Raw genomic sequence first — 72,089 nt, 5'->3', positions numbered from 1 at the left:
CAGCTACCCTCTCCATCTACTCCTCTCAGCTCACTTTTAGTTTGTTAACGCCTCTAATATCATTTAGGTATAATTATGATATAACTTGATCACAGTTAGCACCTTAGCCAATATTGCTCACTAGATTTTGATACTCCTGAGAATTACGATATGTAAACCAGGTATCCCAAATCGCCGTGTATCTGGGGATCCTATCTTGGGTGGTATATATCAGCTCCTCTAGGAGATGCCGGATGAGAACACCAGAGGAAGAACCAGAAGAACCAGAAAAAGAAGAAGATGGAGGAAGAAACCAAAGGAAGATAGAAGAAAGAAGAAACATTTAAATAGAGGAATTGTCAAAAACTGTCTCCTGTCATTTTTAACATTTTTGACAGATTTGTAGTGAAATGGTAGGGGTACTTTTGTACCCCCTTACCATTTCTCACTTGGGGGGCTGGGATCTGGGGGTCCCCTTGTTAAAGGGGGCTTCCAGATTCTGATAAGCCCCGCCCGCAGACCCCCACAACCACCGGCCAGGGTTGTGGGGATGAGGCCCTTGTCCTCATCAACATGGGGACAAGGTGTTTTGGGGGGATACCCCAAAGCACCCTCCCAATGTTGAGGGCATGTGGCCTGGTACGGTTCAGGAGGGGGGGCGCTCTCTCGTCCCCCCTCTTTTCCTGCGGCCTGCCAGGTTGCGTGCTCGGATAAGGGTCTGCAATGGATTTTTGGGGGGACCCCACGCCGTTTTTTTTTTAAATTTTGGTGCGGGGTTCCCCTTAAAAGCCATACCACACCTGAAGGGTCTGGTATAGATTTTGAGGGGAATCCCGTGCCATTTTTTTTTTTTTTTTATTTTGGCCGGGGTTCCCCTTAATAACCATACCAGACCTGAAGGGCCTGGTATGGAATTTAGGGGGACCCCCACGTCAATTTTTTTTTTTAATTTTGGTTCGGGGTTCCCCTGTGGGGAATTCCCATGCCGTTTTTATCAATGAATTTCTATGTGTATCTTCAGACCAGCAATGCATTAATAGCCACGAGCAGTTTTAAATGACTTTTTTTCCTTTGCAATGTCATTTTGCTGTCAGACTGTTCTAAACACGGTAAACATGCGCCCCTTTACAGGCATACTATAGACACCCCCCAGGTACAAAATTTAAAGGGATATTACACTTTTATTGTTTCACTTTAAGCATTATTAAAATCACTGCTCCCGAAAAAAAACGGCCGTTTTTAAAACTTCTTTGCATTGATCCGTGTCCCCTGAGGCAGGACCCAGGTCCCCAAACACTTTTTATGACAATAACTTGCATATAAGCCTTTAAAATTAGCACTTTTGATTATTCATGTTCGTGTCCCATAGACTTTAACGGTGTTGGCGTGTTCAAACGAATTTTTTGCCTGTTCGCATGTTCTGGTGCGAACCGAACAGGGGGGTGTTCGGCTCATCCCTGCCAAGGAACTGAACCAAGCTCGGCTCCAGCAATCAACTTCTCCAGTAGTACCCATCCCTTACACTGAGTGTGGACCTTCAAATCCACTATCCGACTTAAATGGGTAGCCCAATAATATCTCTGTAAGTCAGAAAGACCTATACCACCTCCCAATTTTGGTAACACCAGTTTCGCCCACTTAATTTGCGCCCTCTTGGATCCCCAAAGGAAGGTCCTACACATCTTTTTGTAGGCCGTAAAGAAGGAGGGTGGCAAAAAGATTGGGATAGTCTGCATTTTATATAAAATGCGTGCCAAAGCAATCACCAATAGACTGATGGAAGTCACCCCTACCCTCGTAGGATTGGATCAGGTGGGATGAGTCAGAGGAAGACAGGCCCCTAATAGTACCAGAAGAATGATAAATCTAATAAGATATGCAGAAATAACGTAAACACCTAGTATATTTGTAGCATTAGACGCAGAAAAATCGTTTTATAAGGTGCACTGGAAATACCTATCAGAAACACTCACTAAATTTGGACTAAAAGGATTTGTTCACACGGCTATAATGTCCCTATATTCTAACCCCACAGCTAAAGTACATACCTCAGGCATGTTATCTGATCCCTTCACCCTAACTAACGGTACACGTCAAGGATGCCCACTATATCCAATTGTATTTTCTTTAGCCATGGAACCACTAGCAGAACTCATAAGGACCAATACTGACATCCACGGTCTTACAGTAGGACAGAAGGACCAAAAAATCAGACTTTTTGCCGACGATGTTATACTAACGCTATCGAATCCTAAATCTTCCCTACACATAATTTAAAAAATACTACATGACTTCGGGAAAAAACCTACCACAAAATTAACACCACTAAATGCTGCGCTCTCCCTTTAAACCTCTCCACACAAAATATATCTATGCTTCAGGAGCTATTCCCCTGCACCTGGGATTCACCCTCCATCACATACCTGGGTATACAACTGACCCATCCTACCTCTAATTTGTACACCACCAAATATCTACCCCTGCTATTACAAATACAGAAAGAATTTTGTCCAACTATCCAAAATTCACTTAACATGAGTGGGACGCATAGCAGCTTACCAAATGCAAATACTCCCCAAGTTACTCTACCTCTTCAGAACTCTCCCAATCCCCATCCCCAACATATTCTTCAAGAATTTACCCTTAAACCTGAACAAGTTTTTCTGGCAAAACAAAAAACCCAGAGTAGCTCTATCAACTCTTTATAAACATAAGAAAATAGGAGGTGGAGGTCTACCCAACGCCCAAGCTTATTATCAAGCGTCTTTACTGGACCAAGCAAAATACTGGTTCTCTTGCCAGGAGGACCATCTATGGTCTCACATTGAACGTGAGATCACACCGGGACACTACCTGACGGCACTGTTAATGGCCTCTACTATCCATCACAAACCCTTTACTCCACCATATCCTACCATACAAGCAACACTAACAGCCTGGTGGTTACTGATTAGAAATCAATTCCCTAATGAAATACTCTTTAAGCTTAATATACCCCTAACAACCTATGAATATCTTATACACAATTTTTCCACACATCACTGGAAACAAAAAGGCATCCACTTCTCTATGGACGATATAGTGAACCCAACTGCCCTAGATATCCTTAGGATTCAACAAATTGACGACTACACACAAAAAACCCACTCCCAAATATGAAAATCCCACTTTCCATTTGGAATTTTCTACAGAACAAACACAAACCCAGTACTAAAGGCAAATAATTGTGCTATAAATATTGTAACTTCCATACCTCCCTCGTTAAACTTCCAATGATGGATAAATGGGAAACGGAACTGCAAATGTCTTTCACTTTACTACAGTGGCTACTAGCAATTAAGAACAATATCACCTCTTCAGCATGTGTTGATCACTGGGACAACTCACTTAAAATGCTCCACAGGTGGTATTTGACTTCCATGCGTCTCCATACTATAGACCCCAAACTATCACCACTATGTTGGAGAGAATGCCATCACAAGGGCAACCTCCTACATGTCATGTGGCATTGTAAAGCCCTACACACTTTCTGTAAGGATGTATTCTCCCTATTATCAAAAACCTCAGACACTATATGTATACCCTCTCCAGCACTAGCTTTACTAAGCCTAGGGATAGTATCCTTTCCCACCCTACACAGAAAAGTGATGGTACACATTCTGTTTGCAGCACACATAACTATAGCGAAAAAAATGGAAGTCATGTACTCCTCCCACCATTAGCGACGTTATTGCCAGAGTGAAATCACAAAGCCTTATGGAAAAAATGTTAGCGCATAAGGAAGGCAGACTGCATACCTATCATAAGTATTGGGACAGTTGGTTAAATATCCAAGATAACCTCTAGTATTGAGCTTGATGATACTTACAACACTCAATTATTGAAAAGTACAACACATCTAGGGTGCTATAGCTGTAGTAATGTAAAGGGATTAATGACTTTGGCTATAAATATGAAGACTTACTATGTTTAATATTAAGATTTAGTATAAGCAATTTGATTTTCAGCTAGTACATACTTAGAATTGTTAGAGTTATGCCGCGTACACACGGTCGGACTTTTCGTCTACAAAAGTCCGACAGCCTGTCCGACAGACTTCCGGCGGACTTTCGGCGGACTTGCAGCAGACTTTCTAACGAACGGACTTGCCTACACACGACCACACAAAAGTCCGACGGATTCGTACGTGATGACGTACACCGGACTAAAATAAGGAAGTTCATAGCCAGTAGCCAATAGCTGCCCTAGCATGGGTTTTTGTCCGTCGGACTAGCACACAGACGAGCGGATTTCGGGGTCCGTCGTAGTTACGACGTAAAGATTTGAAGCATGTTTCAAATCTAAAGTCCGTCGGATTTGAGGCTGAAAAAGTCTGCTGAAAGTCCGGAGAAGCCCACACACGATCGGATTACCAGCCAGCTTTAGTCCGTCGGCGTCCGTTGGACTTTTGTAGACGAAAAGTCCGACCGTGTGTACGCGGCATTAGTGTTACTTGGTTTCGGAACTACGGTATTGATTATACTACATGATCTATTTAGAGTGACTACCTTCCGGGTCATAAACGCAGTTCTTGAGAGGGTAACTGGCAAGCCTGCTCACAGTATGCTCCCAAAAGGGGTGACAGGCTTCTTCCTCAATTTACGAAGACTCAACCTGTCTTATTGGGAACCCTGACATATCTTATGATCTCAACTGTTAATGTAACAAACCAAGGATCCGTAGCCTACTTTTACTCTTTGCTCCATGTAATTTGTATTCTTTCCTTTTCTATACTACTTTGTATACAACTACTCTGTATGTCTTATATACCATGAAAACTTAATAAACAATTTTAAAGTTAAAAAAATATATAAAATGCGAGGGAGTACCATCATTTTTATGATGGATGCTCGACCGAATCAGGAGATAGTGGGCATATTCCACCTATTGAGGTCTAGTTGTAGGTTTCTCAGTTCTGACATAAAGTTTTTATCGTATAGATCTACTAGCCTACTGGGTAGCTGAATGCCCAGGTAGGTGATGGCATCTGTTTTCCAAGCAAAAGGGAAGTTCATCTGGCATTGTTGCACTATTTGGGGAGCTAGGGTGATGTTTAGTGTGAATGATTTTGAAAAGTTGATTTTCAAATTGGAGATAAGGCGGAATTGCTCTAGGACTTGCATCAAGTTTGGTAAGGACATCAAGGGAGATGAAAGAAAAAGCAGGACGTCGTCCTCGAAAGCTGCAATTTTATATTCCCGCCCACAGACCTCGATGCCCTTTATGCTTGAGTTCACACAGGTACAGCGTAAGAGTGGTTCCAGAGTAAGAATATATAGTAAGGGAGAAAGGGGACAGCCCTGCCTGGACCCATTATGGATGGAGAAGGCCTCCGACAAGTGGCCATTGACCCAGACCCTAGTGCTTGGGTTAACATATAGTGCTTTAATAAACGCTCGGAGACAGCTCCCCAAGCCCAGTGCCTCAAGAACTGCATCCATTTAGTCCCAGGCCACTCGGTCAAAAGCCTTCTCGGCGTCCATGAATAGAAAAAACCCTTTACGGTTTGTGGAAGTCAGCCAATGGTGTAGGTTTAGAGCTTTGATGGTATTGTCCCTGGCTTCTCTGCCAGGCACAAAACCAACCTGGTCGAGACCCACCCAAGCCAGCACATGATAGGAGAGCCGAGTCGCTAAAATCTTGGAAAAAAGTTTCACATCCACATTTAGAAGTGATATCGGTCGACAGTTTGCTAAACTAGTTGGATCCTTATTCTCTTTTGGTATCATCGTGATGTATGCCTCTAGCAGGCTACTGGGGAAGCCAGGAGTGCCTGCCAGAGAATTGAAGGCTTTTAGAAAGCCCGGGCCTAAAAGGTCTGCGAAGATCTTATAGTACTGTGTTGTGAAGCCGTCCAGCCCTGGACTCTTACCTGGTTTTGTGGCCTTTAAAACTTCTTCCCATTCCTCTAATGACAGGGGGGCGTCAAGAGCTTGTTAGTCTTCAACCATTAGAGCGCTAGGGCTGTACTTGCGGAGAAAGTTACTTATCATATTTGACCTTTCCTCTGCGGAGGTTGGGTTATGCTTAGTCGACTGGATATTGTACAAACTCTTATAATAACTGTGGAATTGATGTGCTATCTCTTCGTTCTTAGAGTACCTCACCCCTGAGTTGTCTTCTATGTGATGGACAGTATGTGTGAGGGTACGATCTTGTGTAAATCTGGCCAGGAGTCTCCCAGGCTTATTACCGTTTTCATAGAATAATTTCTGTGATAGTAACAGCCATTTCTGAGCCATTTTGAACAATTCCTCCAGTAGTAGTGCCCGTGTGTCTGCCAGTTCGGTCGCCACTCTGACGGCTAATGAGCATTTATGTAGCGTTTCCAATTTAGAAATTTTAGCTGTCAGTTCCCGAATCAGGTTCTGGTGTTGTTTCTTTTTCTTCGCAGCTATAGCCATCAGGTGTCCCCATACCACACACTTGTGGGCTTCCCACTGTACCATGGGGGGGACGTTGGGTGTGTCATTGTGGCGGAAGTAGTCGCCAATAGTCTGTTTAATGGTGGCCAAGTCACCAAGATCCATGAGGAGGCATGCATCCAATCTCCAGATCTTTGTGAATGTCTCCCTCTGGGGGAATTGCAGAGTCATGGTGATCAGATAGTGGTCCGAAAGCACCATGTTTTCTAGTGTTGCGTTATGAAGGTAGGCCAGGTCTTTCTAGGGTATAAGCAGATAATCTAGCCGTGAATATCGGCTATGCAGGGACGAGTAGAACGTGAAGTCCTTCCTTTGTGGATTCAAAGTACGCCAGGTATGGTGGAGGGTGAGTGAGGCCAGTTGGAGCTTTGTTTGTCGCAAGGAAGAGAATGGTAGTGAAGAAGTACCCGTGGATGTGTCCAAAAGTGGGTTAAGGGTCATATTGAGATCACCTCCCAAAATAACTAAGCCCACTTTAAAAGAGGTTAGCTTCAATAGGGTTTTTTTCAAAAAAGATACTTGTTTTGAGTTCGGGCAGTATATATTCGCCAGGGTCACCGGTTTGTCTTTCCAAAGGCCCTTCAGGAAGAGGAACCTGCCCTCTGGTTCAACCAACAGGTCTGTTAAGCAGAATGCAAACGACTTTGCCATCAATATTACTACCCCTTTCATCTTGGATTCAGCACAAGTTGCATGATACACCACTGGGAATTGATAGTTGGATAGCCGGGGTATGAAACTAGTTTTAAAATGAGTTTCTTGTACAAATATAATTTGGGCTTTCTTGTGTTCTTCTGCTAGCAGGCTACTACGCTTTTCTGGGATATTGAGTCCCTTTGTATTTAGAGAGTAAACTTTGAGGGATAGTGGAGCTGCACCCTGTATTCTAGGAGGCATATTCGGTGGCTGGGGCTGCGTGTATCGATGCCCCTCTGCATGGTAGATGGAGAGGGCCTGTGAGGAAGAAAGGGGAGGCAGGGAGAGAAGGGGAACTATAGAGAGAAGGGGGGAAGAAGGGGAGAAAAAGGAGCGAGAATAAGATAGACGGGAGGGGGCAAATGAGAAAGAAGGAGGGATTGGGATAGGGACAATGAAGATATCCCAGTCCAGAGGGGTATTTCACTCGCCTATGGATTCAAATGTACGCCAATCATCCTACCCTGTGAGTACCCCCACTGCTGGGTTTGTGAAAAGAATACCGGAGATAGTCTTAGACCTGCTATACTACCTAATAGGAATGCCCTATTGAAATGGGGTGTTAGAAGTTCTAGACCGGATTTTCCAGGTTAATTCCCTACATAAAATATGAAATTAAGAAAACGTACACAAAAAAGTAACTACTAAACTTTGATGTTCATAAACATATAACATTTTATAACCTGAGTTTGGATATAGCATGAAGGAGCCTCATATGTCGCTTTGCTGCCCCAGCTGCTCACCTCTTGATCAACCTGAGAGCAACTGCCTAGAATAAGTTGTTAAGTCAGCTGGAACATTTAAGTAACATAAATTCTGTCTCTAGTACAGATGACGTTCGCATATATACCTCTCAGACTCCCCTAGCCCTTCAGAAATGGCTATGGGGCCATCTCACAGGGATCCAAGAGGCGTAATGCCCACATTATTAAGAATTCCACAGCAGGAATGTTTGTCAGCAAGCTAAGCCCCTTTACCCTACACTAACTGTTGCTATACAAATGAACCCTCATTTATGAAAGGTATTGTCCACACGTCCTTGAGGATAAGTCTCAACCCTGTAGAGTGTCTACCACTGAGATAAGTATTAATCCTTAAGATGCTCCTGATCTTCCATGCTTAGTCCGCTGTATAAGTACCATACAGGGAGAGTAAGGAGGGGAGCAATGACCCCGTGCAAACTCTATCACTGTCCAGTGATATGGGGCTACCCTGAGATAATAAGGTAGGGAGGAAAGCTCTCCCTTGATTTGTGTGTTTATGTCCCTGTGTGAGAAATTTGAGAGGACTTGAATATCAAACCTACAGCCTGTATAGCGTGAAGTACAAGCTTACTTCCTATCCTTATGGAAACAGGGTCATACGATATAAGCCCCTTCTGTCCAGATACACAACCAGAGTCTTGAGCTTGCCCGTGTGATCCCCCACCTTATAGTGTTATACCTTGGACTTGGCAAAATGGTCCCTGGGATCTTGTGGTAAGATAGGGCAAAGACAGTCAGGGATACAGATTCTCAATAGTAGGGACTGAGAACGGGACTCTTTGTTACCCGCGATCAGGGACTTCAAGTGAACAAAAAAGTATCTACAAAAAATGGCAGTTCAACAGTCAAGGGAACCGCTTACCGCACCCAGTACCATGCTAAGGTTGATCGGTTCTATGGCGTACTGAAGATGGCGAGACTCAAGGGCTTTCGTCCGTCTCCATGTCTCTGTGCCTTCTCGGCGGAGTGGCAGCTGAGGTTCTGCGGCGTCTTTGTCTGCTTCTTTGAGCCCTGGGGGTGTCGTCAGGTTGTGTAGGGATCCAGGGATCTGGCTGTAGAAACGCACCATACCAGTCAGGTACCTCAATTACTGGAATGTTGAGGGTGTCATACAATTGTTGAAGATCTGCTGGCATTCACAGCAAAGCCGTGTGATTTCCAGATGTCGCTTGGAGGCAGAAGGAAAATTTCCAGCGGTACGGGATGCGACGCTCTCTAAGGACCTGGAGGAGCGGGTGCAGATCCCTCCTGTGTTGGAGGGTGATGGTGGAAAGATCTTGGAAGATCTGGATGCACACTCTTCATGTTCCATATTAGCATGGTTGCGTGCAAGTCACAATAATTCCTCCTTCTGGATGAAATTGACCAAGCAACAAACTGCATCTCTTGGTGGGTCTGTGTCCCTGCCTCTGGGTCTGAGCGCTCTGTGGCATCTCTCCATTTCAACTGGGGCATCTGGTGGTCTGCCTAGCAGTGTGTTGAAGATTGCCCAGACTGCTGCTTGTAGCTGGGGGCCCTCTACAGTCTCTGGTATCCCCCTGACATGTAGATTGCGCCTGTGGCCCCTATTGCCCAGATCTTCCATATGCCTGTGCATATCTATAAGGTGCTGGGCTTGTACTGTGGAGGCCCGTTGCACTTGCTGAATGGCCGTCCCATGTGTCATGGTGGCTGTTTCCACCTGTTCTAGCCTGTGTGCTACTGCCCGTATCTCGGATTTTAAGTCAGAGACTGCCGCAATTAGGGAGTTTTTAATGTCAGCGGCAACTTGCTGTAGATCGGCCAGGCACAGGAGAGGAGAGGTGTATGGTCGACCCATACCTTGAGAAGAAATGTCCGCGCTGTCCGAGCGCTCTGTGCCTGCAGCAGGACTCCCACTCTGGTCTGCAGCTCAAGATGCGGCCTGTGATTCAGTATGCTGTGTGCGAAACATCTCCGGGATATTCCTACTGAGCTGGGTGGATGGCTCCTGCTGGGACCGGGTAGTGGACTGGCTTCTCCCAGCCATCTTCCTAGCTTTTTGCAGAGGTTTACTCGCTTATAAAGGGGTTTTCTCGATTTCTGGATGGCGGCGCTCTCTCTCTGTGCTGCCATCAAGCTCCGGTGCCAGGCCATGCCCTCGCAAGTTTCTAAATGTCTTGCAGGACAATTTTAAGGGTCAGATGGTAGACGAAACCAACTACAAATAAAGCGTTACTGGATCTACTGATTACCAACAATACAGACCTAATCACAGATGTGGAAATACGGGGCAATTTAGGTAACAGCGATCACAGGTCAATTGGCTTCAGTATAAATCACACAAATAGGAAAGATAAGGGGAATACAAAGACACTGAATTTCAAAAGAGCCAACTTCCCTAAACTACAAACCTTGCTAGAAGGCATAAATTGGGATAAAATATTAGGAACAAAGAACATGGAGGAGAGATGGGTTTGCTTTAAAAGCTAATTAAATAAGGGCATTAGCCAATGCATCCCATTGGGTAATCAATTTAAAAGAGCAAACAAAAGCCCTGGATGGCTTAACTTCAATTTAAAAATGTATATAAAAGCAAAGGAGAAGGCCTTCAAAAAATACAGGGTTGAGGAATCATCATCAGCATTCAGACTTTATAAAGAATGCAACAAGAAACGTAAGGGTGCAATAAGGACGGCTAAGATAGAACATAAAAGACACATAGCGGAGGAGAACAAAAAAAATCCCAAGAAATTCTTTAAGTATGTAAACAGTAAAAAAGAGAGGACAGACCATATTGGCCCCATAAAGAATGAGGAAGGAAATCTGGTTACAAAGGATGTGGAGATGGCTAGGGTATTGAATTTATTCTTCTCCTCAGTCTTCACGAGGGAATCGGGGGGCTTCAGTAACCAAAACTGCAGCGTTTATCCTCATGACACATCACAGAAAGCACCTCCATGTTTAACAGAGGACAGAATTAAAATTAGACTTGGGAAACTTAACATTAATAAATCACTGGTACCAGATGGCTTGCAACCGAGGGTACTTGGGGAACTCAGTCAAGTAATTGCCAGACCATTGTTCCTAATTTTTACTGACAGTCTACTGACTGGAATGGTACCAGCTGATTGGAGAAAAGCCAATGTAGCACCAATATTTAAAAAGGGCCCAAAATACATCCCTGGGTATTACAGACCAGTTAGCCTGACATCAATAGTATGTAAACTCTTGGAGGGGATGATAAGGAACTATATACAAGATTTTAGTAATGAGAACTGTATCATTAGCAGTAATCAGCATGGATTCATGAAGAATCGTTCTTGCCAAACCAATCTATTAACCTTCTATGAGGAGGTGAGTTGCCATCTAGATAAAGGAAGGCCCATAGACGTGGTGTATCTGGATTTTGCAAAAGCATTTGACACAGTACCCCATAAACATTTACTGTACAAAATAAGGTCCATTGGCATGGACCATAGGGTGAGTACATGGATTGAAAACTGGCTACAAGGGTGAGATCAGAGGGTGTTGATAAATGGGGAGTATTCGGAATGGTCAGGGGTGGGTAGTGGGGTCCCCCAGGGTTCTCTGCTGGGACCAATCCTATTTAATTTGTTCATAAACGACCTGGAGGATGTATTTGCGGATGATACTAAGCTAAGCAGGGCCATAACTTCTCTGCAGGATGTAGAAACCATGCAAGACGAACTTAACTGAACAAATTAATGGGGTGGGCAACTACATGGCAAATGAGGTTCAATGTGGAAAAATGTAAAATAATGCATTTGGGTGGCAAAAATATGAATGCAATCTATACACTGGGGGGAGAACCTCTGGGGGAATCTAGGATGGAAAAGGACCTGGGGGTCCTAATAGATGATAGGCTCAGCAATGGCATGGAATGCCAAACAGAATATTGGCATGCATTAAAAAGGGATCAACTCCAGAGATAAAATGATAATTCTCCCACTCTACAAGACTCTACAAGACTCTGGCACCTAGAGTATGCTGTCCAGTTCTTGGCACCAGTCCTCAGGAAGGATGTACTGGAAATGGAGCGAGTACAAAGAAGGGCAACAAAGCTAATAAAGGGTCTGGAGGATATTAGTTATGAGTAAAGATTGCGAGCACTGAACTTATTTTATCTAGAGAAGAGACGCTTGAGAGGGGATATGATTTCAATATACAAATACCATTCTGGTGATCCCACAATAGGGAAAAAACGTTTTCGCAGAAGGGAGTTTAACAAGACTCAAGGCCACTCATTAAAATTAAAAGAAAAGAGGTTTAACCTCAAACTACGTAGAGGGTTCTTTACTGTAAGAGTGGCAAGGATGTGGAATTCCCTTCCACAGGCAGTGGTCTCAGCGGGGGGCATTGATAGTTTCAAGAAACTATTAGATAAGCATCTGAATGACCGCAACATACAGGGATATGTAATGTAATACTGACATATAATCACACACATTGGTTGGACTTGATGGACTTGTGTCTTTTTTCAACCTCACCAACTATGTAACTATATTGGGCACTAATATGCTGTACTGATGAGATGTCACTGATAGGCTGCACTAATGGGCATTAATAGGCAGCACTGATGGGCACTGATGAGGTGGCACTTGTTGCCTTATGAGTTTATGTGAAATCTCTATTAATAGCTGTAAAATATTGTAATTATGAATATATTTCAGTTAGCTTTGTATCTATGTAACATAGCGTCCCAGAAGTCTATGTTAGACAGACAAGTCAGTGCTTAGGCTTGTGTATCCAAACAATGGGACCCAACCCTCTTTGTTCTACACATATTCACTTCAAAGGATCCCATGTTTAGATATGCAATGAGGGTGGTCAGCCCATCATCATTACTTAACCTTCCTGAAGGTCATGTACCTACAAGTTAAGTCTCCCACTTAAAATAGTCGGTGCCAAAGATTTGCATTAAAGGGGGCTGACTTATGCAAAGTATAGGGATTGGAGATGTACCCAATCCTGAACCAGGAATAGGGAAGCCCACCAATCAGGGCCACGCCATGCCAACCAATGAGGCATCAGCCTGTAATAATATACACAGACTAGATGGGAGGGAAACACATACTCTCTAGTAGAGCGGTCACCCAAATGGAACCTTTGTGGGTCATAGCCTGGTAATTATGGGAAATGTCTGCCTTGTACTTGTAATTAAATATGTTTGTCTTATGTCTTTTATGTCCTATTGTTTGTAGATTAATGTTTTAAGGAATATAGTTACCTAGTTACATAGTAGGTGAGGTCGAAAAAAAGACACAAGTCCATCAAGTCCAACCTATGTGTATGATTATATGTCAGTATTACCTTGTATATCCCTGTATGTTGTGGTCGTTCAGGTGTTTATCTAATAGTTTCTATCAATGCCCCCCTCGCTGAGACCACCGCCTGTGGAAGGGAATTCCACATCCTTGCCACTCTTACAGTAAAGAACCCTCTATGTAGTTTAAGGTTAAACCTCTTTTCTTCTAATTTTAATGAGTGGCCATGAGTCTTGTTAAACTCCCTTCTGCGAAAAAGTTTTATCCCTATTGTGGGGTCACCAGTACGGTATTTGTAAATTGAAATCATATCCCCTCTCAAGCGTCTCTTCTCCAGAGAGAATAAGTTCAGTGCTCACAACCTTTGCTCATAACTAATATCCTCCAGACCCTTTATCTATTTAGCTTTGTTGTCCTTCCTTGTACTCGCTCCATTTACAGTACATCCTTCCTGAAAACTGGTGCCCAGAACTGGACAGCATACTCTAGGTGCGGCCAAACCAGAGTCTGGTAGAGTGGGAGAATTATCGTTTTATCTCTGGAACAAAATCCCCTTTCTAGTGCATGCCGATTTTCTGTTTGCTTTGTTAGCAGCAGCTTGGCATTGCATGCCATTGCTGAGCCTATCATCTACTAGGACCCCCAGGTCCTTTTCCATCCTAGATTACCCCAGAGGTTCTCCCCCCAGTGTGTAGTTTGCATTCATATTTTTCTACATTGAACCTCATTTGCCATATAGTTGCCCAACCCTATAATTTGTTCAGATCTTTTTGCAAGGTTTCCACATCATTTGGAGAAGTTATTGCCCTGCTTAGCTTAGTTTTGTCCGCAAATACAGAGATTGAACTGTTTACCCCATCCTCCAGGTCGTTTATGAACAAATTAAACAGGATTGGTCCCAGCACAGAACCCTGGGGGACCCCACTACCCACCCCTGGCCATTCCAAGTACTCTCCATTTATCACCACCCTCTGAACTCACCCTTGTAGCCAGTTTTCAATCCATGTACTCACCCTGTGGTTCATGCCAACGGACCTTATTTTGTACAGTAAACATTTATAGGGAACTGTGTCAAATGTTTTTGCAAAATCCAGATACACCATACACCAGATATACTCTGTATTCCTTCATGTAATCCATGATTTTACCCTTTCCCTGTACAAATAGATAGATTGTATGTATTAGTCTAGGCCTCTTTATTATATGACAATACATTTTTGTTATTGTGTTAAAGCTTTCACTCATGATCAATGAACTCTCATTTAACCCACATCATATCTGAGAGATATTAAATCTCAAATATAGTAAACAGGTAACACACTGATAAGGTGGCACTGACGAGACAACACTGATAGGCAGCACTGATGGGCACTGATAGGCTGCACAGATAGGCACTGATGAGGCACTGGTGGGCACAGATGAGGAGGCACTGATGAGGCTGCACTGATATTCGGCACTGATGGCCACTGATAGGCGGCAGTGATGGTCCCTGATAGGCGGCACTTATGGGCACTAATAAGCAGCACTGAAGGGCACTGATAGGCGGCACTGATGGGCACTGATTGGCATCACTGATGGGCACTGACTGACAGCACTGATTGGCAGCACTGATGGGCACTGTTGGGGCTGCACTGATTATCAGGATACTGATGATCAGTGCCCTGATTATCAGTGATGGTGTCCCCTTTCACACTAGCCGGTTACCGGCTCTCTCCTCTGCTCACACTGTGACAGCATGAGAAAAGGAATGCAGATAACTGGCAAGTGTGTTTACATCGTAATCAACTGTGATTGGGCACAGCTGATCACATGGTAAAGAGCAACTGGGATTGGTTCTTTACCCCAAATTGTGATCACAAGTGTTTGCAACCATATATGGCTGCACTCAGATTCAGCAACACCCATTATCCCCACATTCACAGCCCATCCCGGGGTTCAAGTGGAAACAGCAAATTTAACAATATCCCTTGATTTTTTTTTAGCTGCTTTTCACCAAAGACCTTTGATTGTGGACCAAAATAATCTTAATGCCCATCCGCCAGTACATGACCGCCAACCCAAATTCAGTTCTTGCCAGGCCAGTTGGAGTGGAAACCTATCATAGTTTCCGAATGTAAAACTTTTTTGGGCTTAACCTAACATGGGCATTACAGAAAACTATTTTTTATGCTGTCATATTGATCCACATACTCGCTTTATCATATGCCCATGTTCTCTGCTGCAATGGCCAGGAAAAGATATGAGACAATAATGTGTGTTATGCATTTCAGGTATAGTACCCTCTGTTGTCCCCGGGGTGACCCTGACTATGATTGGCTCCACAAAATTCGGCACCTCATAAATTACCTCTCTCAAAAGTTCGCAGATAGGTATACACCCCAACAAAACATCTACATAGATGAGTCCCTTGTACATTTTACTGGCAGACCTGCAATAAAGCAATATCTCCCCAGCAAGCATGCCAGATTTGGGGTCAAACTGTGTAAGCTCGGTGAAAGGGCCACAGGCTATACATACCACTTTAGAATTTATGAGGGAAAAGACAGTGAAGTGAATCCCCGTGGATGCCCAGACTACATGGCAAGATAGTATGGGACTTAGTGTCACCCTTGTTCCACGAAAGTACCATTTGTATGTGAACAACTGTACAAGCATGCCACTTTTTAAACATTTATTTATTAAATAAATTGGCTGCTGTGGTACTGTGTGGCCTAATCGCTGTGGCTTCTCCAAACGGCAAATTTATACCCCATATAGAAGGGGGGAGAAAGGCTGCTTGCGCAATGAAGGACTTCTCACAGTGAAGTGGAAGGACAAACAGGATGTATTTATCCTGTCATCCATTAACGCAGACACAGTGGTCCAAATTAACTCAGCATCTGGTGTTGTTGAAAAGCCTCTTTGTGTTCATGACTATAATTATTATATGGGAGGTGTAGACTTCAACGATCAAATGTTGAAGCTGTTTCCTGAAGAGTTAGACACTGGTACAAAAAAGTGTTAATATAATTATTCAATTGGTTATATAAAATGCTTTTCTTTATAAAGCTACTGGAAGAATTGTATCCTTCCTAAAATTTCAGGAAGGAATCAATACAGCCCCCACGTATACCAGAAAGAGCTGTGGCCCAAAGCCCAAATCCAGATGCAGTTATCCAGATGTCTTCCCAGGTACCCCAACACAAAGGAAACCCCATACATGATGTAGTGTCTGTAATAAATGCAGAATGAGGCATGACACCTGTTTTTTTTCTTTTGCCCCACCCGCCCTGGCCTACCTGACCTCTGCATCAAGAACTAACACACACACTGGTGGACTATTAGTCTAGGGTACAGCATGGCACAGACTAGGGTACCTCACGCAGACACACTTCTTCATAAAGAAGGGTCTCCAAAGACATTAGATAGTCAAATGTTATGGTTCTAAAAAGTTTATTTACAAAAAAATAAAAAAGTAAAAAAAAATAAAACAGGAAAAAAAAAAAAACTGGAAAAAAAAGTTGCTGTTTTATTAGGGTAATGTTATATTGTTACTTTGTGTTATTGTTAACTGTTGTTTGCTTTGCAGGAATGCTAATCAGCTGCAGCACTGATCTATGTATTCTGACAGCAGGGTTATGCTCTCAGAAAACATACAGTACATTAGTGCCTGCAGCTCTGCAGGGGGAGATTTCTCCATCCAAAAAAGAATGTGTATGCTCAGCATTAGAAGCGTGGGTTGGTTAGCGGGGCGGTAGCTTCTATGCTAGGCATATACTTTTTTCACTTTTTTCTGGAAGAGATTTTACCCACATCGATTGATATGAATAGGACCAGGGCTGAATGAAAAAACAACATTACATGTATGCCCAACATTATGAGTGTGGCAGAAACTCCTTATGCTGGCCTTAAATGTTTTAAAGGGCCTAAAATGCCAGTACAGTTCAAACACGCCCCAAATAACCCCTTTTTGGAAAGTAGACACCCCAATGTATTTGCTGAGAGGCATGCAGAGTCTTCGGAAGTTTTTGGAAAAAAGTCACACAAGCTTGAAGAAAATATACAGATTCAGTACAAATTCCTGGTGGATATTAAATTAAGGCATCTAGTATTTCAAAGCATGACTGCTAGGTTGTTACAGAGAGGTATCGCATAACACAGTTCATTTTAGAAAGATAATGCGATGCCCTATATAGATTATATAGATTTAGTAAAATGATTGCTAAGAGATTGGTGTCCAAAGTCAGATGTGTCATCCAATATGGCACCCATAGTATCAATTGTATACATATAGTAAGCATAAACAAAAAAAGAGCATTTTAGTGCAGGTATTGTGAACACAATCACTGTTCTTGTGTGAACCACAAAGAAGCTAATTTCCACATTCTGATGTACTGGAAACAAGCCAGGTTTCTCTTTAGAAAAAAAAAATGTATTTAACAGCATTATAACATGCATTGAGCACAGCTGTGATCTATACAGATGTAGTTAAAAAGTAGTTGTAGTTTTTCAAAATGTTCAAGAATGGAATAGCCTAAATGGCAGTGGGCTATATAGAAATAATACATATAAAACACATAGGTCTGAAGAATTATATTATTGTGTTGTTATATTTTATTGTGTTATATTATTGTCAACCCCACATCCAATCACTTTCCAAAGCTTGCCGCCTCAACCTCCGCAACATCTCTAAACTACGTCCCTTTCTAACCAATGAAACCAGAAAGCTCCTGATTCACTCCCTGGTTATCTCTCACCTTGACTACTGCAACTCACTCCTCAATGGCTTACCTTTAAACAGACTATCCCCCCTTCAGTCCATCATGAATGCTGCTGCCAGACTCATCCACCTTACAAACCGCTCAGTGTCTGCTACCCCTCTCTGCCAATCCCTCCATTGGCTACCACTCGCCCAACGAATTAAATTCAAAATACTAACAATAAGTTACAAAGCCATTCACAACTCTGCCCGCAGCTACATCACTAACCTAGTCTCAAAATACCAACCTAATCGCCATCTCCGTTCCTCCCAAGACCTCCTGCTCTCTAGCTCCCTCATCATCTCCTCCCATATCCACCTCCAGGACTTCTCCCGATCCTCGCCCATCCTCTGGAATTCCCTACCCCAATCTGTCAGACTGTCTCCAACTTTATCCACTTTTAGGCGATCCCTGAAAACTTTCCTCTTCAGAGAAGCCTATCCTGCCTCCATCTAACAACTGCACTATTTTCTCCATTAGCTCATCCCCCACAGCTATTACCCTTTTGTATCACTTGACCCTCCCTCCTAGATTGTAAGCTCTAACGAGCAGGGCCCTCTGATTCCTCCTGTATTGAATTGTATTGTACTTGTACTGTCTGCCCTAATGTTGTAAAGCGCTGCGTAAACTGTCGGCGCTATATAAATCCTGTATAATAATAATAATAATAATAATTGTGTTGATGTGTGTGGAAGGAGGAACCAGGGAAAGCAACTTATCAACAGATTAAAATTCTATTTAATAATGAATTAATGATAATTAGGGATGAGCTGAACCCTGGCACAGACTGCATTTCAAGTGTTTGAAGGTTCAGTAAAAATAAATGTGTGTTTGGGAGTGTCAAACTTCTGGCTTTAGCTATATATAGAGTAGCATTATTACTACCGTTGCTAAAAGTGGCATCTTTCTGTACAGGACTCCTTATTGTAAGGGATCCCTTAGGTACTGTCCCCTGTACCTGATTGACTAATCAGGACTCCTGATGCCTTGTTAAAGAGAACCAGTCACAAAGAAATGATATCACATAGGAGAGTTTCTGTCTCCTATATGATATAAATATAGTTTATTTATTATACTTAAAATCAACCCCAAAAAATAAAAACATAATTGAGACTGTCCTCCCCTGTGTACAAACATATACATACAGTACATAAACACGCCTGGGGGGGAGCCTATCACCATGCATGCTAAGCTAAAATCAATAATTCAAGGGTAATTATTTATGGTTAACTTTAAAGTGATGACCTGTAGTGTCACCTATGGAAAATATGGGGGACAGAAGTTCATCCTCATTTTATAGTCATGTCCATTTTTAAAGCTTGGCATGTTGGGTAACTACTATACCATACGTTTTAAATCTATGACGTGTCTGTTGTATATGAACCACACATGGAGAAATAAAATAGTGGCGCTCCCTAAAACATCAATTTCACCCTTTAAAGTGACTAAATTCCTCTACTAGTGAACACCTATTTAAAGTGTACAACAAAAAAAATCAAATATATATAATTAGTGAACACCAAGTGAATGTACAGAATATGACACAGTGTCAGTGCTGCTTAAAATAACATTACACACAGTCTTTGTATGGTGAAAACACAAAAAGTGTGAAATTATTATATATCATTAACACATATAAATAGTGAACAAAATATGTAAGTATGAGAACGTGATCCAGTGACAAAAAATAACGTTCATTTAAAATTGTGCCAAAAAGTCCTCTTAGCCCCAAAAGTGTAATCTTCTTTCAAGAAACCTTCCACCACATCTGAGTGTTCGGTGAGCCCACTCCCAGTGAAAATTCACTCACCAGCTCCAAATGCCCCCACTTGCGTGTAAGGCTATATAGCAAAAGGGTTCAAATCACCAGGAAACAGCTAACAGTTTCTCCATCCGGAAACACGTTCCATATGTGAATTGAAAAAAAAATGCTCCAAATAGTGTGATAATGTCAACCAGTTTATCAACACACACTTCAAATAACACTTCAATGGTTCAACTCACATTGTAAAATAAATAAATTAGCACCGCAAACTCCACAGCACACTGTATAAGCAGTATCCAACACAGCAACTTGAAAAACCTCCTGGGGGTATGCAGTCACGGCGGAACCCGAGATAAGCAGGCGTGTAAAGTATTTCTCTCACCCTCTCCTCGCTAACCCGACTATTAGACCCGATCACTTCCCAGGTGGGTAAACTGCAGCACTCGCTCCTCTGTATGTCACTCGTACGCGATGTTTACCACTGCTTGGCCCCCCCCGACATGTTTCGTTGTGCTGTGGAGTTTGCGGCGCTAATTTATTTATTTTACAATGTGAGTTGAACCATTGAAGTGTTATTTGAAGTGTGTGTTAATAAACTGGTTGACGTTATCACACTATTTGGAGCATTTTTTTTCAATTCACATATGGAACGTGTTTCCGGATGGAGAAACTGTTAGCCGTTTCCTGGTGATTTGAACCCTTTTGCTATATAGCCTTACACACAAGTGGGGGCATTTGGAGCTGGTGAGTGAATTTTCACTGGGAGTGGGCTCACTGAACACTCAGATGTGGTGGAAGGTTTCTTGAAAGAAGATTACACTTTTGGGGCTAAGAGGACTTTTTGGCACAATTTTAAATGAACGTTATTTTTTGTCACTGGATCACGTTCTCATACTTACATATTTTGTTCACTATTTATATGTGTTAATGATATATAATAATTTCACACTTTTTGTGTTTTCACCATACAAAGACTGTGTGTAATGTTATTTTGAGCAGCACTGACACTGTGTCATATTCTGTACATTCACTTGGTGTTCACTAATTATATATATTTGATTTTTTTTGTTGTACACTTTAAATAGGTGTTCACTAGTAGAGGAATTTAGTCACTTTAAAGGGTGAAATTGATGTTTTAGGGAGCACCACTATTTTATTTCTCCACGTGTGGTTCATATACAACAGACACGTCATAGATTTAAAACGTATGGTATAGTAGATATTTACAACGTGGCAGCTATAGTTAGATCTATATATCAACTTTTAATATTAAGTATTAAGGTCGATTATTATACTCCGAGGCGCAGTTGTGGGTAACTGAGTGTGGAGTGGTAATTACACTTTGGAAACCGTCTAGTAGCATGTTGGGTATCTATTTACATGATGCCAACTAATCTTTAATGTTTATCAACAAATTGGGTAATTCATTGCATTTTTGGGCCCTAAAATGAACATTAGTGTATTTTTACTGAATATATATGTTTACTGTGTGGCATGGAAAAAATGGAAATACCAATATTTTATTCTCTAGCATTTTTCTTTTCAAAAAATATATAATGAAATGATTCAAAGTGAGTAACTAATATCACAGCAGCTCTGGCAAGAGAATTGATAGGAAGGGATCATCATGGGAAATTTACTTGGGACTTTGGGACTTGGCAGGACATTTTTATTGGACATTATGTGACATAGTTTTTTGGACAAAGTGGGATACTATTTATTTTTTATAATGAATTAGAGGAACAATATGTGTTTATTTGCTATGTACAGTATATTGCAGGGCTATGCTATACACCTGTCATGGTTATGCAATAGAGTTTTGTCTATCAGCTTACCTGTCTTCATGTGTTCATCTCTAAAGACCAGCTGACTCTCACCTGACTGCTTTTATTAACTCTCCTCTAGCATGGCTCCACCCCAGCTCCTATCAAAGAACTCTATATTAACCTCTGCACTGCAGGCCAGCCCTGCTGATCAACCTTTGTGTGTTTGGCCTCCTGTTCCTGCCTGCCGTGTGCTCTACGTTTGTTTCTGTTACCGACCTTGGCGTGTTCTCTACTATTCCTGTCTGCTCATGACCCTGACCTTTGGCGTGTCCCCGACTATCCCTGTTTGCCTGTGACCCTGAACCTTGACATGAACTCTGTTGTCCTTGTCTGCTTGTGGCCCTGACCTTGGCTTATTCCTTTACTATCTCTATCCTCCTGTTGCCTACTGTGGGTGTGAGCTGGGGGACCCTGGGGGTCGCAACCTGGAGCCAGTTGCAGCCCAGTCCATCCTCACCACTAGAGGCTCTGGTGAACACCTGCTGGCTCTTAGACTCCGCGCCCCAGGGAATCCTACGCTCTAACCCCGGTGGGATCCGTGTTGGTGTTCCAGCGGCCCTGCCTTCCTTACCACCCGGACTCCCATCCGCAGCAGTCAGCCATAGGGTCCACTGCCTTGCAGTGCACTCCTGATCCCAACGGTGTGCATCTGTCACCTAGCCTCAAGGTGACCTGACAATACCCCTTATTTTTTCAAATCGGGGTGGACATCTGGGGGTTTCCCTATCTTAAAGGTGACTTCCAGATTCTGATAAATCCCACTAACTGACCCCCAAACTCACCAGCCAGGGATGTGGGGAAAATGCTCTTAAAGCTTCCCGTGCTGAGGGCGTGTATCTTGATATGGTTCAGGAGGTGGGCACACACTAATTTTCCCTCTCTTTCATCACCAGCCATGCTGCATGATTGAATACAGTCTTGCATGGATTTTAAGGGGGCCCACATTGTTCTCATGGTGATGGGGGCAAGGGCTTTTTCAAAGCCCATCTCTGTTGATTGTTGCCAATCTAGGGACTGGCAAAGGAAAGAGTTATGGTTGCTGCCTCTCCCCCCATTTCACAATTTTTAAACAGGTACCTGGATTAATGTGCAGCTCTTGAAGTGCTATGGAAAGTGCTTCTGTAGCCAGCAGAAAAAGAAATGTTTACACACAACTGAGCAGCTATGTGAACCCAAAACACTTGGAACTTTTATCCAGGCTGGAATGTTGTGTAATCTGTCATGTAAAGAAGAAAAAAATGGTTGCACATCCAGAACTTCTGATTGCTTTTTATTTTGTTTCACAAAAATAACACCAAAGACACCAAACTGTGGTCATGTAGACACGTTTCACACATACATCTTGTGCTTAATCATTATGATTAAGCACAAGATTTATGTGTGTAACGCTTCTACTAGACCACAGTTTGGTGTCTTTGGTGTTAACTTTGTGAAACAAAATAAAAGGCAATCGGAAGTTCTGGATGTGCAGCTATTTCTTTCTTCTTTCCAAGTTTCCCACGGAGGCGGGCCAGGGCTAACACTCTGCAAGATGCTCCAATCAGCCTTATCTTTATATACCTGGAGCAGCGGTTCTTTTTCTTGTGATCTGTCATGTAACCTGTGTGAAGAGACTGTAGGATTACATTTGTATTTTCCAGATTTTTCAAGTGTGCTTTTATACCAAAACCCCTTCCACTTTATGGGTACCTTAAATAAAAAAAAAAATATATATAATAGATGAGCATGTTAATGAGATGCAATGTACAGGGACAGGGATAATTGTAGACATGCACACTCACTCAGGTTGAACTGGATGGACTGGTGTCTTTATTCAACCTTACTAACTATGTAACTATGTAACTATGTAACTATGTTTCCTGGGCCATTTGAAACTAATTACTCACAGTGAAAAAACAATGTACCCTCGAAGTAACTATGGGCTTACAGTGTTATACAATAGGAAGGTGATAATAAAAATACTACCACTACTACTAGTAATAGAAATAATAATAATAATATTATACATATATGTATTTAACAAAATATCAAAACCTTGTTATTTGATGTACAATTATAGTACCCATGATATTTTATGGTACCTAACTGGGCAAGTTTATGGGCATTTAAAACTTCACATCTTTGATTAAAAAAAAGTACAAAACATGCAACGACACAAAGCTTTTTTTGTATTAAAATGTAAATGTGATCATTAACTTTGGTTCCCAGTGTAATGCAGAAGATATCAGCAACTCTCCTGCTGTTAAGGCAGAATGTTTAGAAACTAGTAAAGAGTCCTTTCTGCTTCAACTTCCCTGTAATGAGTAGAAATTCATTATCTGAAGGTTAAAAAAAGGAATTTGTGATATACCAAAGTACATCTCAGGGGACATGATGGGACATTAGAACCTAGGTATACCTATTCTATTCCATGTTTACAAGACTTTGTAATTCTTTTATACATTGTGTTCAAATCACATTAAATTTTTAATGCATAGCATGTTTTATTGCATTTACTGTAGTTGATTCACATAAATTAGTTTGGCATTACTGACGTCAACATTTTACAGAGCTTTATACTGTAACAGTAAACTTTCAAGCACATGCTATTTGAGAATTTACAAGTGATTGCTATAAATAACAGTGAATAAGAATATTTAGAATGATGTATAAGAATGTTTATATTCTGTTCTGAGAACTTATACAATGGCCACTTTGGTAGATAGTTTTTGTTTCTTTTGGCCATAGGTGTAATAACAATTTTCAATTAAAATGTGTTATTTGGGCTCCTCATTCCATGTTATATTATGTATGATCATGAAGCTCCCGCATAAAGCTCACTTTAGTGCCTTATTTATCTGAAGACTGTGCTGTAACATTTCGGTTCCTTGAAACATCTGTCTTGTTACCATAACCAAAAGAACAAGAAGTTTTCCAGACAACCCAATCTGGAGCTGCTAATTAGTATCCCTTCTACTGCCCCACCAGTCATATGGCCACAGAAAATTCATAAGCACTTGCCTGCAAATACAGAGAACCATGCACTGTGAATCTGGTTCCCTCCTCTTGGGACACATACGAGCATGGGGTTTGAAACTGCTGAACACCTGCTGTAGACAAAACTCTTACCAGTCAAGATGTGCTAGACACATGACTGAGCACTTCTTGTTTTATTAAAAAATGAAAGGAGCACAGAGACAGGAATTTACATCAATACTACAGTATTTACACAAGAGAGAATAACTCAAGCATTAAAGACACTATTATCACTTAGCAGCAGAATTAGTATTAATAATATTTTATATAAGAATGGTTGTTGCACCTATGTCTTTATTAACAACATGCTAACATCCCCACTCAGCAACTACTTTAAATCACATCTTCTTTTGGAGCTTCTTAATCTTTAGCTTTTATAATGCTTTTCTCAAAGCATCCACAATCATCTCATCAGTGATACAGCATTCAAACACAATTTCATTTTGTTTCATGAGGTCTCGGTGACAGTGGTGTCTGATATCAATATGTTTAGTTCTGACATTGAGCTTTTCACTCTTGTTATACCCAAGGTGATATCACCTGTGATATATTTCAGTTATCTTGCAAACCTGACCTGTTAGTGGGTCCTGAGGGCAGGAGTTGAGAACCACTGAGGTATGGGGACTCATGTAGAAGATAATCACTTATCTGGCACCCCCACACTTACCAGCAAATCTGTCAGTGTGGTAGAATTACCCACCTGCTGTGCAGAAAGAACCTATTCATAAAAGTGTGTCTTTTTAGATAAAATATCCCCAAGGCAAAACACCTCCTCAATGCCTTGCATCTTTATGGCTGTAATGTTACCTCCATAATACACATTAAAGTAGTTGACCACACTAGTGTCATGATTCTTAACTGTGTCATGTAGGCGATCCCATAGCTGGTTTTCATGTCAGCGTACTGGATTGCACAGATAGCACATGTAATTAAGGTAATTAAGTAGATTTGTAAAAAGTAAATATCTTGCGCTTACCCCTCATATCAATCTAACTATTAAATATAATAACACATATATATATAGTAAATGTAAAGGTGCCGCAACTCAAAAAAGGCTTAAATACTCAACCCAAATACGTATACAAAAAATAAGTGCGCTGCCAATGACCCACTATAAAATGCTTATAAACCACTTATAAGTCCAAAAGTGTAGATAGGTGCTCTTATGTGATTCCAACAAAATACGTGCTTGAAATAGTGGAATTGTGCAGCTCTTACCAGAAGAAATGGATCCCAGGTAATAGTAATAGGGATCTCACATGCTCTATCAGATGTGTTATTCCACTTTATAATTTAGGTAAGGACGCTCCCTCTTTGTGATGTATGGATTCCGCCTGGATGTGAGAAAGTATCATACAATTCTGTTTCCACCGAACATCTTGCTGCGAGTGCTCACCAGCACAGGGAGATTTCAAGAAGGGGGAAACTTCATTGTGTAGTATGCAAAAAACTGACATTTATTTAAAATAACATATTGCACTTATTTATTGATCAGTATGCCGGCTCCATTTTTTCTGGCTGTCAGATGGAGCAAACACAGTGACACAGACATATTTAGTTAGCTAAATTATGTGGGTCATTAATATGAATTCATATAAGAGGTTTACAATTGAGATGGTCTTATGTTTCATCAGATATTTGTTGATTATTGGTTACTATAAATAATTTTTTTAAATTTTTAAATTTTTTAAATATAATTTCTAAAATTCATATCTAGGGTATTTTATCAAAGAGATTTATATGTATAAAAGTGTATACATAACATACATTTTTATATTTCTATCAATAGAGTGATGCTATATAAAGCTTTTTTAATAGATTGAGAATATTTAAGCTAATAAGATTATAATGTTGGACATAAAGTTTCAGTATCTATGACCTGGGATCCATTTCTTCTGGTAAGAGGCGCACAACTCCTTTTCTTGTGGATTTTGTTGGAATCACATAAGAGCACCTATGGACTAATTATTTTTTCTACACTTTTAGATGTGGACCTTTTATAAGCATTTTATATTGATTCATTGGTAGCGCACTTATTTTTTCTATATCTATTATAGAAAAAGAGCTTCTATTATCAGACATGAAGATTCCCGCAATCGTGGGTGATCGGTGGCGATCGCGCCTGCTGGCCACGTGCGTCAGGTCCCCCGCCATGCCATGGGAGCACCTCTGGCAGCTCTTAAGGGGAAGATGAACTTGTACGGCGATTTGCGGGAACATGCCACTTTGCTGATGTATATCGGCACAAGTCGGTCAGCAAGTGATTAAGTAGTTTACATTTCTAGTATTACAATTTATAAATGTGCCGATATCATACTCCCTGCCATTCACTGTAGATCTAAACTTTTCATGTCTGATAATTCTTGGACAGCAGGGACAACCATTTTCCCCACATGATTTCCCCTGTACTATACCCAGTTACAGGCATGCAACATGGATGAAGAAAAATAACTAGGTGCCAAAAACTAGCCTAAAGATGGAACTTTTCTAGACATCACTTTGATACCTTTTGATAATACTGTACCTTGACATCATCTTTATATAAAACCGGAATATATCTTTCTATTATCCTTTTAATTTTTCAGTATTCCATACTATAAGTGATGGAAAAAACTGGTGTCTCCTGTCTTCCCGTATCTTACAATCTATCTTTTAACAGGCAGTTTCTACATGTGGTGGCCATTAGGGATGAGCTTCAAGTTCGAGTCGAACTCATGTTTGACTCGAACATCGGCTGTTCGCAAGTTCGCCGAACAGAGAACAATTTGGGGTGTTCGCAGCAAATTCGAATGCCGCGGAACACCCTTTAAAAGTCTATGGGAGAAATCAAAAGTGCTAATTTTAAAGGCTTATATGCATGGTATTGTCATAAAAAGTGTTTGGGGACCTGGGTCCTGCCCCAGGGGACATGTATCAATGCAAAAAAAGTTTTAAAAATGGCCATTTTTTCGGGAGCAGTGATTTTAATAATGCTTAAAGTGAAACAATAAAAGTGTAATATCCCTTTAAATTTCATACCTGGGGGGTATCTATAGTATGCCTGTAAAGGGGCGCATGTTTCCTGTGTTTAGAACAGTCTGACAGCAAAATGAAATTTCAAAGGAAAAAAAGTCATTTAAAACTACTTGCGGCTATTAATGCATTGCCGGTCTGACAATACACATAGAAGTTCATTGATAAAAATGGCATGGGAATTCCTCACAGGGGAACCCCGAACCAAAATTAAAAAAAAAATGACGTGGGAGTCCCCCTAAATTCCATACCAGACCCTTCAGGTCTGGTATAGATATTAAGGGTAACCTCGGCCAAAATTAAAAAAAAAAACGGCGTGGGGTCCCCCCAAAAATCCATACCAGACCCTTATCCGAGCATGCAACCTGGTAGGCTGCAGGAAAAGAGGGGGGGATGAGAGAGCACCCCCCCTGAACCGTACCAGGCCACATGCCCTCAACATTGGGAGAGTGCTTTGGGGTAGCCCCCCAAAACACCTTGTCCCCATGTTGATGAGGACAAGGGCCTCATCCCCACAACCCTGGCCGGTGGTTGTGGGGGTCTGCGGGCGGGGGGCTTATCGGAATCTGGAAGCTCCCTTTAACAAGGGGACCCCAGATCCCGGCCCTCCCCCCATGTGAAATGGTAAGGGGGTACAAAAGTACCACTACCATTTCACTAAAAAACTGTCAAAAATAATAAAAATGACAAGAGACAGTTTTTGACAATTCCTTTATTTAAATGTTTCTTCTTTCTTCTTTCTTCTATCTTCCTTCATCTTCTTCTTCTTCTGGTTCTTCTGGTTCTTCCTCCGGTGTTCTCGTCCAGCATCTCCTCTGCGGCGTCTTCTTCCCTTCTTCTCCTCGGGCCACTCCGCATCCATGGCATTGAGGGAGGCCTCCTGCTCTTCTCTTCATCTTCTTCTCTTCTTCATCTTCTTCTCTTCTTCATCTTCTTCTCCAGGCCGCTCTGCATCCATGCTGGCATGGAGGGAGGCTCCCACTGTGTGACACTTCTCCTCTTCTGACGGTTCTTAAATAATGGGGGGCGGGGCCACCCATGACCCCGCCCCCCTGATGCACGGGGACATGATGGGACTTCCCTGTGGCATTCCCCGTGATGCCACAGGGAAGTCCCATCAAGTCACTGTGCGTCAGAGGGGGGCGGGGTCACCGGGTGCCCCCCGTTATTTAAGAACCTTCAGAAGAGGAGAAGCGTCACACAGCAGGAGCCTCCCTCCATGCCACCATGGATGCGGAGCGGCTCGGAGAAGAAGATCAAGAAGAGAAGAAGATGAAGAAGAGAAGAAGATGAAGAGAAGAGTGGGAGCCTCCCTCCATGCCATGGATGCGGAGCGGCCCGAGGAGAAGAAGGGAAGAAGATGCCGCGGAGGAGATGCTGGACGAGAACATTGGAGGAAGATCCAGAAGAGCCAGAAGAACCAGAAGAAGAAGAAGATGGAGGAAGAAACCGAAGGAAGATAGAAGATAGAAGAAAGAAGAAAGAACAAAGATTTAAATAGAGGAATTGTCAAAAACTGTCTCTTGTCATTTTTAACATTTTTGACAGTTTTTTAGTGAAATGGTAGGGGTACTTTTGTACCCCTTTACCATTTCACACAGGGGGGAGGGCCGGGATCTGGGGGTCCCCTTGTTAAAGGGGGTTTCCAGATTCCGATAAGCCCCCCGCCCGCAGACCCCCACAACCACCTGCCAGGGTTGTGGGGATGAGGCCCTTGTCCTCATCAACATGGGGACAAGGTGTTTTGGGGGGCTACCCCAAAGCACCCTCCCAATGTTGAGGGCATGTGGCCTGGTACGGTTCAGGAGGGGGGGCGCTCTCTCGTCCCTCCCTCTTTTCCTGCGGCCTGTCAGGTTGCGTGCTCGGATAAGGGTCTGGTATGGATTTTTGGGGGGACCCCATGCCATTTTTTAAAAAATTTTGGCGCGGGGTTCCCCTTAAAATCCATACCAGACCTCAAGGGTCTGGTATGGAATTTAGGGGGACCCCCACGTCATTTTTTTTTTTTTAATTTTGGCCGGGGTTCCCCTTAATATCCATACCAGACCTGTAGGGCCTGGTATGGAATTTAGGGGGATCCCCACGTCATTTTTTTTTTAAATTTTGGTTTGGGGTTCCCCTGTGGGGAATTCCCATGCTGTTTTTTTCAATGAACTTCTATGTGTATTGTCGGACCGGCAATGCATTAATAGCCGCAAGTAGTTTTAAATGACTTTTTTTCCTTTGAAATGTCATTTTGCTGTCAGACTGTTCTAAACAAGGGAAACATGCGCCCCTTTACAGGCATACTATAGACACCACCCAGGTACAAAATTTAAAGGGATATTACACTTTTATTGTTTCACTTTAAGCATTATTAAAATCACTGCTCCCGAAAAAAAGGCCGTTTTTAAAACTTTTTTTTGCATTGATCCATGTCCCCTAAAGGAAGGGCCCAGGTCCCCAAACACTTTTTATGACAATAACTTGCATATAAGCCTTTCAAATTAGGACTTTTGATTATTCATGTTCGTGTCCCATAGACTTTAACGGTGTTCGCGTGTTCGAACAAATTTTTTTCCTGTTCGCATGTTCTGGTGCGAACCGAACAGGCGGGTGTTCGGCTCATCCCTAGTGGCCACTCATCTCACAATGGAAATTCATGTTGGCTGCTATCAATGTATTTGCTTTTTTAAATAGAGACAAAGAGGAAGGGGGGCACAATGGACCCCCGCCAACACCAATAATACAATAGTGCCACATCCCAAAGATACTGAATGAATAATTACTTAAGCTGAACTGCAGTTCATGGACTTTATAGGCACAACCTAGTCAAATAAGATAAAAAATACAATTCTTTATTAACGCACATTAAAGAGTTAAGAACATCAAGTTAAAAACAAAATGATCAAAGACCACGATCAATACAAAATAAGTTGGCAATGTAATAAATCTACACAAAAAAATATTAAATTATTATATAGAAAGACTCTCAAAATAAATCTTCTTGCTCCCGGACTTCCAGCCCAGTAAATCTTCAAAACTACATCAAAGTGTGCCCCCTGAAAATCACAAATGACTGCATCATAGGGGATTAATAGAGGCAGGAAAAAAGGTTGCCAAGTCACCCTCAGTAATTGTATATACACTTCTACCCAAAGCTAGGGAACCACCGAATTGTAAATAGGATAGGGCCGAAAATAGGGCCCAAGTTGGAAAGCCTTGAAACACTATCCATCCTGCAAGAGGCCCCCCAATGACTTCTTTGTTTTTTTAAGTCAACATTTTATAGGTTTTACAGGTTTTATAGGCTGGGTTACATACAAAAAATACTAATCCCTACTATAGGGTGGCGACGAATCCCTCTCTTCTGCACAAGATTCCCGCATATCCATACATGAACAGCAGTCCTCCCTGTATTTGCACCAACTTACTGACTTAGCAGCTACAAATAAAGGACAGTGAGAACAGAAATCATCGGAACAATATCCGACAGAGGGATCCCAGAAACTACCATGGGGTCTGATCTTAAAACCACAGTTAGCGCCATCCTCAATGCTATCCTGGGAAAGGAATCCATGGAACATCTGGAATTGGACAGAGTACATCGCATCTCAGGCTCTCACAATACTAGTGATGACTCTCCAAGAGACACTTAATGCAGAGTACACTTTTACATGGAGAAAGAAGAAATCATGCATCGAGTGCGCCACTCAGGCCCGGTGGATTTTGATAGCACCCAAATTCAACTCTTTCCAGACCTCTCCAGAAATACTCTAATCTGTAGGAGACTTATATGACCTCTTCTTGGTCTAATCTGTGAGCATGACACTTCTTATCACTAGGGCTACCCTTTGCACATTCTGTTCATTAAAAGGGACAAGACTTTTACATCTCAATATCTGGACCAGCTCCATGCCTTATTCGCATCCTTGAATGCACCTCCAATTCAGTTGCCAATCTGTCTTGCCCCCTTGCCTGAAAATGACCACTCTCATTCTTTCCACTCTCTTTCACAACACACAAGGCAATCCCACTCTAGAAACTGCTGCACTCAACCTCCCTCCAGCACTGATACATAAGGGACTTTGAGTGCCCACAGACTGCCTGGCAGACCCACTCTTACAACTACCACCTCTGCCTAAGTACTTGAAACAGCCTTGCATTCTCTTATCTTTCACTGCATGGTTGTTTTTATGTTCTCCTTACAGATTGCATTTCCTACAAAGTTGAACGATATCTTTTTTATTCTTTGGAATTTCAGCCCATCATACTTGCTGTCAAGGCATAATTGCACTTGGCAATACAGCCCTCTTCATGTTTCTTTGATGGTCACTCCCTCTATGGAATCACTTTAGTCCCATGGTATATTTATTGCCCCGTGGAACGTGAATATTTTTTGCATTGCTTGTCTCTTTACTGTTTGTTTAATTCATTTGCATTTTTTACATGTCCAGCTACTTCCTTGCACCTGCCCAAGGAGATTTTGTAACCTTTTTTTCTTCTTTTAAGCATCCACAGCAATATGTAATTTGCTGTTCTGAAGGATGGGCAGGAATCATCCAAGCAGGCCACCGGTGTTATTAAAGTACAGTAATACTACATGTGGTTGAGTGGTGCATGTAAGTTACAGTAAGAAGGGGATATTAATCTGGAAAGGGCACAGACATAGTATGCTTAGCTCTAAGTGGCTGGAGAGGATGAGGAAGCAAAACACCAGCTGAGTTCACCAATCGTCCCCATTGCTAAGCATTGGCATAGACACGAATGCAGGACATTTTTTTGCCTCAGAACTACAATACACTTGAGCCTAATTTCACTTGAGGCTTAGAGGGGTGTATTTTGAGAAGTCATAATTTCTTCTGTGACCTGTGTGTACCTTTGATCCTTAACATATCATCCAAATGTTTATATGGATGATGATCATGCTAAAAGGACCCCTGGGGTGCTGTTAACATACTGTATGTTGTTCTCTGTTGTGATAATATCAGTTAACCAGCTGGCTGTTCCCATAATACCCTGGGGTGGTAATATATTTAGAGAAGCATATATCCTAAGCACACTAGTCATATGCTTCTACTATTTAAAAATATAATTATACATGCACACACATCATTGTGTCACATTGAAACAGACACTCGGTGGCACATTTATCACAATTATGGCATACTAATTAGCCATTATTTTCAGGCGCAAGCAAAAATATTTATTATATAATAGAATATTTATTTAACTAAAATGTTAGATAATGTTATGAAATATAGCATAACCAGTTATTATTTTATATACTATTTTACATTTGTGTAAGATTCAAAACATTGACAATTTACAGAAAGATTTGAGAATCTTCACTGAAATTGAGTGAAGATTCACTTAAATTAGCTTTTCATGTGATTAACGTATTCATGTTTTTTTTTCTCCTCTGTACATAATTGGGTAATTAGGGTGATCACAACTACAATTTATTCAGTGAAGATTCTCAAATCCTTTAGTAAATCAACTTCATTGTCTCATACATTATTAATTTGGTTTTTGCTTTCATTTTTTACAGCAACACATTCGCAGAGTTGCAAAAAATTCTGATGTAGATTCTGACATGTGTTTATTTTTATCTGTCAATCCCCAGAAATAAGTTCACTTAGAATCAGTCAAACAGAAAAAAAGATATGCATCAAATCTAAATAATGTCTGTGCTTCTAGAAAAATGACAAAATGTCTGATAAAACTAAATGCAATTTCCAGCTGATGTTTAAAATTGGTTATCATGACATTTTTGAAAATGTAATACACCACAAGAAGGTAGGAGTTTTGCTACTTTGGCAGCACCCTACGATCCAATCAGATGCACATATGAGATGAAGCTTAGAAGTTTGGGGAAGCATTCTACCCCTAAATATCTCATGCATTCACTTTCCACCACATTTATCTCATCACTAAATTCTGATTTATATTCATAGCATTTTTACACTTCACAATTTTAATATTTCTTGCCATAGGCATTTTAATATTCCACTTGAGAGATGATAAATCCAGAGGTGAACACTGAAAACAATCTTTTCAAATCTTAACCGTATTCTCTTTTAATTAGCAAAAGCAATGCATTTTAAGTATATTCTACACAAAAAAGGTATACTTTCATCAGTTTATCAATAAGGGTTGGATAAGATTTCAGCAGAGTCAATTATTTTATGCATTTTTAAACAATCAGCTTTCCCACTGTTATCTTGCTGCATTGATCATGTAAAATTGGAAACCTTGATTTGCTACCCCTTTAAACTGAACTGAAGTAAACTAATATTACATTTTCCCTAAAGATGAAAAAAAAAAAAAAAAAAATAGAAAAACAAAATGCTTCTTGTTTAACATAAGTAGGTGATGTTTATGATGATTTGATGATTTTCTTCTTTTTTTGATAGAAAATTACTAGAATAAAAAATGTAAAAAAGGATACTACTAAGCAGTACTTGTTCCTATGCAAACATAGGTTCAGTTCACTTCTTTTCTTAATTACACCCCGTTACACATACATTAGGTGTTAAGTTGATAAATTGCATGCATTAAACAACTCATTATCTTGCCTTTTAAGTGAATCTTCTTAGTTCTTCACTGAAACATATTTTTCAGGAAGTGATATAAAATATATTTTGCAAACTGATTTTATACTATTAAGAACATGTAAATTGTATATTTAACCACTTAAGGACCGGAAGGATTTGCCCCCTTAATGACCAGGTCATTTTTTGCGATACGGCACTGCGTTGCTTAAACTGACAATGTTCGACGTTGTACACAAACAGAATTTATGTCTTTTTTTCCCCTCAAATAGAGCTTTCTTTTGGTGGTCTTTGATCACCTCTGCATTTTTTTTTATTATTGTGCTATAAACAAAAAAAGAGCAACAATGTTGAAAAAAAAATTTTTTACTTTTTGCTATAATAAATATCCCCAAAAAATGGGAAAAAAGTGTCTTCATTAGTTTAGGCTGATATGTATTCTTCTACATATTTTTGGTGAAAAAATCGCAATAAGGGTATATTGATTGGTTTGCACAAAAGTTATAGCTTCTACAAAATAGAGGATTGATTTATGGCATTTTTATTATTATTATTTTTTTACTAGTAATGGCGGTGATCTGCAATTTTTAGCAGAACTGTGACATTGCGACAGATCAGACACTTTTGACACTTTTTTGGGATCACTGACATTTATACAGCGATCAGAGATAAAAATAGCCACTGATTACTATATAAATGTTACTGGCAGGGAAGAGGTTAACACCAGGGGGCGATCAAGGGGTTGAGTGTTCCCTAGGGAGGTGTTTCTAACTGTGGGGAGAGTGTAATGACTGGAGGAGGAGACAGATCGCTGTTCCTAATCACTAGGAACAGCAGATCTGTCTCTCCTCCCCTGACAGAACCGGGATCTGTCTGTTTACATTGAGAGATCCCTGTTCTGTCTCAGGAGCGATCGCCAGTGGGCTGCCGGCCACACGCATTGGCTCCAGCACCATGCCGCGGGCGCACGTCCCCTAAAGGTCTTAAAGTGGCCGACTTATAATGCTTATAATGCCGGCGATTCGCCCAGGAGAGCCAACCTCCCGCAGTACAACTGCGACTGCTGGTCCTTAAGTGGTTAAAAAGAAGCAAACCTAACATATGATGCACATGTAATAATTTCTCTGCAGTATGTTGCTTTTTTTCATTTTACTTTTTAGAACTTTTAGAAAATATCTTTGACAATTTAAAGGAAGTATGATGATTTCATAAGTAGTTTATTGAAAAGTTATATTTTGCACTGACATCACTGGGAAGAATAGGATACTGATATGGAGTACTTGATTTTGTAAGATTTAATTTATATAACCATATAAACATAAATATCTTTTGAATAAACTTATGGCTGTTTGCTAGTACTTCAGAAGTTACATTTAAACTTTTGTCTTCAGTAGGTGAACAAATCTTCCCACTTTTTAATGCCAATGTTCTTAGAGTGAATTTAAACCTGAAAACAAAAAAAATAATATATTACAGCTTACCAGTCCTTAGATGTGGTGTCTTATTTTTTTTCATGTTTCTTTCCTTTATTTTTCCCCTGGAAATCATGTAAATAACATATTTTATGTTCCTTTGCAATTACACTAATTTCTCCATTTTGTCTATGGAGGGAACCATGGTTAGCAAATAGGCTAGATTTTAAACATGTCTGTCTTTTTAATCTCCATTACAGTGGTGTCACTAGAGGGGTGCACTACGCACTCGAGTGCCACCTGCTAGAGGAGTGACACCATCCTGAGGGTGACGAAAGCCCTGGCTCCCTTTAGCAGTTTTTCTTTTCAGCTAGGACACACCTCCAGCAACGTAGCCATGCCTGGCATGTGTTTTCCTCCTCCTCTCTACTGCGCTATTGTCTGAGCCTGTCACTAACTATTCTCTGCTTGGGCAGAGCGGCTGCACACTGTCCTCTCCTCTCCAGCTGCTGCCTGGGTGTTCCATGTACCTGAGCCACCCAGGCTGGTGCGGTAATGGACGGGGGGGTGTCAACTTGTGATGAGGGAGTGTCCTCCACCACCTGAGGTGTGGTGTTGTCACAAGTTGGGGGGGAGCTGGCATGGTGTTGCCACCCAGTTACACCTGAGCCAGTCAGAGCTGCTGTGATAGGAGGGAGGAGTGTTTGTTTCCAGCGCCTTGTTCTGGTCTGTTAACATGGGGGGTTTGATGATGAGTTTGTTTTTTTCTGCTAGACACAGCTATATTATATGGAGGGGGGTGGTTTGTCCTGGGTGGGTCTGTAATGATGGAGGGGAGTGGTTTGTACTGAGGGGGGTTGGTACTGATGGAGGGGGGTTTGTACTGAGGGGGGTCTATAGTCAGGTGGATATATACTGAGGGAGGGGGGTCTATACTGATGAAGGGGGTTTATACTTAGTGGGGGGCTATACTGAGCGAGAGCGCCCTCCTCCTGAACTGTACTAGGCCACATGCCCTCAACATGGGGAGGGTGCTTTGGTGTCCCCCAAAACACTTTGTCCCCATGTCGATGGGGACAAGGGCCTCGTCCCCACAACCCTTGCCCAGTGGTTGTGGGGGTCTGCGAGTGGGGGGCTTATCGGAATCTGGAAGCCCCCTTTAACAAGGGGGCCCCCAGATCCTGCCCCTCCCCCTATGTGAATGGGTATCGGGTAAATTGTACCTCTACTCTTTACTAAAAAAGAGTGTCAAAAAAGTAAAAATGAGGGGGGCGTGGCTTGCGCGCAATCGTGATGGTCGCATAAGCTGATAGCTCTGTCAAAATCCAGCATAACCAGTGACATCCTGCGCCCGCAGAGACTGCACACATCACCAAGATACCACCAGCCTGTTCCAATGATGTCCCCAAGAGGACAGATGAGCGTTACCCGAAAAAGCTCACAGCCTTCTTCATGCAGTCAGCATATAGAAAAAAATTAAATTTGCATGGCCGCACTCCAACAACGATTTCTTTATTGGTTAAAAACCATACAGCAAAAGTTGAAATCAACAGCTGACATGTTTCACACCGTAACTACTGGTGCTCTATGGTTTTTAACCAATAAAGAAATTGTTGTTGGAGTGCGGTCATCCGGATTGAATTCTTTTCTATATGCTACTTTGCATACTGAGCCAGCACCATTATTTGAGGAGAAGATTTTTTGTGACCCAGACACCTGGAGCAGGTTGTTTGGTTTGTTCATGCAGTCAGCACCAGGCAAAGGGAAGCCTCAAGATGGTGCCGACGGGGTGTCCTCACGGACCTCATAGTCCTACACTGTCCTCCAAGATAAAGATCAGGGAGACTGGGACACCACACCACAACCTACATCTATCCTGGGATCACCTCATAGCAGTCCGATCCTAAATAGCCCAGCCAAAGCAGGGATGCAGATAGATCCTTCTCTCCAGGCCTCAGGCACAGTGAGTACAACTGAGCACCCGGACCATATGGGCCTCAACCTACAATCAACTATTGCGGCCTTCCCTACCTCAGGACAGCCAGTCCTTCACACAACAATGAAAGACATGCTTCTTTCCTTACAATCATCCCTCATGGCAAACTTCTCCTCCCTTATACACAAATTTACATCTGAAATGCAGGGAGAGAGGGGGGATGAATGCACCACTACAGTAAACGATTTAATAGATGCTTACAAAGACCAAAGCAATGACAATGATTGGATAAAAGAAAAGCTCGCAGAGCTTGAGGATTGCTCGCAACGCAACAATGTCAAAATACACGGGGTGCCCAAATCCATCCCTCCATCAGACCTGCATAAATACGCCAGCAATTCGATCTCCAAATTACTCCCTGAGGTGTCACTAATTGAATGCACTATCGATCGTATGAACTGCATTCCCAAGCCTAAACACCTGGATGCATCAATTCCCAGGGACATTTTAATAAAGATTAATTTCTTTTCAACCAAAGAGCAACTCCTTGCTCAAGCAAGATCAACCTCTGATCTCTCAGCACCATATAATGGTGTGCATCTATATGCTGACCTTTCTCAATATACCCTTAACCTGAGAAAACAAATGAAAACAATTACAAAAGCCCTCAATAACCACAAAATTCCATACAAATGGTGCCACCCACCTGCTAATGATTACTTGCAATGGGACAACCTATATAGTATCAAAGTCCAAAGACGGCTTATGGCTCTTACACTCCTGGGATATAATTCCAGAGCTGCCCACAGTGCCCAGGGGTGCCTTTTCTTCCTCCTCAGATCCTCTGCAACATGGATACCAAAGATGGAAGAACCAAAACTCCAAATTTAAATGAATCATCCTGCTGCATCATATCCTAGCTATGACCTATATCCCCGGTCAGGCCTCCAGCTAGACGACACTTGTTACTGAACTCAACCCCGATATATGGTCAGCTTCTTACAGAATAACTGCTGACCTTTGCGTTTTTGTTTTTTTTTCTTGTATTTTTGTTGCTCATTTTTACCTTTTTTGCTTTTCTGTTTACGGCTCGTTTATCAAGACAGATAGGACTGGTACCCTAAACCAAGTTATAGTTAAAGATTACAAGGTTAATTCTGTTATCTTTTCCCCTTTGTCACAGGCTACTGTTATTAAAGAAGCATGGTACTAGAATTTTCACTTCCAGAACTACCAAGAAAAAGTGCTGAGCATCCTCATCTGAGAAACCATCCAAGTATCACCGCCTCAACATCTGAACGTGAGTTTACACCATCACCCACACTAACAGCATCCATCAATATCTTATCCATTATTGCAAAAGCCTTGAATCAAATCACCCAGCAAAAAGAGCATCCTTATGGAAAATTGCACTGACACATAACTGCGATATACTATGCGTTCAAGAAATGCACTTCGCTCAAGATGCTACACCCTTCTACCAACACCAGTCCTTTCCACATATTTACAAATCTTGCTAGTCATGAAAGCAACATGGAGTACTAATAGCTATTCGGGACACTGTTTCTTTCCAGCTACAGAAATGTACCCTCGATCCAGAGGGTAGATACATTATTCTCAACTGTACCATAGAAAATGCCCAATACACCATAGTGACTCTGTATGTCTCTAACCAACGACAGATGCCCTTTCTCAAGTCCACCTTAAAATAAATTAAGGAAGCACAACAAGGACACCTACTAATCTGTGGGGACTTCAACTTAATGCCTGACAACGAGTTAGATACCTCTCCTGAAGGGTCTGGTATATATTTTGAGGGGGACCCCAAGCCATTTTTTTTTGGCCGGGATTTCCCCTTAATATCCATACCAGACATGAAAGGCCTGGTATGGAATTTAGGGGGACCCCCACATCATTTTTTTTTTTAATTTTGGTTCGAGGTTCCCCTGTGGGGAATTCCCATGCCATTTTTATCAATGAACTTTTATGCGTATTGTCGGACCGGCAATTCATTAATAGCCGCTAGTAGTTTTAAATTACTTTTTTTCCTTTGAAATGTCATTTTGCTGTCAGACTGTTCTAAACACGGGAAACATGCGTCCCTTTACAGGCATACTATAGACACCCCCCTTAGGTATGAAATTTAAAGGGATATTACACTTTTATTGTTTCACTTTAAGCATTATCAAAATCACTGCTCCCAAAAAAACTGACGTTTTTAAAACTTTTTTTTGCATTGATCCATGTCCCCTGGGGCAGGACCCGGGTCCCCAAACACTTTTTATGACAATAACTTGCATATAAGCCTTTAAAATTAGAACTTTTGATTATTCTTGTTCATGTCCCATAGACTTTAACGGTGTTCGCATGTTCGAACAAATTTTTTGCCTGTTTGCAAGTTCTGGTGCGAACCGAAAAGGGGGGTGTTCGGCTCATCCCTATTCTGGACCCAAGAGATTTGCTTCACCCATGAACAAATTCCTCACGTCCAATGATTTATATGATGTCTGGATGTGTTGACACATGTATTAGAGGGACTACACGTACCTGTCCCCACGTTACAACACATATTCTCGCATAGACCTGTTTCTCTCTGATAAATGGGTACTGCAAAATATTCACGCTTCTCAAATCCACACCATCACCCGGTCAGACCACACACCTATAAGTATTAATATCACAAATAAACCATCAAATCCACACTCCTACGTATGGCATGTGAACAATTTTCTCCTTCCTATCCCAAAAATTTGAAGAATTCTTCACTATAAATGCAGGATCAGTGTCTCACCCAGCGATCCTGTGGAATGAACACAAATCCTACATTAGAGGAATTTTTATTCAACTAGGCTCAAAACTTAAGAAAATGAGGATGCAGCACTTAGAAGAACTGACAGCAGCTATTGCAACCGCCGATCTTAAAAACAAATCACACCTCTCTCCATCTCTGAAAACTCAAATATTCAAGTTACGCCATGAACTTCGCTCTTTGTTACTTGAAAGCTTTGAAATGAAGCAACGCAAGCTTAAAGCTAAATCGAGCCAGCGACGTCACACGCCGGCTCGTCGGAGGTCAGATATAAACCTGCTTATTTGGCTGTTTGTTCAGCCAGAGCCGGTGGGTGACACTCCAACTTTGCAGCGCTTCTAAGATTGGTAAGCTATGCTTTAGCCTGATATGTGCATATTGCTTTCATGGTTTTCTTTCCTTTCTCTGGCTTATCCACCCCACGTCAGTACTGCCTCTTAACTGTTACCTAGTTCACATAATATAGGATCCTCTGATCACCAGCTCTCCCTTTATTTAATTAGTGTAATTCATTGGAGATATTTTTCTCCTATTAAACAAATCTTTCAATATATTTAGTCACTTTCCCACCTCAGGTCTCTATATTATCTCACTTATGACACAATTTTTGATGTTCAACTTAGTTTTTTCCTTCATATTTCCTACAGTTTTATTCAGATCTCTCTTCCTCATGTTTTTTTAGCCCGTCTCCTGCACTAAAATCTCAACAGGCATATAAAAACCCTTTTAAAAGTGTCCACCTCATGGATCAATAAATACATACCCTTTAATAAGTATTTGATAAATGAGATAATTGTTCCTCATATTATTTCCTTGTCAACAATATCTACAAAATAATTTTTTAATCCAATTATAACTTTTTGTCCCTTAGTGGGGCCCTTCTGCCCTCTATGGCCACATATTCTGACTAATTTTCTCGAGTCAGGGTACTGGGGGTGTTTGCTAGGGTCCGGCTTGGTGTGTTATGGGTGGTGGCAGCCACTTGGGTAAGTGGCTTTATCCGTGTCTTTCTTTGGCAACCAAGCCCACATATTATTATTTTACATGTATGCTTATCATAATCTGACTGTACAATTCATATGTTTGTTCTAATATTTTTGTATTTCCTTTGTATAGTGTTTCCGAATAGCCTTGCACATCCCCTGAAGAAGCTAATAGTTGGTAGCCATATGGATCCTTTTGCCTTTTTTGAAAGTAATGAACTAGACCTGGATGGTCTATTCTCGGACTCTAGTAGTAAAGAGAATGATATCACACATCTTTTCAAAAAATTGGGACAATGCATGGATAAGAAAAGCAATACGTGGTGGGATCAATCCACCCTGGAAAAGTATTTAAAGGATAACATGGTGCCCAGGAAGTTGAGATGGGATTTGCCCATTAATGATGGTTTGTTGGAGGGTGAGGATATTGATGAGTGGTATGCCTTCTTTGAAGGCAAAATAAGAGAGGTTATGGATTTTTTAATTAAGAGGAAGCAGAGGAAATTGAAATCACTGGAGGTTCAAATGAAGGACATTAGGGATAAGGCTCGCAAAGTCCTTTTTTATTTATAATAGCAAAACATGTTGGGCTAGTGTGCAATGTATTTTTCACCGATCTTGTATTGATTGTTCAACGCAACCACCAAACGTTTGTCATTTTAATGAATTCATATTTTTTATATTCTTTTAACTATGTTAAAAATAAAAATCTTTTTTTTTACCTTAATTAAAGAAATCTTTGTTGTACCTTCATTGGCACCATAAAAATCCCCTCAACACCCCCCCAGCCTTTCTTTCTTTAAAGCTAAATCATATGTAATGGGTAACAAAGCAGGGAAGGCAATAGCTCTCCGCATTAGCTTATCCTGCTTCCAACCTCCTCCATCAGCTCATCCCCCCACAGCTATTACTTTTTGTATCAATTGACCCTTCCTTTTTAGAATGTAAGCTCTAATGAGCAGGGCCCTCTGATTCCTCTTGTACCAAATTGTAATGTAACTGTAATGTCTGCACTCATTTTGTAAAGCGCTGCGCAAACTGTTGGCGCAATATAAAACTTGTATAATAATAATAATAATTAAAGGGCATTGCCCAAAATCCAAAATAGCATATCTTTACCACCTGACCAACCGTGACAAACTCTTAAACCCTCAATCAATAGCCGACGCATTCAGCTGCTATAACAGCAACCTGTACAATCTCAATGTTGACAATGCTGACAAACACACACCCACCATCTCTATAAACAAAATTAAAAAGGTAATAGAAAAGCTACCGAACTCCAAATCCCCTGGTCATGATGGGTTTACTGGAGAATACTTCAAAACCCTTCAATCAACATTAACCCCATATCTATGTGATCCGTACAACCACGCTGCCTCCTCCTCCTCTTTTCCAAAGTAAATGCCATCTGCACCTGTGGTAACCCAACCAGGAAAGGAGCCCACATCCCCCCAAAAATTTCCACTCCATATCCCTATTGAACCTTGACCTCAAGATTAATGCCAAAATGTTATATAGACTGATAGATATTCTTCCCTCTTTGATCCAAAGGGACCAAACCGGTTTCACTAAAGGCCGACAGACCTCAGATGCCACAAGAAGATTAATCAAATATCCTCTACCATGAAAATATCACTGGGACACCTTCTCTGCCTCTCTAGACACAGCAAAGGCATTTGGCAGAATCAATTTGAACTACCTTTCTCTATTACTAAAGAAATTTGGAGTTGATGGCCAAATTTCCAAAGCCATACTAGCCCTATACACTAAATTCTCAGCACGATTATTCACATCCAACCTTCTCTCTACCCCATTCCAAATTACAAACGGCATGAGGCAAGGGTGTCCCCTATCCCCTTTAATTTTCAATTTAGTGATGAACCTTTAGCTGAACATATTAGATCCAACAACAAAATAACAGGTATCAACATCAAACCACACAAACAAAAATCAGCTTATTTGCTGATGATGTGATATTAATGCTATCTAACCCCTCATCATCCCTCATAGAAGTCCAAAAAACCCTCATGTGGTTTAGTAAAGTCTCATATTACAAAGCAAACAAAACCATGATAGACCTCCTTCAACAACAATTCCCATACACCTGGGCAGATACAAGTATATCCTATCTAGGCATACAGCTTACAAGATCCACAAAATCGCTCTTCCAACATAATTACCTTCCCCTCCATACTAAATTACAACAAGATCTCCAAAATATAGTCAAATGCGAATTCTCATGGATGGGTAGGCTAGCTGCGTTAAAAATGATGCAACTCCCTCAAAACATCTACATTTTTAGAACACTTCCAATCCCGATACCCATCAGCTACTTTAAATCCCTACAATCCCTTCTGTCGAGATTTGTTTGGAATGGGAAGAGGTCCAGATGCTCACACTCCAAATTAATCAAACATAGACTTAGTGGGGGCGTGGGATATATTGACTTCCAGGCATCTTGGCATAAATCTTTTTTCTTCAAAATATTTTATTGAATTTTAAGCACGTAAATACAGGATACAATTTAGATATTGTACATCGTGCAACGACATTGTGATTACATATGAAACATGTGTAACTCATTAATTCTTTATTAATAACCAACAGTTTGCCAGAAATACCAATAGAGGAGGCAAAGATACAAATAAAGGGCTCTCTCTCCCGTCACAGCACCCCTATAGGGAGCACTTTTGTGCCGCAAGGGGAGACAGGACCAAATGTATGCCTGTTGAATACAATTACTTGCTTCCATCAGTAGGCATTATTTAATATTTTTTCGTAATAGACATAACAGGAGTGGGTTGAACACATTGCTCGGTCAAGAAATGTATAAAGGTGAAAGAAACATTTTAAGTATCAATTGCAGCATTAGACCAGTTTTCCCAGGGTTGCCATTGTGTACGGGATTTCGTTGCCTGACCCATGCTGGCGGCCGTCATTGTCTCATAACTGAAGTGAAGTGAGACTAGGTCTATTATTTGTGCTATAGCCGGAGTTTTGTCAGACTTCGATTGTCTTGTTATATTAAGCCTGGCGGCCAGGAGAACGTGGGTTGTTGTGTGTCTCAGAGGGTAGGGTATGGTTTCTATGTTAAGGTTCAGTAGTGCAAGTTCCGGTGAGGGGGGGATCAAGAATTTGGTGATGGTGGAGATAAGTTTAAATGTTTCAAACCAATATCTCTGGATGAGGGGTCAAATTCAGAAAATGTGGAACATGTCGCCCTTGGCGGTTTTACAGCGCCAGCATGTATTTGGGGGCTGAAGGATGCCAATTTAGCTGGTGTCAGGTACCATCTTAATGATATTTTCTCAGTGAGTTCCCATAACGTTGAGCAGTTAGTTGCTTTGTAAATGGACTTAAGAGCATGTTGCCATTGTGTGTCAGAGTAGGTGCATGTAAGGTCTGATTCCCATAAATGGTGTGGACCTAGCTTAAGGAAGGTCACTTTTTTATGTAAAAGGTTATAGAAGTAAGATATGCCTTTATTTTTTGGGTTAGTTATTGTGGGATAATCCCAGGTCTTTGGGGGGATGCTGTAGAGAGGGAAGGGTGTTTTCCCTAGGCAGTGCTGTATTCGCAAAAATGTGAAGTGTTCTGAGGAGGGTAAATCATATTCTGCTTGTAGTTGGGAGAAAGATTTTAGTTTGTTTCCTTGTATAAGGTGTTGTAGGGAATGGATCCCTTTGAGGGTCCATTGGGAAAGCGTTAGATCTGGTGTCATGTGGTGAAGGGACTCTAAGGGAATGTTGTAGAGCTCCATGGAGGTAGTATAATCAGAAAGGGTGATCCTTTTTTTCCAAGCATGGGCTGAAGCCTTCATTGTCGGGGAGATGTAGGGTGGAATGAGGGCACCTAGAGGGGTACTTAGTAGCCAGTTTTTTAAGTTAGGACGTGTGAGTGAGAGCATCTCTATTTGGGCCCAGGGAGATTGTTGGAGGGGTTGGAACCATGCAGGTAGCTGAGCAAGTAAAGCCACTAAATAGTAGTCCTCAAAGTCTATGGATCCCGCACCTCCCACCAGTTTGTGTTTAATCAGTTTTATATGGGCACCTCTGGGTTTTTTGCCTTTCCAAAGGAACTGAAAATAGTTTGAAGGGACCTGAAAAAAGAGGAGAATATTGGTATGGGAAGGGTTCGAAAAAAGTACAAAATTTGGGGGAGATATATAATTTTGAAGGCTGCCAGCCTTCCTATCCAGGAGAGTTCATGTTTTCTTATTTGTTGTGTGTCCATTTGGATTTTGTGAAGGAGTGGTAAACAGTTAGAAGAATAAAGGATTTTGACTGATCTTGGCAATTGAATTCCCAAATAAAAAATGTCTTTGTTTGCCCATGCGAAGGTGTGTTGCATTTGAAGCAGATTTTTTGTTGTGGCATCTAGTTTTATGTCAAGAATAAATCATTTGGTCATGTTTACTTTATAATACGAAACTTTGCTAAACCAGTTTAATGTGTTTAGTACCTCAGCCAGGGAGGGAGTTGGGTTAGTGAGGATCAGTATGACATTATCCGCGAAGAGACTTATTTTGTGGGAAACGTTGCCAATCTGTAATCCAGCTATCGCGGCATTGGAGCGTATGTGTTGTGCCAAAGGTTCCATGAGCAAGTTGAAAATGAGCGGGGAGAGCGGGCATCCATGGCGCGTGCCATTTGTAATGGGGAATGGTTTTGAAATCATGCCTTCCGTGAAAACTTGGGCTGAAGTGGTAGTGTACATTGCCATAATGGCTCTAAGGATATGGTCCCAAAAGCCAAATTTCTGAAGCACCATGTTAAGATATGTCCAGTGTACCCTATCGAACGCCTTCTCTGCATCCAAAGACAGGAGCAGAGAAGGCGTTCCATTGGATTCAGCACGGTGGATCATTCTTCTAGTGGCATCTGGTGCCTGTCTGCCCTTAGTGAACCCTGTCTGATCTCTATGTATGAGAATGGGTATGATATCTATTAATCATGCTGCTATAGTTTTAGCATAAATTTTCAGATCAAGGTTAAGCAGGGAAATTGGGCGAAAATTTTGGGGGATGTTCAGCTCCTTCCCTGGCTTCGGTATCATAATTATCAGTGCATTTAGGTATTCATTGGGGAATGTATAAGAGGAGGCAGTGTTATTGAAAAGTTCCGTAATATGTGGGATTAGATGTGTAGAGTACTGTTTATAATATTCCCCTGTTAGACCATCAGGTCCTGGGGCCTTCCCGATGGGGAGTGAGTCAATAGATGTTTTGATTTCTTGTTCTGTGAACAGGGCATTGAGGATATCTAATTGATGCAGAGTCAGGGATGGTAAGCTGATAGTTTGGAGGAATTAGTTAATCTTGTCTGGGGAGGGTTGTGGGGTCTGTGGGTCTTGTTTTAGGTTGTATAAGTCACTATAGTAGTCGCTAAATGCGTTGGCTATGTCTTGTGGGTTCGTCTGAGGAATTTTTGTGTGGGGGTGAAATATCTGATGTATTTTGGATCGTCTGCCTTTGAGTCTCTGTGCTAATCTTTTCCCTGCCTTGTTAGAGGTGGAATATGAGGAATCTTTTAGTTTACGTTGGAGGAATTCAAAGGAATGAAGAAGCAAAGTTTTCAGTTCTTGCCTAAGGGACAATAATTGGTTAGTTTAGTTTGTGTAGTCTGAGGGTTGGCTTTATGTTGTATTTCTAGGATTGCAATTTGGGATATTAATTCATCTATACGCTGCATCCTCTTCCTTTTGTGTAGAGAGCTTAATTTTATCAAGAAACCTGTAATATAAGCTTTATGTGTGCTCCACACCACTCCAGGGTCAGAGACTGAGCCTGTGTTTATTGAGAAAAATTCTGTAAGTTGATCTGAAATCTCTGGTGAGTATTTTTCGTGTTGAAGTATATAATTGTTTGCTCGCCAGATAAATGTATTACGTTGTAGATTGGAATCTTCTATCGTGTGGATCGTAGACTTGCATATTTTCTGTAACAGCCATTTGTCTGTTAAAAATAAATCAATTCTTGAATAAGAATTATGTCTGGGGGAATAAAAGATAAAGTTTCTTTCAGCTCCATGATCGCAGCGCCAAACATCTTACAGATCTTGTGATGAGAAGAATTTTTTCAGTGGCGAGTCTCGCTTATTCGCAGTTGATGTGGTATCCATGGTGGTGTCGGGGGTCTGTTAAGGTCTCCACATAATATTAGATGCCCTTTCTGAATTGGTTTGGCGATCCGCATGACTTTGTGTAGAAATTTCATTTGGTGGGTATTTGGGGCATAAACATTAATAAGAGTATATGGTACTCTGTTGATGATACACATCAGAATGATATAAGTAATACATTGGACTGTTGAAAGTCCACAGCATTTTTGATTGCTATCATGACCCCTTTAGATTTAGTAGAGTGGAATGCTTGGTAAATGTGTGGAAACTGGCGGTTGTTGCATAGATGTGAATCCGTTGGGATTAGGTGGGTTTTTTGAACGCAGAGAACATCACTCTGGAGAGCCTTGGCAGTTTTCCATAGTGAGTGTCTCTTAGCCAGGTGATTCAGCCCATTGACATTTAGTGATAAAATAGTGATCAGCATCATGTGGGAGTAGGGTTGGAGGATTGGGTGAGGTAACACTTACAGTTAGTCGCTTTGTTCTCAAGTATGGAAGTGCTGAAGTAGAGATGAAATTGATGGGCAGTGGAAGTCCAGGGGCCTGTCAGCAGGATGGTTAATAGAGCTGCGGATTGAGCAATATGTTAATCACATGATATTAATACTGGATAAACAAACCGTTGGTAACTTAAACTCTGAGCAACTGTAGAAGGGTTTATAGAGGTGTTGTAGCACACCGCTTCAACCTCTAGGTGGGGGTAAAAACAGTTAGTAACAAAGGGAGCTGAAAATTTAAGGAATCAATTCGTCAGGATCCAGGGGATCTGAGATGATGTAGTTAGGCCCATTTTGGTGTTGGTAGTGAGAGCCATTTATCTACGTTGTTGATCCAGTTGTCCGCTGGATAAGGATGATCCGCTATGAAGTGAGGACATTTCTGGGGGGGTCCGGGATTATTCCCCAGGTGTGGAGGAGTCTCAGTCCTTTATCAAGATCACTTATGGTGTGGGATTGACCATTTCTTGTGATTAGGAGAGTTGCCGGGTAACGCCATTTATATGGTATTTTGTAGTTTTGGAGACCTTTGGTGACTGGGTTCATCTGGCCTCTTAGTTGGTGCGTGTATTTAGAGAGGTCCGGGAAGAATTGTATCTCCGTGTATGGAGCGGGCAATGGTGACTTATTTTTTACCCCCAGCAGGAGTTTTTCTTTGATATGAAAGAAGTAGACTCTCATCAGAATGTCTCTGGGAACTGAGGCGGCAAGGTGGGACGGCTTAGCTATTCTGTGAATTCTGTCCACTATTATGTCTCGGGGGGATGCTTCTGGGATAATGATATGCATCATTTCTTTTGCGTATCGAGGTAGGTCCGCAGGTAATATGAATTCAGGGATACCTCTCAGCTTAACGTTGTTCCTGCGAGACCTGTCTTCCAAATGGGCCAGCTTGGCACACATCCACTTCTGTTCCTCTCTCACATCATCATAAACTTCTATGACCTCATTTACTGTGGTGGTGCATTCACTCACGCTTTTCTCCATACATGTCACCCTATCATCAAGTGAGTGGATGTCTGAGGATATTTTAGTAAATAATGAGAGATCTGACATGAGGGAGGTCTGCAGTGATAGCAGCATGTCCTTTAGGGTGGAATCAATGACAGGTTGTCCCGAGGTAGGGAAGGATGCCATTGATGTGTGTAAGGCCTGGTTGCAGAGGAGAATCCCACCAATAAATTAGCGCTTGCTCCAAATAATCAAAATAATAATGAGCTGCTAACACTGCAACCAGAATAATTGCCCAACAAATCAACATAAACAAAAACGTGTAGCGCTAAATGAAGAAAAAGGGCACTTTAGAAATAATGGGTTAAAGAGCCAATGCCTTGTGTGTAATACAGCTGGAACGCAAGTAATTAATTCCCATAGAGGAACACTGATAGAGGAAAAACTGTTTATAACCTAGTCAGTGAATTGGAAACTGAATGGGTCATCACTTGAGAGTGGTGTGGATAGAACCTTCACCAGCATACGTCATAAAGTTTTAGAAATGATGATATGTAGTAAATCATTAACAGTCCTGCTTAATATGTTGAATGATGTATAAATGGACCAGTTTCAAAATATCACACCACAGTGTCTTCACAAACATGCAATGCACTCAGATGGTATAGATGGAGGCTTACCGGAGGGTTTGAACCCAAGACAGTGTATACTGTGAGGGTCAAACCGGCTTTTATTGCTCCCTGGCAATAGTGAGAAGACTTTGGCAGCCTGAAGATATCACGGGAAGTTTTCTGAAGGCGTATTTTCTCCAAACACAACAGAAGTCCTTGCGTATGACTCATAAAGGGTATAAAAAGGACCACATAGTGTAATATCGTAGAAACTGTATTTATTAAAATTGAAGAAATACACTTATATGATGTAGATGTTAAAAAAGCGCTTGTACATAAAAAGGGGCGGCAGTGGAGTCCTCCTTTGGGAGGGTTCAAACCCTCCGGTAAGCCTCCATCTATACCATCTGAGTGCATTGCATGTTTGTGAAGACACTGTGGTGTGATATTTTGAAACTGGTCCATTTATACATCATTCAACATATTAAGCAGGACTGTTAATGATTTACTACATATCATCATTTCTAAAACTTTATGACGTATGCTGGTGAAGGTTCTTTCCACACCACTCTCAAGTGATGACCCATTCAGTTTCCAATTCACTGACTAGGTTATAAACAGTTTTTCCTCTATCAGTGTTCCTCTATGGGAATTAATTACTTGCGTTCCAGCTGTATTACACACAAGGCATTGGCTCTTTAACCCATTATTTCTAAAGTGCCCTTTTTCTTCATTTAGCGCTACACGTTTTTGTTTATGCTGGTTGCAGAGGAGGGGGATTGAAAGCCTGGGCCTCAATTTGTGCTGGCAGTGGCCGCTGCTGCGGCAAATCGAGCCACATTTTAGCTAGTTCATGGTCATGACAAGATTTGAGGACGGCAACCCGTGTTTGTTGTGGCACAAAAATTCTGTCCTTGTACCATAATAATTCATCTCTGGACTGTACAGTGATGTCTGTTGGATGGGGAGCCGATGAAGATGCCTGTTTGATTTAGGACAGTGGTCTCCTTGAAGCATGAGAAAGTTCCCAGGAGCAAGAATGGTATCTGGGGAAGAAGGAACTTCAGGTTAGCTGAACATCCGAGACAGCGCATCCGGTTTGGTATTCTTTGATCCCGGCCTGTAAGTGATGTGGAAAGTGAACCTGGTGAAGAAGAGTGCCCATCTGGCCTGACGTGGTTTCAATCTTTTTGCAACTTTCAGGTACTCTAGATTTTTGTGGCCGATGTACACCAGAATAGGGGGGGGCGCTCCTTCCAGGAGGTAGCGCCATTCTTCAAGTGTTGCTTTGATTGCAAGTAGCTCCCTGTCCCCAACATCGTAATTCTTCTCAGCTTCTGTTATCCTGCAGGAGAAGAACGCCACTGGATGTAATAGAGCCTTGGATCCTTGTCTCTGTGAAAGTACCGCCCCCACTGCTATCTCAGAGGCATCTACCTCTAGTATGTAAGGTAAAGCTGGGTCAGGATGCTTCAGGACAGAGGCTGACACGAACTGATCTTTCAAGGAGGTAAAAGCAGCTTGAGCCTCAGGGAACCATTGGAATCGGGTGCCTTGCTGAGTCAGTCTTGTGATGGGAGAGATGATGGAAGAAAATCCCCTGATGAACTTGCGATAGAAATTCACAAAACCCACAAAGCGCTGAACTCCCTTCTTATCTGTAGGGGCCAGCCAATCCAGGATGGCGGAGACCTGCTGCGGATCCATCTTCATTCCATCTATGGAAATAATCAGGCCCAGAAACTGAATGCTTGTCATTCGAACTCGCACTTCTCAGGTTTTGCGTACAAGCTGTGCTGGCGAAGCCGAGTTAGAACCTTTCTGACGTGTTCCCGGTGGATAGACAGGGAGGAGGAAAAAATCAGGATGTCTTCCAGATAAACTATGATGAACAGGTCAAGGTAGTCTCTAAAGATATTGTTAACAAAATGCTGGAAAGTGGCAGGAGCATTACATAACCCAAAGGGCATCACAAGATACTCAAAGTGTCAGAAGCGGGTGCGGAAGGCAGTCTTCCATTCGTCCCCGCTTCAGATCCGGACTAGGTTGTATGTTCCGCGAAGATCCAGTTTGGTAAATATAGATGCAGTTCCGAGTCTCTGAAAGAGTTCAGGTACCAAAGGTAGGGGGTACCAGTTCTTGATTGTAATTTTATTGAGGTCCCGATAATCTACGTAGGGGCGTAGGGAGTGATCCATCTTTTCCACAAAGAAAATCCCTGCTCCTGCTGGGGAGGTGGAGGGGTTTATGAACCCTTTTTTCAGATTATCATCAATGTAGGTTTTAAGAGTACCTAGCTCCAGTTCGGTTAAGGGAAAAATTCTCCAAAGGAAATCTCTGCTCCAGGGAGAAGTTCAATCGGGCAGTCATAGCGTCTGTGTGGAGGAAGTGTCTCTGCCCCCTTCCTACTGAACACATCCAGAAAACTATGGTATGCTTCTGGGACAGTTTGGCAGGTCTCACATCGGTCTCCACACACAGCAAGGAAGATGGGATGTCGTTAACTCCCTTTAGGCAATACTGACGGCAATAAGGGGAGTGAAAACTGATTTTTCCAGTAGACCAGTCTATTTGTGGATTATGGGCTTTGAGCCAGGGCATGCCCAGTATGATGGGAAACAAGGGAGACTCGATGATGTCAAGACAGAGTAGTTCCCGATGGTTGCCGGAAATTATGGTATTTAGAGGAACCGTCTCTTGTGTTACAAGCCCAGATTTAATAGCCGATCCGTCGGTCATGTGTACAGACAGTCCCTGTGCTCTGGGTCGTAGAGGGATTTGGCATTTGCGGGCAAAAGATAAGTCCATAAACCGGCTACAGGCTCCGGAATCAATTATAGCGGTTGCTTGAGTATTCCCTCCTGGAAGCTGTAGAGAAATGGAGATAACCAAATGAGTTGCATTGTTAAACACAGCAGGTAAGGAAGTAGAGGAGAGGGTAGTGTGCTTACGGGTCTTTGCGGGACAAGTCCTCACATAGTGTCCAGATTCCCCGCAATAGAGGCAAAGGTTGTTAGCCCGCCGACATTGATGTTCTTCAGGAGTCAGAGAGGGACGGATCACGCCTAGTTGCATTGGCTCAGAAGTATCAGCGGAAGTGTAAACAGGAGGATTTGATACACGTGGTAACATCCATACTGGGCGAGAGGGACCAGCTGTACGTTCTGCTCTTCGTTCTCTTAAACGTCTGTCTATTTGGATGAACAGGTTGATGAGACCTTCAACTGTAGCCGGAATGCCAACCCGGGCCAACTCATCCTTTAATGGTTCAGAAAGACCCATGCTAAACTGGTAACATAGGGTGGCGTCGTTCCAGTTTGTATTGGAACTCCAACACCTGAACTCAGATGCATAGTCCTCCGCCGCCCTACAGCCCTGCTGGAGAGAGAATAATGCTGCTTCTGTGGTAGCTGCTTGTTGCGGATCTTCATAGAGAAGGCCATGGCTTGAAAGAAAGTATCCAGATGGTTAAGACAGTTATCCTTCTGCTCCAAGAGGCGATGGGCCCATGCCTGGGGTTTGCCTAGTAGGAGGGAAATGACGAAGCCCACCTTGGTAGTTTCAAGGGAGAATGTTCTGGGTTGTAATGCAAAGAAAAGTTCACAGGCATTATGGAATGCCCTATACTTGCTGCGATCCCCGGAGAACGTTTCTGGTGTGGGAACTTTGGGTTCTGGAGGCAGCATGACCACTGAAGGAGCAGTGGACGAGCCAGGAGCTGGGGTAGAGAGAACTTGGACACGCTCTTCCAGTCGGTTATAACCGTCTTGTAAGTCCTTAACAGGTTGCGTAAGTCCAGCTAGATGATGACAGATGTCCTCCATGGGTGAGGTTCCCTGCGTGGGCTCGGATATGGCTGTCTGGTACTGTCACGTACCTGGTAGGTAGAGCCCAGAATGCAGGGAACGGCCTCTCGTATACCTTTGACTCAGGAACCCCTGGTAGTGTTGACAGGGGCTCGAGAGTACAAAGGGGCACAAGTGCCTGACTGGAAGGCTGGAGTAGAGGGCTGGATCCTGTAATCAGCAGGGAGGTGTCCTGTAGTCCAGCAGCAGGATGCAGACAGCAGGGAGGTGTCCTGTAGTCCAGCAACAGGATGCAGACAGCAGGGAGGTGTTCTGTAGTCCAGCAGCAGGATGCAGACAGCAGGGAGGTGTTCTGTAGTCCAGCAGAAGGATGCAGACAGCAGGGAGGTGTTTTGTAGTTCAGCAGCAGGATGCAGACAGCAGGGAGGTGTTCTGTAGTCCAGCAGCAGGATGCAGACAGCAGGGTACAGACAAGTCGGGTCAAAACACAGGCGGGCAGATCAGGTACAGAAGGGCAATCCAAAAGAATAGTAACAGCAAACAGGGTAGTCAGGAACAGTCCAAATAGATAATAGATTCAGAGATTCTGGTAACAAGGTAACAGGGCAGCAGGGGTCTTCAGGAACGCTGTCTAGCCTTTACATTACTAGAACATTTGCTGTAAGGCTTTTCCTGACAAGCTCACACATACCCAAAGTACACTACACTAAAAATCCCTCTATCAGCACTGGCCCCCGTCATAGCCCAAATATCCCTCACATCCTGGATCAACAAAGGGTAAAATTTCTTCACAACTTATACAATATGAACTCCCTTAAAACCTTTCCTTCTCTTCAAAAAGAATTGAATTTCCCACAAAGCGACATATATAAATACATGCAAATACGACATTGCCTCTTAAAAATCTCTTACAATCACTAGAACATCCAAGCCCTGGCGTGATCCTTCCTAACTTCCCCTACCTTAACCCAAAAAGGAATCACAACATTTTATAACATTCTCCAGCAGAAATGTACCTTCACTAAATCTCTCCCCTATGTACAATGGGAAGCTGATTTAGGGCAGTCCTTCATGACACACCAGTGGATTGAAGCATGCACAGCAACACAGAAGGCTACCTGCTGCTCTACACTAAGCGAACTAACCACAAAAATATCACTGAGATGGTACCAGACCCCAGACAAAATCTCAAGATACAGCCCCCAACAATCAAATAGATGTTGGAGAAAGTGAGGCCAAAAAGGACATACTACATGTCCTTTGGGGTTGCCCTACACTCTCAACATACTGGAATGCTATATTTACCATTATGTCTGAAATTACTCAACAAGTCCATATGAACCCAGGACTAGCAATCCTATCCCTAGGCATCAAAACTCTCCCACCTAAATCACAATATACAATTATCCACATACTCCTAGCATCAAGATTATCAGTCACGAGAAAATTGAGAAATCCCTACCTCCTTCCCTAACAGAAGTGATAGATCTAACGCATTTACACTGCTCCTATGAACAGATGATGGCATCCTGCTCAGGGCAGCTACAAACCTCCCTCCTTCAATGGTCACCTTGGAACTCTTGGTACTCAACAAAATTGGTAAACTTCTATATGTACTGTATATATATATCTTTAATGACTTTATGATGGATGAGGTTGAGGTCCTTCAGGACACAGCTTGAACCCACTGGGGTGTCTGGGGTGAACTCAACCTCCGTATTTCTCTTCCCCATACATGTTGGTTACATTAGCTGCATACCTACTAATTTACTGCTTTCCGTGTACCACACATTTATGTCCTTCCCTTGTACTTTCTGTATATTCATTGTCATTCTACCATATCATGTAACAGATATGTTTATCTCACGTTTATTGCTTATCCTTCAAAACACAATAAAAATCAATTGAAACAAAAAAAGTAAAAACGACAGGAGAGACAGTTTTGGGCAATTCCTTTTTTAAAAAATAAAAACATAGCAGGTGTCCTGCGATGTCTATCCATCTTCAATCACAGCGTCTTACGGTGCAGAGAAAAAAAAATGGAAAAACTCTGCCTCCATGGGAGGCGTCTTGCCGACTGCAGCCTTTTCGCGATGACAGCTGTTATATAGCTGAGCGTGAGACCACCCGGTGACGTAAACTGGTGACCCCTCAACTATATAACAGCTGTCATTGCAAAAAGGCTGCAGTCGGCGGGATGCCTCCCATGGAGGCAGAGTTTTTCCATTTTTTTTTCTCTGGACCATCAGACACTGTGATTGAAGATGGATGTACATCGCAGAACACTTTTTATTTTTTACATTTTTAATACAATGTACCCCATACCCATTCACATGGGGGGGTGGGATCTGGGGGCTTCCAGATTCCAATAAGACCCCCGCCCGCAAAACCCCACAAACACTGGGCAAGGGTTGTGGGGAAGAGGCCCTTGTCCCCATCAACATGGGGTCAAGGTGTTTTGGGGGGGACCCCAAAGCACCCTACCCATGTTGAGGGCATGTGGCCTGGTATGTTTCAGGAGGGGGGACGCTCTCTCATTCCCCCTTTTCCTGCAGCCTGCCAGGTTGCGCGCTCGGATAAGGGTCTGGTATGGATTTTGGGGGGACCCCCACGCCATTTTTTTTACATTTTGGTGAGGGGTTTCCCTTAATATCCATACCAGATCTGAAAGCCCTGGTATGGATTTTTGAGGGGGTACCCCCACACCATTCTTTTTATAAATGCCATTTTTTTCAATGATTTGTATCTATATTGCCAGGATCCAACGAAATATTATCGCCGCAAGCAGTTTTAAATTACATTTTTTCTTTTAGAAATGTAATTTTGCTGTAGTACTGTTATGAACATGGGAAAGATGCGCTTCTTTACAGGCATACTAAGGAGACCCCCAGGCACGATATTTAAAGGAATATTTCATTTTTATTGTTTCACATTAAGCATTATTAAAATCACTGCTCCTAAAAAAAACCTTCCTTTTTTAAAACTTTTTTTGCATTGATACATGTCCCCTGGGGCAGGACCTAGGTCCCTATACACTTTTTTGGCAACAACTTGCATTTAAGCCTTTAAAATTAGCACTTTTGATTTTTCACGTTTGTGTCCCATAGATTTTAATGGTGTTCGCACAATTTGTTTTGCCTGTTCGCATGTTCTGCTGCGAACTGAACAGGGGGATGTTCAGCTCATCCCTAGTAAGCAACAGCATTGACATGGTGATTACATTGGTTTTTAAACAAAGTCTTGTCATTCAAATAATTTTTCAAAATCAGTTAGGGGAGAGAGCAGGTAGGAAAGTTTTTGCATGCTCGATAGCAAATATCTCAATTGTAATGCCCCTTAAAATGACAACAGAGGTTCAGCCATATGTTGGAGCTCGACCAGAGATTTATATCCAGAATGGGTGAGAAAGACTTTGAGACCAAATTTATTTTTTTAACTACAGATTGGAAGGTCTGGTCAGTAATACCAGGGAGGAGGTTGAGGGGGCCTATCACCAGTGTCATGAGTGAAGGAGACCATTCCGAGAATATATTCCCTCATTCAGCAAGAAGAAGTTGGGGTGTGTAACCCACCAAGGGGTGAGATTTAACAGAAGGGGGAACTGAAGCATGCAGTGGAATAACTAAAGATGCCTCTTCTGATTGGATCCAACATTTGTTCTCATCATGGATGCATCAGTCAAGAATGTGTGCAAGGCGGTCCGCTCTGTGATATTTCAAAGGTCTTGAAGGCCAAGCCTCTGCATTGTTTTGGGCTTTAACCTCCAGGGATATCAACCCTATTACACACCTTGGTATCATTAGCAAAAAGACATATATGACTGATACACAAGTTCCGCGCTCCTGAACTCAATGTGCCACCACTGCGCTCATGAAAAAATGTGAACAAAAAATAAAAACAATTATAAACTTATAAAAGCTGCCAACTTAAATAAAAAATGAATAAAAAAAGTGTTTTAAGGACAAAACAGTGGCACTAAGTAACTGAATCTGTGATAAATCATAAACCAATAGGTAAATCATAAACCAATAGGAGACTTATACAATAAATGAATTATATCAACAAATCTCCAAGTGTGAATGTGTCCATAAGTAAATTAACAAATCATGCATAGTGATAAAGTCCTTAAATCAGATGAAATTCTTCTTGGATATTTAAGAATATCTTCCACCACACCGCTTGTGATTGTGCTCCACTCCCAGTTGAAAACGCACTCACCAGAAAAATATGCCTTGCATTCTCATGCGCGGCAAACAAGCTGTTAAAAAACCACCAAGGCTTTAATCAGAGCTCGGCTTGCAGCAGCATTCAGTAGGGGAGGAACATCCTATCAGTAAGCATGAAATGATATAAAACTTCCAATAGTGTGATATTGCAAACCATTTATTTTAAAACCCAAAGTAAATCTTCAAATTCGCACTCACATGTGTCACATACCAAAAGAGCATTAGCAAAAGCATGGGTAGGTAGTCACCAAGTCTAGAGCCGTATGCTGCAGTCAGGCAGACCCGGGACGCTCAGCGCTGTAAACCTCCTCGCTGTCTCTCTCATCTCTCCCGTTCGTGACACCGCTTCAGAGTACAATTCTCATCATTGGTTGCCATACAGCCACGCCCCCGACATGTTTTGTCATTGCGACTTACTCATGGGGTTGGCTGTACGGCACGGCAACCCTCCCCTTTGTACCTCTCCGATTAGCTAATGTCGGAAGTAACGCTAAAGCGCATGCGCGCGTGCCGTGTCCCCCGGAGCACAACATAGCGGCTTCCACATTTATGATATTGCACTGAGGGGTATTTTCACTCTGTTGGAGTATTGAAACCAGATAAATCATAAAGAATTCAGGTGGTACAACAATAGCATTCATAAGAAGTACACAAAGTAAGAGGAACATTAAATTGTATTATATAAAAAACGTGCTTAAGCGATTTAACTATGATTTAGTCGCCCTAAACCTGGATAAGGGTGAATGCGATCTGATGTATTGCACATCTTAGTAACTGTATATAATTCAAATAATAGATATAAAAATGAGCATACTAAGTAGATTTTATTAAAATATACTCAAACTAAATATTAACCACTTAAGGACTGCCTCACGCCGATGTACGTCGGCAAGGCGGCACGGGCAGGCAAAATCACGTACATATACGTGATTTGCCTCCCGCGGGTGGGGGGTCCGATCGGACCCCCCCCGGTGCCCGAGGCTGTCCTGTTTTGCCCCCGGCGATCGGAGGTGAGGGGGAGGCCATCCGTTCGTGGCCCCCCCCTCGCGATCGCCGCCGGCCAATCAGATCACTTCCTTTGCTGCTGTATGCTAAACAGCAGCAAAGGAAATTATGTCATCTCTCCTCGGCTCGGTATTTTCCGTTGCAGCGCTGAGGAGAGAAGACTTCACTGCACAACACTACACACACAGTAGAACATGCCAGGCACACAAAACACCCCGATCCCCCCCCCGATCACCCCCCGATCCCCCCCAATCACCCCCCCTCCCTGTCACAAACTGACACCAGCAGTTTTTTTTTTTTTTTTTCTGATTACAGCATTGGTGTCAGTTTGTGACAGTTACAGTGTTGGGACAGTGAGTATTACCCCCCTTTAGGTCTAGGATACCCCCCTAACCCCCCTAATAAAGTTTTAACCCCTTGATCACCCCCTGTCGCCAGTGTCACTAAGCGATCATTTTTCTGATCGCTGTATTAGTGTCGCTGGTGACGCTAGTTAGTGAGGTAAATATTTAGGTTCGCCGTCATTGTTTTATAGCGACAGGGACCCCCATATACTACCTAATAAATGTTTTAACCCCTTGATTGCCCCCTAGTTAACCCTTTCACCACTGATCACCGTATAACCGTTACGGGTGACGCTGGTTAATTCGTTTATGTTTTATAGTGTCAGGGAACCCGCCGTTTATTACCGAATAAAGGTTTAGCCCCCCGATCGCCCGGCGGTGATATGCGTCGCCCCAGGCAGCGTCAGATTAGCGCCAGTACCACTAACACCCACGCACGCGACATACGCCTCCCTTAGTGATATAGTATCTGAACGGATCAATATCTGATCCGATCAGATCTATACTAGCGTCCCCAGCAGTTTAGGGTTCCCAAAAACGCAGTGTTAGCGGGATCAGCCCAGATACCTGCTAGCACCTGCGTTTTACCCCTCCGCCCGGCCCAGCCCAGCCCACCCAAGTGCAGTATCGATCGATCACTGACACTTACAAATCACTAAACGCATAACTGCAGCGTTCGCAGAGTCAGGCCTGATCCCTGCGATCGTTAACAGTTTTTTTGGTAGCATTTTGGTGAACTAGCAAGCACCAGCCCCAGGCAGTGTCAGGTTAGCGTCAGTACCGCTAACACCCACACACGCGCCGTACACCTCCCTTAGTGGTATAGTATCTGAACGGATCAATATCTGATCCGATCAGATCTATACTAGCGTCCCCAGCAATTTAGGGTTCCCAAAAACGCAGTGTTAGCGGGATCAGCCCAGATACCTGCTAGCACCTGCGTTTTGCCCCTCCACCCGGCCCAGCCCAGCCCACCCAAGTGCAGTATCGATCGATCACTGTCACTTACAAAACACTAAACACATAACTGCAGCGTTCGCAGAGTCAGGCCTAATCCTTGCGATCGCTAACAGTTTTTTTGGAAGCTTTTTATTGGACTGGCAAGCACCAGCGGCCTAGTACACCCCGGTCGTAGTCAAACCAGCACTGCAGTAACACTTGGTGACGTGGCGAGTCCCATAAGTGCAGTTCAAGCTGGTGAGGTGGCAAGCACAAGTAGTGTCCCGCTGTCACCAAAAAGACAAACACAGGCCCGTCGTGCCCATAATGCCCTTCCTGCTGCATTCTCCAATCCTACTAATTAGGAACCCACCACTTCTGCAGCGCCCGTACTTCCTCCATTCACATCCCCAACCAAATGCAGTCGGCTGCATGAGAGGCATTTTTATGTCCTCCCGAGTACCCCTACCCAGGGAACCCCCCAAAAAAGATGTCGTGTCTGCAGCAAGCGCGGATATAGGCGTGACACCCGCTATTATTGTCCCTCCTGTCCTCACAATCCTGGTCTTTGCATTGGTGAATATTTTGAACACTACCATGCACTAGTTGAGTATTAGCGTAGGGTACAGCACTGCACAGACTAGGCACACTTTTACAGGGTCTCCCAAGATGCCATCGCATTTTGAGAGACCCGAACCTGGAACCGGTTACAGTTATAAAAGTTAGTTACAAAAAAAGTGTAAAAAAAAAAATATATATATAAAATAAAAAAAAATTGTTGTCGTTTTATTGTTCTCTCTCTCTCTCTCTCTCTATTCTCTCTCTCTATTGTTCTGCTCTTTTTTACTGTATTCTATTCTGCAATGTTTTATTGTTATTATGTTTTATCATGTTTGTTTTTCAGGTATGCAATTTTTTATACTTTACCGTTTACTGGACTTTATTGTTAACCATTTTTTTGTCTTCAGGTACGCCATTCACAACTTTGAGTGGTTATACCAGAATGATGCCTGCAGGTTTAGGTATCATCTTGGTATCATTCTTTTCAGCCAGCGGTCGGCTTTCATGTAAAAGCAATCCTAGCAGCTAATTAGCCTCTAGACTGCCTTTACAAGCCGTGGGAGGGAATGCCCCCCCCCCCAACGTCTTCCGTGTTTTTCTCTGGCTCTCCTGTCTCAACAGGGAACCTGAGAATGCAGCCGGTGATTCAGCCAGCTGACCATAGAGCTGATCAGAGACCAGAGTGGCTCCAAACATCTCTATGGCCTAAGAAACCGGAAGCTACGAGCATTTTATGACTTAGATTTCGCCGGATGTAAATAGCGCCATTGGGAAATTGGGGAAGCATTTTATCACACCGATCTTGGTGTGGTCAGATGCTTTGAGGGAAGAGGAGAGATCTAGGGTCTAATAGACCCCAATTTTTTCAAAAAAGAGTACCTGTCACTACCTATTGCTATCATAGGGGATATTTACATTCCCCGAGATAACAATAAAAATGATTAAAAAAAAAAAATGAAAGGAACAGTTTAAAAATAAGATAAAAAAGCAAAAAAATAATAAAGAAAAAAAAAAAAAAAAAAAAGCACCCCTGTCGCCCCCTGCTCTTGCGCTAAGGCGAACGCAAGCGGCGGTCTGTCGTCAAACGTAAACAGCAATTGCACCATGCATGTGAGGTATCACCGCGAAGGTCAGATCGAGGGCAGTAATTTTAGCAGTAGACCTCCTCTGTAAATCTAAAGTGGTAACCTGTGAAGGCTTTTAAAGGCTTTTAAAAATGCATTTATTTTGTTGCCACTGCACGTTTGTGCGCAATTGTAAAGCATGTCATGTTTGGTATCCATGTACTCGGCCTAAGATTATCTTTTTTATTTCATCAAACATTTGGGCAATATAGTGTGTTTTAGTGCATTAAAATTTAAAAAAGTGTGTTTTTTCCCAAAAAAATGCGTTTGAAAAATCGCTGCGCAAATACTGTGTGAAAAAAAAAATGAAACACCCACCATTTTAATCTGTAGGGCATTTGCTTTAAAAAAATATATAATGTTTGGGGGTTCAAAGTAATTTTCTTGCAAAAAAAAATAACTTTTTCATGTAATCAAAAAGTGTCAGAAAGGGCTTTGTCTTCAAGTGGTTAGAAGAGTGGGTGATGTGTGACATAAGCTTATAAATGTTGTGCATAAAATGCCAGGACAGTTCAAAACCCCCCCAAATGACCCCATTTTGGAAAGTAGACACCCCAAGCTATTTGCTGAGAGGCATGTCGAGTCCATGGAATATTTTATATTGCGACACAAGTTGCGGGAAAGAGACACATTTTTTTTTTTTTTTTTGCACAAAGTTGTCACTAAATGATATATTGCTCAAACATGCCATGGGGATATGTGAAATTACACCCCAAAATACATTCTGCTGCTTCTCCTGAGTACGGGGATACCACATGTGTGAGACTTTTTGGGAGCCTAGCCGCGCACGGGACCCCGAAAACCAAGCACCGTCTTTAGGCTTTCTAAGGGCGTGAATTTTTGATTTCACTCTTCACTGCCTATCACAGTTTCGGAGGCCATGGAATGCCCAGGTGGCACAAAACAACCCCAAATGACCCCATTTTAGGAAAGTAGACACCCCAAGCTATTTGCTGAGAGGTATAGTGAGTATTTTGCAGACCTCACTTTTTGTCACAAAGTTTTGAAAATTGAAAAAAGAAAAAAAAAATGTTTTTTCTTGTCTTTCTTCATTTTCAAAAACAAATGAGAGCTGCAAAATACTCACCATGCCTCTCGGCAAATAGCTTGGGGTGTCTACTTTCCAAAATGGGGTCATTTGGGGGGGTTTTGTGCCACCTGGGCATTCCATGGCCTCCGAAACGGTGATAGGCAGTGAAGAGTAAAATCAAAAATTCACGCCCTTAAAAACGCTGAAGGCAGTGATTGGTTTTCGGGGCCCCGTACGCGGCTAGGCTCCCAAAAAGTCCCACACATGTGGTATCCCCATACTCAGGAGAAGCAGCAGAATATATTTTGGGGTGCAATTCCACATATGCCCATGGCCTGTGTGAGCAATATATCATTTAGTGACAACTTTGTGCAAAAAAAAAAAAATGTGTCACTTTCCCGCAACTTGTGTCAAAATATAAAATATTCCATGGACTCAATATGCCTCTCAGCAAATAGATTGGGGTGTCTACTTTCCAAAATGGGGTCATTTGGGGGGGTTTGTGCCACCTGGGCATTCCATGGCCTCCGAAACTGTGATAGGCAGTGAAGAGTGAAATCAAAAATTTACACCCTTAGAAATCCTGAAGGCGGTGATTGGTTTTCGGGGTCCCGTACGTGGCTAGGCTCCCAAAAAGTCCAACACATGTGGTATCCCCGTACTCAGGAGAAGCAGCTGAATGTATTTTGGGGTGCAATTCCACATAGGCCCATGGCCTGTGTGAGCAATATATCATTTAGTGACAACTTTTTGTAAATATTTTTTTTTTTTTCATTATTCAAACACTTGGGACAAAAAAAATAAATATTCAATGGGTTCAACATGCCTCTCAGCAATTTCCTTGGGGTGTCTACTTTCCAAAATGGGGTCATTTGGGGGGGGGGTTGTACTGCCCTGCCATTTTAGCACCTCAAGAAATGACATAGGCAGTCATAAACTAAAAGCTGTGTAAATTACAGAAAATGTACCCTAGTTTGTAGACGCTATAACTTTTGCGCAAACCAATAAATATACACTTATTGACATTTTTTTTACCAAAGACATATGGCTGAATACATTTTGGCCTAAATGTATGACTAAAATTGAGTTTATTGGATTTTTTTATAACAAAAAGTAGAAAATATCATTTTTTTTCAAAAATTTTCGGTCTTTTTCCGTTTATAGCGCAAAAAATAAAAACCGCAGAGGTGATCAAATACCATCAAAAGAAAGCTCTATTTGTGGGAAGAAAAGGACGCAAATTTCGTTTTGGGTACAGCATTGCATGACCGCGCAATTAGCAGTTAAAGCAACGCAGTGCCAAATTGGAAAAAGATCTCTGGTCCTTAGGCAGCATAATGGTCCGGGGCTCAAGTGGTTAAAAAATATATGAAAAAATATATAAAAAAACCTATGAGTAAAAAATATATATTTAAAAAAAATATATATAAAATAAAAAATAAAAAAACGAAAAAACATGGGCCCAGTGGTTGGAGTCAATAAGGAGCCTAATAAACATAATATTACTGTATTACAGGACACTAAAACTAAAAATTACTAATAAAACAATTGAGATCTAACTCAATGTTTAACCCTTTCGGATTGAGGCTTTTTAAAAGGAAGATCTATTTTGTTTCTCTTTGGGACAAATCCCTGATGTGTTTGAACCCCCTCCATGCTGGAAAAACTTGGTCAATCCCACAAAATTGTAGAAGAGATGGGTCCTGGTTATGCTTTTCCTTAAAATGTAACAAAACACTATGAAATTTATATCCATTCCTTATATTTGCCAAGTGCTCTGCTATCCGTACCCTCAAAAGTCGCTTAGTTCTTCCTACGTAATATAACCCACAAGGTCACCACATCAGGTAAACCACGTAAGAAGAATTACATGTAATGAACATTGTTCTCTCGGTATTTCTGAGATTTCTGAGATAATCTTATTCAGATCAATCTTATACATCATGAGGAGGAAGGTCTGAATAAGATTTTCTCAGAAATCTCACAAATACAGAGAGAACAATGTTTGGGAAATAAAGAAACCAAAACTGCCAATGATCAACGTCAATGGGGGGTTCATATCTAATTTCCATTTTCAATATAAGGAGATAGAGAACATATTTACTAAACATTGGCATATCCTATGTAGGGACAGACATTTGGGAGAAGCTCTACCCAGTAAGCCTAAATTCATTTATAGAAGGGCCCACAATTTTGGGGATCTGATAGTCCGAAAGATTCTGGATCCACCAAGCGAACGAACCATTACAATTGATTTAAAATGGTTTTTCTCTTGTAGAAAATGTATCTGTTGTAGAACTGTGAATAGAATTAATAGGGATGTAACTAATGTCATGAATTCAGACCATGAGGTATTTAAGATTGAAAAATTCATTACATGTAATTCTTCTTACGTGGTTTACCTGATGTGGTGCCCTTGTGGGTTATATTACATAGGAAGAACTAAGCGACTTTTGAGGGTACTTTTGAGCACTTGGCGAATATAAGGAACGGATATAAATTTCATAGTGTTTCTTTACATTTTAAGGAAATGCATAACCAGGACCCATCTCTTCTACAATTTTGTGGGATTGACCAGGTTTTTCCAGCATGGAGGGGGTCCAATTGGATCAGGGATTTGTCCCAAAGAGAAACAAAATGGATCTTCCTTTTAAAAAGCCTCTATCCGAAAGGGTTAAACATTGAGTTAGATCTCAATTGTTTTATTAGTAATTTTTAGTTTTAGTGTCCTGTAATACAGTAATATTATGTTTATTAGGCTGCTTATTGACTCCAACCACTGGGCCCATGTTTTTTTGTTTTTTTATTTTTTTTATTTTATATATATATATTTTTTAAATATTTATTTTTTACTCATAGTTTTTTATATATTTTTTCATATATTTTTTAATATTTAGTTTGAGTATATTTTAATAAAATCTACTTAGTATGCTCATTTGTATATCTATTATTTTAATTATATACAGTTACTAAGATGTGCAATACATGAGATCGCATTCACCCTTATCCAGGTTTAGGGTGACTAAATCATAGTTAAATCGCTTAAGCACGTTTTTTATATAATATAATTTAATGTTCCTCTTACTTTGTGTACTTCTTATGAATGCTATTGTTGTACCACCTGAATTCTTTATGATTTATCTGGTTCCAATACTCCAATAGAGTGAAAATACCCCTCAGTGTAATATCATAAATGTGGAAGCCGCTATGTTGTGTTCCGGGGGACATGGCACGCGCGCATGCGCTATAGCGTTACTTCCGACATTAGCTAATGGGAGAGGTACAAAGGGGAGGGTTGCCGTGCCGTACAGCCAACCCCATGAGTAAGTCGCAATGACGAAACATGTCGGGGGCGTGGCTGTACGGCAACCAATGATGAGAATTGTACTCTGAAGCGGTGTCACGAACAGGAGAGGTGAGAGAGACAGCAAGGAGGTTTACAGCGCTGAGCATCCCGGGTCTGCCTGTCTGCAGCATACGGCTCTAGGCTTGGTGACTACCTACCCATACTTTTGCTAATGCTCTTTTGTTATGTGACACATGTGAGTGCGATATTTGAAGATTCACTTTTGGTTTTAAAATAAATGGTTTGCAATATCACACTATTGGAAGTTTTATATCGTTTCATGCTTACTGATAGGATGTTCCTCCTCTACTGAATGCTGCTGCGAGCCAAGCTCTGATTAAAGCCTTGGTGGTTTTTTAACAGCTTGTTTGCCATGCATGAGAATGCAAGGCATATTTTTCTGGTGAGTACGTTTTCAACGGGGAGTGGAGTATAATCACAAGTGGTGTGGTGAAAGATATTCTTAAATATCCAAGAAGAATTTCATCTGATTTAAGGACTTTATCACTCTGCACGATTTGTTTATTTACTTATGGACACATTCACACTTGGAGATTTGTTGATATAATTCATTTATTGTATAAGTCATCTATTGGTTTATGATTTATCACAGATTCAGTTACTTAGCGCCACTGTTTTGTCCTTAAAGCAAAAAGACATACTTTACCCTACAAACCTTTAGTTATATCTCTTACATACAGGTTAAATAGAACAGGACCCAGTACAGAGCATTGTGGTATCCACTACTGACTGGTCTTTGTTCTGAGTGAATCCCATTTAAAACCACATTCTAGTATCTATCTTTTAGCCAACTCCACATCCACAGCACCAACCAAGGGTTAAGTCCTAGCTTGTACAATTTTTGTATTAGATCATTATGAGGAACTGTATCAAATGCCTTGCTAAAATCAAGATATCCACAAATCAAGAAGTCCACAGCACCACCCTGGTCCAAAACACTGTTAATGTAGTCAAAAAATTCAATCAGATTAGTCTGACATGATCTGCCCTCAGTAAAGCCATGCTGCTTTGGGTCCAGCAAGTTGTGTCATTTTAGGTGATCAATGATCCTTCTTTTCAGGAGTGATTCCATTAACTTGACTACAATTGATGTTAAACTCACTGGCCTTGTAATTGCCAGCTTCTACCTTGCTGCCCTCTTTGTGGATAGGTGCAATATTAAGTGTCTGCCAGTTATGGGGAACATCTCATGTTAGAAGAGACTGATTAAAAATAGACGTTAATGGTTCAACAACTATATTTCAAAGTTCTCCTAGAACTCTGGGATGAATACCATCATGGCCCATTGCTTTATTAAGCTTTAACCAAGCCAGTTCACCTGCTACCTCTGTGTCTACAGAATTCCTAGAAATTAACCATCATTACTAGAACCAATATGAATTTAGCGCAATTTATTTCTGAGAAGACTGAACAGATGTAATTGTTTAAATGTTTTGCTACATCCTGGTTTCCCTCAACATATGCATTGTGTCCAGTTTTCATTTTAGTGACTCCATTGTATTTTTTCCTTCTATCACTAATGTACCTAAAAAGGTTTAAACTCCTTTTTAATAGACTTAGCAATTTCCTCCTCTTTGGCAGCACTGATAATATGTTTGGCCTCCCTTTGTCTATTTTTATACTTCTCTCTGTCAGCTACACCCCCTGTTTCCTTGAATCTTCTATCTGCTATTTTTTTTTTTTCCTTTACTATCCTACTTACCTCTTTAGTGAACCATTATGTTTTTGCTTCCATTTATTATTACTAACTTGCCTGATTTATAATCTAGTTGCCTCCAGGATGGTAGACTTTAATAGTGCCCACTAATTATTTACTCATGTCCTTTTACTCCAACCTTTCAGTTCATTTTTTAGAAATTTCCCCATTTCAGAAAAATGTGTCCTTTTAAAGTCTGAGGCTGGGTTCACACTAGTACGAATTGGATACAGGTTTCCCCGCATACAATTTGCACAGCAGGAGATTGTGACCGTCTCTCTATGGAGCTGGTTCACATATCTCCACAGCGGCTCCGGTGCAATTTGCACAGGAGCCCTGTGAGTCTTTTGATCCATTTCAGGTCCGAATTCAGCCAAAAATTTGTGCTGAAATCGGACCTGAAACAGTGAACAGAGCCGCACCGCCTCCTGCTGTGAGCCGCTGCGTGCTCAAATGTGAACCCAGCCTAAAACTTTTGTATATGATTTTTCAGTTCTTGTTTTAATATCAAACCAAAGACATTGGTGATCACTAGAACCCAAATTCTCTCCCACCTCGACATCAGACAGTCAATCCCCATTTTTCAGTACTAGGTCTAGAAGTGTTGAAATAGGAGGCTGTGAATGTATGGGACATTTTTTTCCTTAACACTGTGAATGCCTTGACTTCGAAAAATTTGTATTCATTTAAAAGTGCTATTGATTTTTTATGCTCCATAATAGTCACGGTATCAAAGCTATGTTTTCAACATAGATAAACTAAAATTATTATTAGTGGACACAAACACAACATATCTTTTGGAATTCTTACTAAACCTAAAAGATATATCTGTATTGAATTAATAAATGACCAATATTTGTAAATCTTAAATTGACCCTTTTATTGAAAAGGTGAAAATGAGGAAACACAAAACTGTAAATAAGCAACATAAGCAAAAAACCTTGAAGCTGGCATCGCACATGTGTTGTGGTTATGGATGATGTCCAGTGCAGCGAGATGCAGTGCCATTATTTTTGAATGCCACCTCAATCCACCTTGCCAGCACAAATGTGTGAATCTAGAATTAAAAGTTTCTTAAACCTATAACCTTTTTGGAAATAAGAATAGTGTATAAAGCAACTGCCATATAGTGCATACAGGTGCATTATGTATGCTATTTTGTTATTTGGTTGCAAGTATAAGGTGTGTGTATGTGTGTGGGGGTGTTATTTATTTATTTATTTTTCACTTAATTGCTGTCACCATGAGGTAACAACCCTTTCACAATCATTTGCAAAAACTCCAGATTAGTGAACAAGAGCATATCTAATGGGGAACTAAAATATTCCACAGGCTCTGCCTATTACCACACATGTAGTTGTCTACAAACAGCAGGACAGCAAGCCTGCTGTCACTTAATGCAAGAGTAGACCTGATGGGGAACATTGTGCATACCTCCCTGCACAGATCATTCTACACAAACTCCAGTCAGCAATAGACATGTGCATTTGTTTTTGTCCGAATGCATTTTCGTCCGAAGTTTGGGTATTTTCGTTATCATTTTAATAAACGATAATGAGCATGCAGAATCCGAAAACCGAAAGATCCGACATAAACAAATGCTTTATTTTCATTTTCGTTGCGTCAACAGTTCGATATAGGTAGAAGATTTGACATGACGCTGACAATAGTGATCTGTGTCCATCAAACCTGTGGTCGAATGTGCCTAACCTTAGCTCTATTAGTCTAAGATTATTCTACATAGAGAGAAAAGATTTGACATAGAGAGAAAAGATTTGACATTATAGAGACAATAGCAAAAAAGGTTGAATGTGCCTAACCTAACTCTATTAGTCCAAGATTATTTGACATAGAGAGAAAAGATTCGACATAGAAAGAAAAGATTCAACATTAAAGAGACAATAGCAAAAAAGGTGGAATGTGCCTAACCTAACTCTATTAGTCCAAGATTATTCGACATAGAGAGAAAAGATTCGACAGGAAGATTCGACGAAGCAGTAGCCGTGAGCGGACATTTATGGTCAAATGCTCCACCCATAGGCTATAGAAGAATTCTAATGTTGGTTGACTAGTAATAATAATTAATAAATATAATTATTACTAGTGTCATACAACATTAGAATTCTACTATAGCTTGTAGGCGGAACAATCGACCGGAAATGTACGATTGCGTCGTCGTACAGTTTAGCTGCTCCAACGAATCTTCTTAGAACATTCGACAGACACCATAAGCCTTCAATGACAGATTCGACCTTAATTATTTTGGATTTTCAGACGAATGCATTTTTTAACGAAACAAAATAAATAAAAACGAATTTTGGGAGTAACTAAATAAATTTATTTTTCGGACGAAAACGAAATTCCAAAATGAAATATTTCAGTGTGCACATGTCTAGTCAGTAAACAACCAAAGTACAGACCTGATGGGGAACAAGGAACGGGGGGACTGCACAGTAGGGGGCACTCACAACCTAAGACTTGTTCATGGAAATGGCAGCCATTCAGATGCCATATCACATTCACAGAGCTGGGGACACTGCAAGCACACTGAATCTATTGGTGAGAAAAGGGGGGGCAGTGCCTATACCACCAGGTATATAATGCAGACAGGCACTGAATTGCTAGAACCATGGGGTGAAGAGGAACCCAAGGAGGTATTTCAGAGGCAGGGAGCGAGCTAACATTCACCCCAGGGCTGAGTCCATGGCTGTAATGGGAAGTTAGAACAGAAATTGGGCGCCAGTCACTTTAGATATTTCTCAATGCTTTAATGAGGAACTTGAAAACAGTAATAGGAGAGAGGGTTAGGGGGATGTTTCAGATACCATTTGCAGATCACTTACAGACTCCTTGAATCCAAAGGTAAAACAGCTTTCGCTTTTAGCAGATCTTGAATACCAGGATAAGCCTCTCACACAGACCTAGCAGCTGGTAGAATTTCTGGACAAGCCTTTCTTACAGAATTAGCAGCCAGTAGAACTCCTGGACAAGCCTCTTTTCAGACTTAGCAGCCAGTAGAACTGCTGGATAAGCCTCTCTCACAGACTTAGCAGCCAGGAGCTAGTTACCACAGTTTAGATTGTAGAATAGGACTCAGCTTCACAGTGTTAGAACCTTCAAGCCATCCAGCAACACTGTAAGAGCAGTTTAGATATAGGGGTGTACTCAAAATGTCACCAGGCCCTCCTGAGAGACCAGCCTTCCTCCTGGCTCTCTTCAGCAAGGGTCCTCCCCAGGATCTTCCCAGCTTGACTCGGCTTCCTCCACACAGGCAAGACAACCTAAGGGCCACCTCAGGAATAGTAGGCCCCACACAGGCTTCTGGGCCTACTTTCAGAACTTGCAGGGAAACATCAGGAGGGCCAGGGGGGAGAAGGGAAAGAGCCCTGCCAATAAATTCCCCTTTCCCAGAATGCACAGTGGCCAGGAACTCCCTACTGGGCTGTTCTGTAATAACAATAATCATAGCTCAACCTTGCTGTAATTCTCATGCTGGCCTGTGGCACACCTACTGGCAACAGTGAGAAATGTTGAGATTCGAACAGAAACCAAATAAACTATACAATTAGCCTGGGCAATCTTGCAGCTCTGCCAAAAAAACTAAATTTACACTTTAGCCCCAATTTTAGGAACATGGGGATACACACTTCCCCCACTAAAGGAGATGAAAGAAAAAAATAACTCCCAAGCCTGAGAGTAGGTATCTGAACCAAAAAAAAGACTTGAATGGAGAAGAGAAGGGTAAGGCTCCAAGAGAAGAATGTTACAGTTTCAAACATCAATCAACAGTATATTTACATCAAAGATGTTATAGCAACCTCACTATCTATCTAACTGCCCCCACTCTAGCAGCTTGATAGGAGATCTTTGTTACCTCAAAAAGAACAAGGTTATACACACAGGAACACAAAACAGCATTACTGAGCAACTGGGAGCAAAGCCCCACTCCCAGGAGAATGAAACTTTCTTCCACATTTTAAATGCAAAGCGAACTAGAATTTAACTTAAAAGTCCATCCCTTTCTATAAGTAACTTAGCCACCATCTAGCGGCTGAAATCAGTATAGCAGAAGTCTTCAGTGGCAAAGTATTGAAATTACTGTACACATGTAGAAAATCTTGACCACAAAGTTCTCTAAATCTAGAACTATCTGGCTATGTACCCCATAGTCCATTTAGAGTAAAGAAGTTTTCTCAGTCTTTGTTCAAAGGACTGAAGACTCTTCTTGAGTTTTAAACAGGAACAAACTTTTGTTTTAGAGCAAAGACTAATATTTACTAGCTTAACTATGACAGTCCCTTGAAATGGTTACCAGTAGAAACGAGGATCTGACAAAGTAACTGGGTTTCCTTGTTTATCCACAGTAATCACATAGTAAATAACATCTTCTTTTCCTCTTTGTCAGAGTAGAAATGCCAGCCATAGTTCCATTTAAGCATGCATTCGACATAACGCTCATCCATGACAGATGAATAGCCAGCTTTTCTGAAAGGCTTTGGTACAGATAGGCAGTCCCAGATAGCTTCACTGTGCCACTCCTCTCTCTTCAAGTCAATTTCTTGCATAGTCTCTGAAGGGACATATGGAAATTCTAGACTATATTTTTTAGCAACTCTTTTGTTAAGCACT

This window comes from Aquarana catesbeiana, linkage group LG01 (genome assembly GCF_042186555.1).
Source record: "Aquarana catesbeiana isolate 2022-GZ linkage group LG01, ASM4218655v1, whole genome shotgun sequence".
Taxonomy (NCBI): Eukaryota; Metazoa; Chordata; class Amphibia; order Anura; family Ranidae; genus Aquarana; species Aquarana catesbeiana.
Note: the sequence above shows the minus strand (reverse complement) of the source record.